The following is a 63932-nucleotide window of genomic DNA, read 5'->3' as shown; positions in this document are numbered from 1 at the left end:
CCCTCTCGAACCCACTCTCTCCCTCTGCCTCACCGTGTCCTGGTGAAAGGAAAGAAAAAGAACAGAAGAAGAAAGAACGAAGAGAAGGGAAAAATGAGAAGATGTAAGAGGGATTCAGTACATCAGTAGCATTTCAGTTTTTTGGTTTTTATTGTTTTTAGCTGACGTGTCGACTAGTTATTGGTGGGCAAAAAACCCATGTTTTCTGCCATGACTAGACAGAAGGGGCTCTCTATAATTAAACACCCAAACAAAGAACAACCCAAAGACGCCCGAAAATGGCATTTTTGTCTAAGAAAACCTTGAATTTACGATCCCTCATGATAAATTGTATTACAAGATTTAAAAAGTCAATTTAAGATGAATCATGGTGTGCGCACATACACACATGCACACGCATGTACTCTTACGTGCGTACGTGCGAGACCCTTAAGAACCAAATTTAATTTTTCATTAAAAAAAAAAAAAAAAAAAAATTGGTCTACCTCTCCCCCTTCGACCCCCTCAATTTTTCAAATTTTCAAAAAAAAAAAAAGTTCCGAGTTAAACCATTGTCTGGTTTTGAGTTACACGCCTGGTCCTTTCCTCTTCCTTCTCTATTCTCTGCTATTGACTATTGAGCACTGATATAGTGCATAACCATGGCATCTTTTACGCACCCATAAGAAGCAACCACGGCACACCACCAGCTACCTCCGACCACCGCACCCCGCCAGCTAGCTCCCCTTCGTTCGAACGCTTCTCTCATTTGGGAGAAAATGCATCCCAGAGTAGGGTTTGTGACCTTGTTGTGGCTCTCCACATTCTTGGAAATGATGATAATGGAAAATTGAAGAACGCTAAGTTTCATAGTGTTTTTTTTTTTTTTTGGTGTTGGGTTTCTGGGTTTTGATGGGTTGGAGTTTGGCACTGAGTGTTTGTGGTTGGGATGGATGACATGCGTAGAAATTGTGGATCGAGGTCGTAGCTGCTTTCGCTTGTCAAAGCCTTTGACTCTGTAGTCTCTGTTCTTGCTGTCTACGAAGGTTTCTGCAACCTGAAGCAGGTTCGGTTATTTGTGAAAATATTTGAGAAACTGTTTTGGAAGCTTAACGTGAGCAGTGTGTATTGTATCAGTATATATAGACCATTACATTCAGCAACAAGATACAGAGAAATGGTTAAGGACCAGAATACAAAGGAAAGGACTAAGCAAAGGTTACACGTTTGTCTTAGAAAGTATGGGCTGTAGATTGTCAATCAAGTAAAGCTAAGAAAGGTTCCTGTCACAGGGATCAGAGAAGTAGATAGAGGTTTAGGAATGGACTAAATCTCTTGATGTGTTGATTGCTGGATCTTCTGATGACATGTTGGTAGGGCTTGCTGTCATAGTGTTCTGCAATGGTGGCTTGCTGTCATGGTGTTCTGCATAGTGTTCTGCAACAGTCTTAACACCCCCTTGCAAACTGATGGGTGCACAAACCCTCAGTTTGTTCCTCAGTAGACAGAATCGGTTGGCTGGCAAGCCTTTGGTGAAGATATCCGCAAGCTGGTCAAGAGTGGATAGGTACCGGAGTTGGATGTCCTTGTTAGTGACTTTCTCTCGAATGAAATGAAAATCTACCTCAATGTGTTTAGTCCTGGCATGGAATACTGGATTTGAGGCTAAGGCAAGTGCACCAGAGTTGTCACACCAAAGAGTTGGAGGAGACAAGAGAGGGAGTTGTAATTCACAGAACAACATCCTGATCCAATACATTTCAGCAGTTGTGAGACACATTGAACGATATTCAGCTTCTGTACTTGAGCGGGAGACCACATGTTGCTTCTTGGCAGACCATGAAATGAGATTAGAACCTAGAAAAATACCATATCCGGTTGTGGAACGTCTGTCATCAGGGTTCCCGGCCCAATCTGCATCACAAAAGGCATTGATAGTGAGGGAGCTTTTGCAGTAATGAAGGCCACAGTCCACCGATCCCTTAAGATACCGAAGTACTCGTTTTGCTGCTGTCATGTGAACTGAAGTGGGGTGGTGCATGTGTTGACAAAGTTGGTTCACAGAATATGCTATGTCCGGTCTTGTAAGAGTCACATATTGTAGAGCTCCAACAATGTGTCTAAAAATGGTAGGATCAGGGAGTACTTCTCCTTCGAATTTGGACATCTTTGTCCCAGCCACACAAGGTGCACGATATGCTTTGGATTCAGCCATTTGTACCCTGTCCAGCAAGTCAATGACATACTTGGATTGTCTAAGGTGAAGACCACTTGAATTCCTTAGAACTTGGATGCCAAGAAAGTAGCTTAGAGGACCGAGATCCTTCATAGCAAAGTCAAGTTGTAGAGTTCTAATTAAACAATCAATAGTGGCATGATGATTCCCTGTGATTATAATATCATCAACATAGACTAAGAGGAAGATGTGTATGCTGCCACGATGATAAATGAATAGGGAATAATCCACTTGAGATGCAATGAAGCCAATGTTTAGAAGGGCATGAGCGAGTCGGGTGAACCAAGCTCTTGGTGCTTGTTTAAGTCCATAGATGGATTTATGAAGCTTGCAAACAAAATCAGTACACGTGGGGTCAACAAAACCGGGTGGCTGTTCCATGTAGACTTCTTCATTCAGTAATCCATGTAGAAAAGCATTAGACACATCAAGTTGTCTAAGCTCCCAATTAAAGTGGACTGCCAGTGCAAGGAGAAGCCGAATGGTGGCAGGTTTTATGACTGGGCTGAATGTCTCATGGTAGTCAATTCCAGATTTTTGATCAAATCCCTTAGCAACAAGTCGTGCCTTAAATCTGTCCACACTTCCATCGGGCTTTTGTTTGATTTTGAACACCCACTTGTTTCTCACCACATTATGTTTAGGAGGTCGAGGACATAGAGTCCAGGTGTTGTTTGAGAGCAAAGCATTGTACTCACTTGTCATGGCCTCAATCCATTCTTGTTTGGCTGCTGCTTGTCTGTAAGTAGTGGGTGTAGGAGGTAGGTGGATGGCTTGAAGAGAAAGGAGAGGATATCTAGGAGTGAAGACCATTTTGTACCCTGGGAATTCTTTTGGTTTGAGATGTCCAGTTTGGGACCGGGTGACTATGCGATTGGCTGAGGTGTCAGCAAGTTGAGGATAGGGAGGTGGAAGTGCTGTGGGAGTGGGAGACAAATTTATATCACTAGGAGACAGATTTATAGTGGCAGACAAGGGATTTATATCACTAGGAGATAAGGTAGTAGATTGAGATAAAGTGGTAGGTGAGTGGGACCCGTGGTTGGATGAGGCTGAAGAGTTTATGTTAGATGATGACTCATTGGTGTGTAGTGGACATGTGTCAATTGGAGAACTTGGAAGTAAATGAGGTTGCATAGCAGCTGAGGTGGATTGTGATAAAGATGAAATAACAATAGGAATATCAGGAGAAAAGGTGAGGGATGTACCTGGAGTGGCCGTGACTGTGCAGGATCCTTGAGGAAGACTTATACCCTTGGCTGGAAATTTAGACTCATCAAAAACTACATGTCTGGAAATGTAAATTCTGGATGAGTGAGGTTCAAGACACCTGTATCCATAGTGATTAGCAGCATAGCCCAAGAATATACAAGGTTTACTGCGGAAGGACAATTTGTGGGCAGCATATGGTCTTAGTAAAGGGTAGCAAAGGCAGCCGAAGGATTTGAGGAAAGTATAGTCGGGTTGTTTGCCAAACAGCTTGGAGAAAGGCGCCTCATTGTTCAAGACTGGAGTAGGCAACCTGTTGATTAGAAATGTTGCAGTCAAGAAGGCATCAACCCAATATTTTGAGGATAGACCCGATTGTGCCAAAAGAGTTAGACCAATTTCTACTACATGTTTGTGTTTCCTTTCAGCAGTGCCATTCTGTTGGGAGGTATGAGGACAAGATAACCTGTGCAAAATACCATTTTGGGAAAGAAAAAGTTTGAATTGGTTTGATGTGTATTCTCCCCCATTATCGCTTTGGAATTGCTTAATGACAGCAGAAAATTGTTTCTCAACCAACAACTTGAATTTGACAAAACATTGAAAAACATCACTTTTATTAATGATGGGATACAGCCAGGAGTACCTACTGTAATCATCTATAAAGACAACATAGAAACAACAACCACTCAATGAGGGAACCGGAGAGGTCCACACATCAGAGTGGATTAGTTCCAATGGAGATTTAGTGCATCTAGAGGACAAAGAGAAGGGTAATTGCTTGGATTTCCCAAGCTGACACGACTCACAAACACTATGTTTGTTGACTGGACCAGACAAAGGAAGATGCTGACGACGCATGACTCTAAGGAAGACTGCATTGCAGGGATGGCCGAGTCTTTGGTGCCACACCATATCAGTGGTCTTGACGCCAATGAATGCAGCAAATCCCTTCAATTTATTTGCTTGAAGTTGATGTAGTGGAATAGGGTATAAGCCATTCTCACTGGGGCCCTGGAGCAGCACGGTCCCTGTCAAGTTGTCCTTCACAGCAAAATGGGATCCAGTTAATTCAAAGGAGCAATGGTTATCAATGCAGAATTTATTTATGGATAATAAGTTTGCAGAGGAAGAGGGACAATATAAGATGTCATTGAGAAGGAATTTAGAAGGTGAAGTAGATTGAACCAAGGATGAGCCAATGCTTTGTATCTCCAAACCTGCTCCATTTCCAACTCCCACAGTCTCGTTGCCTTCAAAGGGTTGAGGATTGTTGAGAGCAGAGGGGTCAGCAGCCACATGAGTGTTTGCACCTGAGTCAGCTAGCCATTCATGACTTTCAAATTCAGCATTGTTGTGGGCAATCATTGCTGCAAGTTGTGGTGGTGGATGTCTGCCTTGATAAGCATAATCCATCCTGTGGTAACAGTCCAAGGCAGAATGATTGAACTTTCCACAGATTTGACAGGGTGCTGGAAGGCCTTGATGGTTGTTTAACATAGGTCTCTGGCGAGATGCAGGGTTGCGACTGAAATCTTGGACAGCAGTAGGTGGTTTTGGTGATGTGTTGGAGAATCTGGATGGAGGACCAGAAAATCTGGATGATGGAGTTGAGAACCTGGAGTGATTCTTGGGTGGAAACCTTGGCTTTCTATTAGCAGAGGAGAATGAAGAGTTGGACTTGTTAGTGTAAAGAGCAAATGAACCAGTTTCAGGAGCAAGGGTTGATTGGTGCTGATTTTCGAGCATCATTTCATGACTTAAAAGTTCAGATTGAAGATCTGCAAAAGTCATGTTAGTGGTGCGGATAGCAAAAGAAAAGGCAGTGACAAAAGGGTTGAAAGTAGAGTTCAAACCACTGACTATGAAGGAGATGAGATCATCTTCTTCTACTGGTTTTCCAGCAGCAGCCAACTGGTCTGCCCATTGTTTGGCCAGACGAATGTACTCAGTGCAGGATTTGTTCCCTTGCTGAAGATTCTGAAGTTGTCTTTTGAGGTAGGAGATGTGGGACCTTGACTGACTTGCAAACCTTTCAGCCAAAGCACTCCAAGCCTGGTGTGAGGTAGGTAGCCCATACATAGAAGAGATCAAGGCTGGTTCTAAGGAGCACAGAATCCAGCTCAACAGATGCTGGTCTCGTTTCTGCCATAAAACATATGCAGGGTTGAGATCTTGCTCGTTGGTTTCAGCTGTAGTCAGAAACTTAGGAGGGCATGGTTCTGAACCATCCACTAATCCCATAAGTTCATAGCTGCGCAGGATGGGTAGGAATTGAGAGACCCAAGCCAAGTAGTTTGGGCCATCAAGTTTGACAATGGTGAACTGAGTGGTGTTTGGCAGATTTGATATAACAGATGTTGCATCATTTGAGGAATGAGTTTGTGTGGAAGATGAGGAAGCGGTGTTTGTTTCAGCCATTTGGAAAGCGTTAGCTAGTAATGCTCTGATACCATGAAAATATTTGAGAAACTGTTTTGGAAGCTTAACGTGAGCAGTGTGTATTGTATCAGTATATATAGACCATTACATTCAGCAACAAGATACAGAGAAATGGTTGAGGACCAGAATACAAAGGAAAGGACTAAGCAAAGGTTACACGTTTGTCTTAGAAAGTATGGGCTGTAGATTGTCAATCAAGTAAAGCTAAGAAAGGTTCCTGTCACAGGGATCAGAGAAGTAGATAGAGGTTTAGGAATGGACTAAATCTCTTGATGTGTTGATTGCTGGATCTTCTGATGACATGTTGGTAGGGCTTGCTGTCATAGTGTTCTGCAATGGTGGCTTGCTGTCATGGTGTTCTGCATAGTGTTCTGCAACAGTCTTAACAGTCCCACATTGCCAAGGTATACTTGGGTTGTCGGCTTTATAAGCCTTGAGCAAACCTCTTCCCTTGAGGTGCCTTTTGGGAATGAGTAAGGCTCAAGTGACTTCAATATGGTATCAGAGCCACAAGCCCTTGGACAATGTTGGGCCTTCCCTCTCGATGTTGAACACGTGTTTGGCCAAAAGATGCCACACGTGAGGGGGCGTGTTAAAAGTCCCACATTGCCAAGGTATACTTGGGTTGTCGGACTTTTAACAATTTGCAAATTTGTTCTTACTGGGGAGAAGGTCACTTGAGAACTCAATTGCCAAAGAACATTTTCACACTTGCTCCATTAATTCACTTGCATTTCTCTACGATTTGATTCACGCTGCACTTATGTTCTTGTTATCTTCTCTTGGTTTTAGCTTTGTGCAATTGTGCTTACTACTCCACCCTAAAACAAAAAATGGGTTTCTCTTATTTTGCTTAAATTTAGTTTGGTGGCTGAGAAAAATTGGAAAGAACAAGAGAGACAGAGATTTTAGTTGATGGGACTTTCTATTTGGTCTCCGAGAATGGACTTTCTATTTGGTCTCCGATTGCAGCATTATTTTGGCATGGCATCTGAACAGGGACGGAGGGAGGAGGGGGGGCTGGCAGGGGCCATGGCCCCCCCAATTTCCTTAAAAAAAAAAAATTTATTAGGTGAAATTTTTTTTTTTCGAAAAAATTAAAAAATATAAAGTAAAAATAAAAATTTAGCTTATTTGGCCCTACCAAAAAATAAAATTGGACATTGACCCCTACCCATAAGAACTTTTGACTCCGTCCTTGTATCTAAACATTGTTGTTAGGGGGGCTTCAGGGGATCTTTGTTAGAGGAAGAGTCTACGCTCAAGGACCATTAATATGGTCTTAAATTTAAGACTTATCTGTTTTTATTTATATAAACGCCTGCACATACATAGAGAAAAACTACATGTATTCGTATATGTATTTACGTAGGTTCCCCCACCCCCCCCCCCCCCCCCCCCCCCCCCAAAAAAAAAAAAAAAAAAAAAAATCTGGGTTCCGCCCTTGCTGGTTTGTGGGTTGAAATTTGATAAATTAGGATTTAAAAGAGGGAAGAGCGTAGAGTTTTCTGTCGGGTTTGCACACTTTCTGGGCTTGTATCACAAGTTACAATGTCGGTGACAGCAGGTGTGAGTGATACTATAATTACCATTAGGGATAAGCTTAGAGGGAAAATTGGGCAAACAAAAGTTAAAAGGTATTGGCCTGGTAGAGCTCCTGAATGGGCAGATGATGCCCATGAAGATGGGGATATCCTGTCGTTGGATCCGGTGGCTGCCCTGGAACAAGCATTCCCGAGTCAGGAAGACTCGCATATTTTTAAGAAGGATGATGCTAGGCTCCGCCGTTTGGCAGAGAGTAGGATAGATAATCGTGAGGAAGTAAGAGATGATCATCGGCGCATCTGACAAGCTGAGATTGTTTCAACAATCGAGGAGGAAGCTAGAAGGCAGGAAAGGTTAGATATGGAGGAAGGGGATGCAGATGCTTTGGAGGAAAGGAGAAGAAGAATTAAGGAGAAGTTGCTTCAGAGGGAGTAGGAAGAGGCTGTATTTCCAGAAGAAGAAGAGGAAGAGGTAGAAGAAGAGGAGGAAGAGGAATCTGAGTATGAGACTGACCCAGGAAGAACATACGGGAATTGCAATGGTTAAGCCTGTCTTCGTTCCCAAGTCAGATAGGTATACCATTGCTGAGAGAGAGCGTCTTGAGGCTGAAGAACGGGCCTTTGAGGAATCTAAGAAGAAGAGACGGGAGGAGAGGAAGGTGGAGACAAAGAAGATTGTGGTTGAAGAGATCCGTAAGGATGAATAGATTTAAAAGAATTTGGAAACGGAGGCAAATATTGCTGATGTGGATGCCGATGATGAAGTTAATGAGGCAGAGGAGTGTGAAGCTTGGAAGGCGAGGGAGATTGCTAGGATCAAGAGGGATAGGGAGGATCGTGAGGCGATGTTGAAGGAGAAGGAAGAGATTGAGAAGGTCAGAAACATGACAGAGGAAGAGAGGGAGGGGGTGGGAGAAGAAGAATCCAAAACCTGCTCCACTGCCAAAGCAGAAATGGAGGTTCATGCAGAAATATTTCCACAAGGGTGCATTCTTCCAGTCAGATGCTGATGATCATGCTGCAACTGCTGGAACAGATGGTATTTTCACTCAGGATTTCTCCGCCCCAACTGGAGAACATAAGATTGACAAGACAATATTGCCCAAGGTCATGCAGGTCATGCAGGTCAAGCACTTTGGTCGTAGTGGAAGGACAAAATGGACATATCTTGTCAATGAGGACACAACTGACTGGAACAATCCATAAGTTCTCTTTAGATTATCCTCCTTTTGTTCCCCCTTCTATATTATTGCTATATCATATATGCATTCACTTTCATGTCGATCTGCTGCTCTATTGACTTGGAATTATGTCAGTTTTATTTATTTTTTGCGTAGTGAAGCTTATTTGTTGGATCTTTAAAGTGTTACATGTAAGCATCAATCTGCAACATCTGAAATCATTTGTATAAAAAGATGGGGTTCAAAAAGAGTTACTTTTGACATGGTATATTCTAGATCCTAGAGCTGTAATTTTGAATTTTATCATTTGAAAACTATAAAAACATCATACATGGACTGTTGAACCATAAGCAGAGGTGACATGGTTTTATAAAACTATAAAACTTTTTAATGGAAACTCTCTCTAGTTTTTCTTAGGCCAGTTAGATTTCTCTGTTTTTGTTTTTTTTGTTTTTTGTTTTTTTTTTTTGGGGGGGGGGGGGGGGGGGGGGGGGAATCAAATTTAGTCCCAAGGTTTTCGTGCGATTTCAATTTAGTCATTGAATTTTCAATTTTTACAATTAGATTCTTAAGTTTTACTCTTGTTTCAAATGGATCCTTCCATCAACCTACTGTCTTATTAATTAATGGTATGCCACATCATATTAATAAATTGATGCCACGTGGCTCTCGATTGACACGTCAAATGTCAATTGTATGTTCCACTTAGCACATTTACTTTATATTACAAATATATCCAAAATTAAAAACTAAAAAATGAATAGTCAGCCACCTCTCTTTGAGGGGAGGCTGCCTCTCACCAAGAGGGGCAGCCACTCTTCTGTGTGAAGAGGTTGTCTCTCATAAGAGAGGGGTTGCCACCCTTCATCTGGTAAGGGGCAACACCCCTCACCAGTTAGGGATGACCAACCACCTCTCATCTTGTGAAGATGCCCCCTTCACCTATAAGGGATGGCCAATCACCTTTTTTTTTATTTCATTTTTTATAGATTTTTTATTTAGGACATATTCATAATTTATAGTTAATGTGCCACCTAAAATATACGGTTGACACTTGCCGTGTGCAATGCAGGTCACATAGCATCAATTTACTAGTCTGATTATGCACACCGCTAATTAACTAGACAAGAAGTTGGAAGAACAACCTATTTGACATCGGGGTTGCCTGAGGACCTAATTGTTGAAATTTGAAAGCCATAAACTAAATGGAAATATTATTTTCTTTATTTTTTCAATTGATTTAGTATACCGCCCCTTTTCATAGGAATTTTTTTGAAAAGATTTTTTAGATGTCATCTGTTGTCTGTAATCCTCCTTTTCCATGACAGTATAGTCCCATTTTGCTTGTATTGTTTGTGATTTTACCAATACAGATATTGAAACAAAATGAAATTATATAATTTCTATCTGCTGTTGAAATACCACTATACATATTAAATTCACTCTTTAGATGTATCTTCTGCCACATAATCTCATAGAAAAATTAGGAACATTGGAAAGTAGGGGTGAAAAGGCGGTGGCGGTTAGCAGTTATTGGCCAAAACCACTAACCGTAACCGCCTAGGCGGTTACCGAAAATCACAAACTGCCTCCACCAACCGCCTAGCGTTGGCGGTTATGAAAAAACCACTGGTCGGCGGTTAAAAACCGGCAACTGGCAACCGTTTATTTTTTTTTACATTTGGCCATGCGGAAATCGACCCCTCCACTGCCGACATCATCCTCTGCCTCTTCGTGGACCCAGCCACTACCACCACTTCAAACTCCGATGAGTCCTCATCCAACAACAATGACCACTCCAGATCTACCTTCACTCCCACGTGCTTCACCGCTAATCGTCCCTCCAGTGCCACCTAACCGTCCTCCAACTCCTCTATTGTTCCGATCTCTCCAGTTCCATCAATAGAGCTTCCACCGCCCTCGATCTCTTCCCCATCACCCTAGAGCTTCTCTTCGAAGACTGCATTAAACGACTGGAGAGGGAGACGAGAGAGAATAAAGATGAGAATCATGAGAGAGTTGAGAGAATGGAGATGAGAATCATGAGAGAGTTGAGAGGTGAGGGGCTCGCGGCGTGGAGAGGGAGACGAGACAGAATGTAGATGAGTCTAGGGTTTTTTTTGGTTTTTAATGTCTAGGTTAAATCTCCAAAATTACGTGTTTTCGGTTTTGGTGTTTTTATATCTAAAAAAAATAATAAATAAATATATATATAAAATAATAATAATAAAGGCGGACTGCCTTTCTAAAAACCGCTAACCGCCTTTTTAGGGTAGTTACCGATTACCATTTACCGGTTTTTAAGCGATTTTACGGTTATACAGTTAACGGTTATGGACGGTTAGCGGTTATTTTCACCTCTACTGGAATGCATAGTTGTCTGGCTATTTCTTTCTTTTTAATATAGGTCAATTAGATTTCCGGAATTGACGTTCCATCATCTCCTAAAATCCAAACCCCCACTCTTCACTTGTCACCACCCTATTCTCACGCTATTGGTGCAGGCAAAAGAAAAAGGAAACAATTTGTTAAAGAAAATCTAGGAACTCTTTTAAAAAATTAAAACTAAACCAAACTACACCATCCATCACAACCACATCATCAAGCCAAAAATTTGCACCCTTCTTCACTGATATCATCATCCACCATTGCGAACAATTTACGAACCACCTATGACCAATTCTGAGTACCATATTGACCCTTGAACTAAGTATAGACTAGATAATAAGAATAAAAAACGAAAAAAGAAATAACATGTATGCGTAAAAAGTAAACCAATTTTTCTCTCTCTCTTGGATGGTTCCAAAGCACCAAAGGTTTCAATAGCTTTTAAGGTAACCAAGCTGAGAAGAGCTTGCCGCCAACCGACATGCTTGCTGCCACTGTAACTACAAATTGATCAATGATGGGGACCTATATGAATGGGTTCTTGCTGAGCTCATACTTACACCAGCATCCCGCTACCTTTCTTCGATCCTCAAGGCCATCCAAAATAAAGGATTGATCCTTCTATTTGAAACAAATCTCTCTCTCTCTCTCTCTCTCTCTCTCACACACACACAAAATCTTCTCCTCCAGCTATCCAGTGAGGAAATAGAGGGAATTTTTCTCATTTATGTCTCATTTTCTGGTTATAACTATTGTGTGTATATCGCATTATACATTTGTATGTTAATGCTCAAGTATAACGGAGTTAAATATGTCACAAAACAAATCACAGGGAGCTCTGTGCCTTGAAGGCCCATAGGGGAGGTATAGGCAATTTCTCTGTAAAAATATAATGACATCTTAGCCTATGGGTTTAGTTCAAAAGGCAATTTCTCCTCCTGTAAGAACAGGGTGGAGGATGAAGCCTGTGTATACAAGACTCATCGAGTGTCTATGTAACTAAAGAATAAAAGAAAAAGTAATGATATGCTAGCAAATTGAACTTAGTTGATGAATCACTTGTGAGGAATCTAAAAGATTATTTAAGGTAAGAATATACTGCTTGTATTCGGATTTTCTTTTCTGCTGCTTCGTAGTGAAACTTTTTCCTTATGAAAAAGAAAAAATATTAATATTACATGGTCAAAATCATAGCAATAGATTGATGTTGTATGTGCAAAAAGAGTAGGAAAACCCTTCATCACCTCCTTCTTTACTATGATATTGAGAGAGACTTGTGGAATTTGGTCTTTAGAATGTTTTGAGTATATATATACGTGCTAATTAGTACTTGAAATGGAGCACCAATTAGCAGATTTTGAAGATTTCTTTGTCACTTTCTATTTCAGAATGTTCTTTCATGCAAAATTATGATATACCTACACATGTCGAACCTAATCTCATTTTTTTTGCTTGTTGTACAGGTGGACATACAATGATCCTCTTCGAGCTAAGTACAATGCCAAAATGGCTGGAATGGCTGCGGCTATCGCGAAACCTAAAGGAAGCAAGAAATTGAAGGATTGGGAGTCTAGAAAATGTGGTTAGAGAAATTGAATATTTCTTGGCTATTCTTTTGTAGATACGTGTATGCTTTGAAACTCTCCTTTTCTTCTTATCTACCGTCTGAGAAGAGGCTTATCTGTTCTATCGGAAGCAAGCAACGAAGGCAGCTGAAAATAAAGTCACTTTTGCGGAACAGAAAACTGATAAGCAACTAAGGCTTATCACGAGATGTACATGTTTTAGCTGTTGGAGATGTACATGTTTAATTATTTTATTTTGACTCGCATGTTTTGGGCCTGAGGGAAAGATTTAAAGGAAAGTTATGGATAGAATTTACCTCCTTTTTCTTTTTCTTTTTTTTGCAATTTTTTTTTTTATTATTATTGTTATAAAATAACATGTATTTCTCATATCACTAAGGGATATATAGTACTTTTAGGAACAGAGAAACTCAGTTTGAAGGAAAGTTTTGTCCTTATCTTATTCCTTTTCTTTTTTTTTTCTTTTTTTCTTTTTGAGTTTGTTAGTTAAGAGTCTTAGACTATATCATTTTCATTTTGAGATTGTACATTATAATTTAAATATTTAACAATTGAGTATTTAAGATTTAAATGATTATAAACAGTGCAAAATGCTAAGAATACGTCCATTTGTATTTTGAATGACCAATATAGTTTTACATCCAATCCAATACAGGAGACATTTTTTAGAACTATAAACCTTTCTCGGTGGTTTCAGGAACCCCAAGGCCATTTGGGGTACATTGTAAATTTTCTATAGAAAAAGGGTATGAATTTAACAATCTTGGATCTTCTGGACTGCCTTCTGCCCACTCATTTAAGTTTAAAAGCTGACCATGCATAATAAGAGTCTGAAATCTTCAAAGCATACTAGAGGCAATAGGCATATGAAAAGCAACAGGCATGCTCTTCAATAAACTGGCCTACCTCAAAAAGAGACAACCTCCAAAGATTTCTTATTAAATATCAAAGTGGTTCTCAATTTGTGCATTAAAATGTATTGTCCTTCAACAAATGGTAGTCTTTCATTTCCTGATTATGCAGTTAACCATTTCATACACAAAGGTATTTAAAGTCTTGACAATCCAAACTTGTCCAAGGTGCTTCAAGATTATTTCAGTGTATTTACAATTTCATAATAAAACCAATGTGAGTTTCACGAGCTTCTATATAAGATGCACAGAATCACAATAAACAACTTAAATTCAAATAATGTCTGCAACTTAGGATTGTTTAAAGCCAAGAGAAGGCTTGAGTCTACATACAAGCCAGGTTTCTAGTTTTCTTGGCCTCAAAAGTGCAGCCAAATGTTATGTATCTAAAATAAAGAAATAAATCTAGCATCAGTGGTTCAACGCACCTCAATAACAATTAAAAACTGTTAACTGTAACAGGAAACTGAGTAAACAAACATAACAGTAAGAGTTCTTCCTCTCACAGAAACAGAGAAGCATATTTTTACTCATGATACCTATATGGTCAATGCTGGTGCAATAGACAGGGATAGCCTATCCAACATCAATCACTACAGACCAATTAGCCTATGCAACGCCTTCTATAATATTATCTCCAAAATTCTGGCAAATCATCTTAGATGGATCATCCACAAAACTATCTCACTGATGCAATCGACCTTTGTCCCCACTAACAAATCGGCTCGTCTATGGTAACTCAATCATGCTACCCAACAAGCCTGAGGGACAAGGTCTGACGCACTAGAAACAAGATTATCTACAACAATGCTCCCCAAGATGCCCTCTGCTTGGTCAATCAAGTAAAAAAGATTCACCGAGAGCATCAAAATGCCTGATCTGAAAAATCCACCTGCCCTCCCAAGAGAGTGTAGCATTCTTCCGTTGACCAACTTCTTCAGGCTCAACTTTGATGTCGCCATCTGTGATGAATTCTCTTTGCCGGCGGCATCCTATCACAACTCCTATCACAGCAAATATTGTAGCCAAAGCCAATACAATCTACAATCCTAAACAACCCTTGAGACCACCTTATCAAGGGATTCATGTAAAAATGGCTATTATCTGGTATCATTAAAAAGCATGCAGCATAGCTAACATCAGTAACAACTTAAGACTAACTACAAGCTAAAAGGCCAGAAAGGAATGAGTCGCAGTAGAATCTATTGTGTTTGTTCTAACCAAAGGGAACAAAACCTTCAAAATATAAGAACACAAGCACACATGCATTTGCGCGTGGACGTGCACAGACAATCCAACATATGATAAAGTTGGAGGGTAATCCAACATAGGACAAATTTTCATCTGAGCTAGTATATTGAAATTAGTTCTTCAATTAACAATTACGATATTCTGATCATCAACTGAAGAGGCAAGTATTTGAGATAATTCAAGATACTCCTACACTATACTATATCACAATGTAACGAGCAATTATTTCTACAGCACATAGTAAAAAAAAAAAAAAAAAAAAAAAAAAAAAAAACCCTCTATTTCTACGACAATGGAAGCATACCCCCTTTTTTTTCATCATCATCATAATTTCCAATTTTGAGACCAAGAGAGCTCATCTAGTATACCTTAACACAAAGCAAAGCAAATGCTGAAGATACCATCTATAGTTCCAAAACTTAACTATAACAAAAGCTGGTTCGAGGCATATACAAGGGATAACAAAAAGAAGAAAACCTCATGAATTTTTCCACCTGATTAAGCAGCTCCACCCGGACTCCTCCTCCTCTGCTTACCTGAACGTATCATGCTAGCACTTACAATTCGGGCTCGTTGAATGCCACATCAGTGCTGTGCCCATTGAATGTCCTTAATATTGATGCCCTCCTTAACCATCTCATAAAGCGGGCTCATCTCCCTCAGCTTCTCCACCCGCTCCACCGTCAGCTCAACTGCCCGGTCAATCTCGGCCGCCGTGGTGAACCTCCCAATCCCAAACCTAATAGACGTGTGCGCCATGTCCTCGTCCACCCCCAACGCCCTCAGCACATATGACGGCTCCAAGCTCGCGCTCGTGCACGCACTCCCGCTCGACACAGCAACCTCCTTCAGCCCCATCAACAAACTCTCCCCTTCCACGTACGCGAACGACAGGTTCAAATTCCCCGCATACCTCCTCTCCTCGCTCCCATTCACCACCACCCCATCCAGCCTCTCCCTTACCCCATTTAACAATCGCTCCTGTAAGGCTCTGATTCGCTTCTCGTCGTATTCCATTTCCCTCATGGCGACCTCACACGCCGCGCCGAACCCCACCACTAGTGGGGTCGGAACGGTCCCGCTCCGAATCCCTCTCTCTTGCCCACCTCCGTTCATCTGGGGCTCCACGCGAATCCTAGGCCGTCGTCTCATGTACAAAGCCCCGACCCCTTTTGGACCGTAGATCTTATGCCCGCTCAGAGACATCAAGCTCACGTTCCACTTCTCCACGTCGATGGGGATTTTTCCCAACGCCTGGGCCGCATCAGTGTGGAACGGCACGTTGAATTCCTTGCAGATGCTGCCGATTTCCTCCATCGGTTGGATTACCCCGATCTCGTTGTTGACGGCCATCACCGAAACGAGGCCCGTGTCAGGACGAATTGAAGAGCGGAGGGCGTGGAGGTCGATGATCCCGTCGGTGCCTACAGGGAGGTAGGTGACGTCGAAGCCCTCCTGCTGGAGGTGGCGGCACGAGTCGAGGACGCACTTGTGCTCGGTCTGGGTGGTGATGACGTGGCGCTTCTTATCCTTGTAGAAGTGCATGACGCCCTTGACGGAGATGTTATTAGACTCGGTGGCCCCGGACGTGAACACGATCTCCTTCGGAGACGCCTTGATTATTGCGGCGATTTGGGAGCGGGCCGTCTCGACAGCGTTCTCGGACTCCCACCCGTAGAGGTGCGTCCGCGAGTGGGGGTTGCCGTACCGGGAGACGTAGTAGGGGAGCATCGCGTCCAGCACGCGCGGGTCCACCGGTGACGTGGCCTGCATGTCCAGGTACAGCGGCCTTCCCGATATCCTCACCCCTTTCATCGTAATTCCATTTGCGTCCTCGTACGAATCAGCCGGAGCGGGATCGGTGGCGACGGCTGCGGCAGAGGAGGACGAGGATAGGCGGCGGAGAAGGTGGTGAGGTGTGGGTTTTGTTGTGAGGCTTTTGCGGAGAGTGGAGGAAGCTGAAGCGAGAAGCTTCGAAGCCATGGATTTAGTTGCTTGGTGGTGTGGGAAAGGAAATTCTATGAGAAATGGGAATTAGAACTAGGATTAGGGCTGAGAAGTGACCGACTTGATCTACAGGAACGACACGTGGCAAGATGAGAGCCATGGACTTCTCACAAAACGAAGGCGTCATAAAAAATTGTGACCAAACGACGCCGTTTCAGATCTGCGGTTGGCTAACTGTCCACTTGGTACTATAAATACTGATCCAAAGTCACGGAACCCTTACGTGGGCGTCACACGGTATCAGTGAATTGTTGCTGGCATTTTTCCGGTTTTCAGATCCGAATCTCAGTGAAAGCATTTGCAAGAAGCAGCATTGCTCAGATTACTCTGCTGATTCTGTCCGTGGCAAAGAGGCTTTTGGTGAAGTCCCTAAAAGTGCTAATTATAGCGATTGTCTAAGTCTTGAAATCCTTAATTTCGGTTGAGTGTTTTACCCACGTTGTTGAAAAAGGCTTAACTTTTCTTATCATTGCAGAATCTGCGAGTGCTCGAGTTCTCCCAGGTATGTCTGTTTCCCAAGCTTTAGCAATCTATTTTGCCATTGTGAAAGTTGGATTTGTGTGATATTTGGTGGAATCAGATCTTTGGGGTGCTCTGCTTTTAGAGTAGTTGTTTACTTGTTTAGATCTGTGTGGTTTTGTCAATTTGGTTATATTTTCTCTGCTTATGCATTTCATTTTTCTTGTTTTAGTTTACTTTTTTAGAGAATGTTTTGTCGTGGGTTGGATTTGGAATGTGGAGAAGTTGGGATTTGATATCTGTTGTTGAAATGAAGTGGATTTGGTCGTACTTTTGATTTCCTTATGAGGTTTCAAAAAAATGGAGTTTTTCCCCTTTATTTGTTATTTGAGAGTAGGTTCTGTTTTTTAAGGGCGAATCTTGATTGATATGTAGAAGTTTGTTTGAAGTCACTAAATTATTGTTCGAGGTTTGTTTTCCTTATGTTAATCATGGCTAGATCGACTTGAATGAAAATATGTTTATCATATTTGATATGCTTGAGGAAAGTTTGGAAGATCTAGATGATTGAGTAGTTCTCAATACACATCTTAAGATTTGATGAAATTAGGGTGCATTTTTTTTTTAAATCATATAAATCAGTATTGAAGTTGCTTGATGTGATGGACTTTCCGGTCTCTGAATAAATGGTGAATTATTGATAGAACTTGAAATTTTGTGCAGATTTTGGGTAAGATATATATAGGTTGAGATCGGAAGAAAATTCATCATGTTCAGATTATCACCTCGTAGGAACCTGAGATCCAAAGGATTTAAGGTGAAGCATGCTCTCCAGATATGCCTTTTGATTGGTGTTTGCATCTGGCTGCTTTACCAAGTCAGGCACTCTCACGAAAAGAGAGCATCATTTGGTGAGGGAACAAAAACTGAGGATGACATCTTAAAGATGGGGAGAAAAGACCTTCGCCCTCAAGTGGAAGAGACTACCATTAGAGATGCAAGGCACAAGGAAGTGGAAGACGAGGAAGAAATCAAGATTGAAGAAGAACAAAATAAGCCTGAAGAAAGTGATAATGCAGGGAAAGGTGGTGGGAATGACGAGATAGATGAACATGATAAGGCTAAAGTCGAAGAGGATGCAGATCATAGATGGGATTCGGTAGACGGAGAAAAAGAGAAGGAAGAGAAGCAGGAAAATGTTGGTGAAGAGAACGGAAGAGACAAGGAGTTTGAAGAGAGCAAAGAGAAGGAAAATGAAGAGAGCAAGGAGAAGGAAGGAGAAGAGAAGGAGAACAAAGAGAGAAATGAGAATGAGAAGGAAAGAGAAGTAAAAGAGTTCGAAGAGAGCAAAGAGACGGAGAATGAGCAGAGCAATGATAAGGAAAGAGAAGAAAAGGATTTTGAAGAGAGGAAAGATAAAGAAGGTGAAAACAAGGAGAATGAAGAGAGCAGAGAGAAGGAAAGTGAAGAGAAGGAGAATGAAGAGAGCAGAAAGAAGCGAAGTGAAGATAAAGAGAATGAAGAGATTAAAGAAAACAGAGGTGGAGAGAACGGAAGTGTAGAGGAGAGTCAAGGGGGCAACAATAAAGAGGAGAGGGAAGAGAGCAATGAGAGGTATAACAGAGAGAAAGAAGGTAAGACAGAGGAGTTCGGCTCATCTGCAGATCAGGTTCAGGATGGAAGTGACGGGAATAATGCGGCAAGAGAAGAACAGTACAAGGGGGATGATGCTTCTAGCGCTGTAGTACATGAAAATCAAAATGTAAAAGCTGGAAATGAGCAAGGCAGTTGGGAAAATTCTAAGGATGCAGAACAGGTTGAAAACAAAGAAAAGAATGATTTTGAGCAGGAGAATAAAACAAATATCACCGAAGTAGTTGATGCCAATCACAGTGAGTCAGACACAAGTGTGAGAGAAACTGAAAATTTTGAGAAGAATGACTCAACAAATGCAACTAGCAGTGAAGCTGGTGGTAGTGAGAGCAATCAGCCAGAGTCTAAGAATGTTCCCAATTCTAGTTTAGATAATACGTTTTCTAATGGAGATAACTCTACCCTGCAAAATGTTGTGCTACAACAAACTGATAAATCTGCACCAGCTGCCAACAATGAGCAACAAGATTCAAGTGGAACACCTTACACTAGAATGGAAAACAGTGATGCAGCTAATGGAGAATCGAGAGATACTTCTAACGGTGATTCTGGAGCAGAGGGGTCAGAAAAAATTGTTCTACCATCAAGCACAAATGACAATGCAGACAAGGGTCATGAGGAACAAATTGATTCTTCTGATTCTTCGTCCCAAAAAGTGAAGGACGTATCCCTAAACACAGATAACAATGCCAACACCGGCCACAATGAGAATGACAATGCTGATCAGAATAACACAAATGACAACACGGATGCAGGCCAAAAAGAACCAGATAATTCGTCTGATTCTTCAGTCCCCCAAGAGAAAGACACATCCTCAAAGACAGATACCAATTCTGATGCGGGCAAGACTGAAACTGAGAATGTTGTTCAGGACAACAGAAATGACAATGAAGATGCAGGCCAAAAAGAACCAGTTGATTCCCGGGAAGAGAAAGAGGCATCCTCAGCCACATATAGCGACCACAATGCCAGCCAGAACGATCAAGTTGATTCTTCAGTTTCTTCAATCACTCAAGAAGAGAAAGAGGCTCGTACAGATTTGGAAACTTTGCCGGAGACCAGAACTGAAGGGAATAACAACGATGATACGGCATCAGAGTGACATTTCTGTGGAATTGGTTGTACTGATCTTTACACGATCATCCATATAATTTTTATAATTATTCTTTCTATCTTAGGTCATCGAGCTTGTATGTGATTTGCTTTTTGTGCTCAGTGTAATACAATATATATATATAAGCTTTGTGGTACAAGTTAAAAAGACCAACTTTGGTTTTTTACATGCATAACCAGTTTGAGAATCTAAATTTGCATATAGTTTAGGGTGCTTTGTGGGATGAATTTAGTGCTGGCTGCTATTTTCATTTGGACAGTTTTCCTCTTAAAATGCACGTGAAAATCGCACGCCCTAAAAACACGTCAGTTTAATAGGTGGGGTTGGTTTGGACGAGAATTCTATCCTTTCTTTCCATTTTATTCAGGGGCAAAGGTATTTTGTGAATGTAGCATGGTACAAGTACAACAGAAGAATTAACCAAATTTGTTTGCCTTTTGAATGGACCACAGGATTCCTGCAGCTTTAAAACAAAGCCACCCACTTTTCCGTCAACTCTCCTTGCAAACAAGCCTGGACCCCCCCGTTTCGGTTCCAGGGTCCCTTGAAGGGTGCAATGCGTATGCAAATGGCACAAGCGATGAACAATGACAACACCCCAGACCTAAAATGAACATTGAAAACTCCAACCTAAACCCCCAAGTTAACCTGAACATGACATGCGAACCTTATGAGTAAGAAAGGGCACGTACTCGAGCATAAATTTTGACATAAGATCTGTTTCCTGTTCTTATCTATTTTTCTGTCTGTTGGTGTGGAATTTACTTTTGCTTTTCCACTTACTGTCATAAACTTATAAATTGACCATGGAGCAGGTACAACTAACACCGCCTAGGTAACAATCTCTTTACAACTGTATCATCAGAATTGCATATCTTCTAGAAACTGATATTAGAAGTGCGAATTGGTGTGCATTATTAGATAGTGAGCCCGGAGAGTAGAGAGATAAACTTCATCGCCGTACCTTGTGGATGAATATGATGGGAGTCAGATGCATGAAGCCCATCCAATGGAAGCATTTCAAATTCTTCCTCTCTTTTTGCACACCCCCAAGAGAACAGAAAATTTCTCCAGACTGGGTTAAAAAGGTTACCTTCAAAACTGATATTTGTCCTCAAAACATGTACAAGTTCTATTTATAGTTTGTCATTTTCTAAATTTTTTCAGGCACAACTATTTTAAGCTGAAAAGCATTAGACTTAAAAAAAATTTACAACTTGTGTTGACACGTGTTAGGATGTGATTGAGGAATATTAAGTCTGCTTTTAATAGTTGACATGCCTCCATGTCTCAGCAGTTGTTAAATCTTTTAAGCTTGCTGAAGACCACTGTACCATCTATCAAAAAACTGTCCAAGACCACCAACCAATGTGGCAAACTCTTAATGAATGGATGGCAATCATACACCTTTCAGATGAGCTGGACGAATTGGGTACGGAACTTCACAAAACTGCAGGTTTGCATTGTTAACTTCATGCCAACAACCAGCATCAGCAATAGCCATTCAATCTGTTGAATAAGTATCTTTTATATTACGCTCCTCCCTATAAAACTTGCTTCTAGTAAGAACCTTCTACTACTTCTGATGCCAAAACATCTTCGAGAATTAAACTTCTATTTCGCTTGAATCAATTGCAATCAGCTCGAAAGTGAACCATCCAAACTATCATCAATTTTTATTTAGGTGCCGACTAGCGTGTGCAAAACAAACAATATAATAAAACAAGTACTTGTCAACTTGCCACTTGCAAGCATGAAACCACAATTCATAATGCAAAAAGAAAGAGAGCTATCATCAACATCCAGAGGTAGTCCAATAGAATCTGACAGAAGGAGAGGAATGTGCTAAACATGAGTTATTCTGGAAGATATCTCCTTCTAATGCGCCATCAATGTCTTAGTGGTGGGGCTTCGACTCAAAAAGCCCATCTGGACCTGAACCCACGAAGGAAATATATCAAACAAAATTCTAACCTGTGACGAACAGGAATAATGATAAAATATATTGATATCTGATAATATCTCAAAAGTATATGCATTTAGAAAGCAACAAATCAATGCTTATGCTTCTTTTAATCACGAAACTCAACCCCAACCCCTTGTATTGCTTTAAGAAAGAAAAGAGAATGGGGAAGACTATTCAGTATAAGTTGAAGGTTTCAACAACACATCTTGCAACTGTTCCAATACATGCAACTTCAACACCTCACTTGAAAATAAACGTAGCCAATAAGGTATTTGCAGCAATGGTGACAATGAACACAAAACATTCTAAAGCAGCACAGAGCCCTAAAGTCGAACCAAATGAAGAAGACCGACATATCTGATAAAAGCAGACAGATGCAGCAATAAAAAAAGGTTGCTGGAAGATGAGAATCAGAAATAAGGCAAAAACAGGATGTCCAACTTGCCCACAACATTTTATTTTAAAGTTGTCCAACTAGAAATGTGGACTGCAATGGATTCTTATCCATTTGATGGCAATTGAAGGACCAGTTCCTTACTTGGATGAGTAACATACACAACCAAGCAGAATCTACATTAAAACACCAGAAAACTCACTACAGCATGCCAGAAAAACAAAGTTGAATATCAATAACCAATGTGTCAAACAGGATAGTACCAAACCTACAACCTAAACTAACCCCTACCTAATTTTTTATTTTTTTTGATAGGTAAAACTAACCCCTACCTAATTATGACACTGAATCGAAGCTTAGGAGAGTTTAGCGGTTTTGGCTGTAAGCAGTATGTTTAACGCTATTAGGCTCAAGAGCCAAGGCCAACCAGAGTGGTCCTCCCCACACCCTCCCCCCCCCCCCCCCCCCCCCCTTCTTTTTTCTTCCCCTTTTTAGGGAAAAAAATTATCCCATGCCAATCCCACATTGAGTTTATGGTAAAATAATCTTGGTAATAGAAACCATTATCTCTTTTCTAGCCCACAGATATTTTGATCAATTTATGCAAGACCATAGTTAGTTATTACGTACATAGTTCGCACCACTTTTGGTGCTTACTTAAAAAGGGGAAATCTGATGGATGCCCATAGTCCCAAGAATCATAATAAACTTGAACCTCATGACTCACAAGTCACTAAATATGACATCATTGGCTTCCATTCAGATGACCATAATACTTCTCATGTTTTTTATTCTATTAAAAGTAGTTCTTCCACCTCCCAATCTACTTGAGAAGGCTACTCTTCACTCACAATACTGGTGATGAAATATCAATCAAGGCATGTGAAGACAAAATAAACTGTCATGCCAAATGAAGCAATTAGAAGCAAACAACTTGAAACAACAAGACAATGACAAAACCAAAGAAGCAACTAATAAGGATGACCAAGTTAAGAGATGTTCTTACATAAATGACATCAAACAGAGGGAAAAATTAATATAAAGCCCAAAATAAACTAACACTAGAATAAAATAATGATTTCTTCTTCGTTTAAGTTTGTTTGCTAGCGAAAACAATAAGCAGATTTAATAATGATGTTAGAGAACATACCCCAAGGAAACTCTTTGTTGCGAATGTGCAAATACGGGTACGGCTGCACCCATTGACACAACAATAAAAAAATGGATAAGTGACATGCAAAAGGAATTGATAGATCGAACATAGCATGCAAGGAAAAAAAATTGAATAGAACCATTGTAGAGAGTAACTAGCGGAACCCTCACATTATGACTAATTATGTTGGCACCATGGGTTACATATGTAAAAACTGCTCAGGCATCTTCCATTGGGAAAATGTAACAACAAAAAACAGAGAAGTCCAATGGGTAAAACAGAAAGCTTACAGGAGGCTCATCGTAGTGGGGATGGCCCTTTGATAGGTTATAAATTGCTAAAAGCGTGCATGTGGCAATGCCTAAATATGCTATCTTTTCCCATTTTGCCGTCTCATCTGTAAAGATTATAGTTGAAAGAAACAGAAAATCAATAGCAAGAAAGAACTATAACAAATTATTAGAGAGAGAGAGAGAGAGAGAGAGAGAGAGGATATTTTGATTTAATGATATATGTTAACTCACCAAAGCCATGGGAATCACAAGCACATATTTAATTCATTTCCAGCTACACATCTTATCAACAATCAAGAAAGCACATACACAAATCGAGCAAAAGATCCAACAATATAAGAAAAACTAAACCCTAATATCACACGCACTATTCCCAAATAAAAACAAAAGCCCAAATCCATTTCGAATTGAAATTGAAATTTGGAATCTTATAATAGCTGACCCCAACTAGGCAACTAGTTCGAATTAACTGCCGCATTTCCTCAACAAATAATAAATAGATAATTTCCGAAATTCTGACTACAAATCCAACAAAATCAGGCAGAAGAAAACCAAATCCTGGTCACCCGATATATCATAAAAAAACCTAATTAAAACCCCGATTTTCCAAAACAATTTTTTTTTTAAAAAAAAAAAAAAACTTTAATTCGGGACAATCATTTTGCAAGTCAAAACCCTGACATTGACCCTAACTCGGAAACGAATTCGAATGTATAAATCAGAACCCAAACAAGTAAATAATCTCGATCGTACTTGCAATTAAAAAAAAAAATCAGATCAATCTGTGAGAGAGAGAGAGAGAGAGAGAGAGAGAGAGATTTACAAGCGTCGTCGTGGTGAGCAGATGAGGAGAAGGAACGCTTGGGAGGGGCAGAGGCACGAGAGCCACCGCGCAGAGCGGTGCGAAGAGCACCAGATCGGACCATCGCCATCGCCATTTCTTCGCTAATCTCACTGTTTCCTGGGCTTTGGTTTTGGAATTGGAAACCCTTTTGTTATCAAGCCGACGAGTGCAGAGCTTGTGGCACGTGCGAATAGGCTGTGCTGTTCTTTTTCCTTTTTATTTCTTTTGGTTGGTTTTTTGCTTTCTTGGACGAATTTAATTTAAAAGTTGGTGTTGAACACAATTAGGCATGTAAAAGGAAATGATTTGGAGACTTCCTTTTCTTTTTTTGTTAAGGTTATTAATACTAATTGGATGAGGAATTTTAACATAGATTTTATCTTAGATTTCTTAATTTTTATTTCTTTTGTTTGGATTTGCAATAGAGTAATTTTAATAATTTTGTACAATTTTAAACTTCAATAATTTAAGCATCTAAAATCCAATGCAAAATTTATCATCACCATTCTTATATCATTATTATTATTCTTCATATATACTGTCACTATGATTATTGTTATCATTTTTATTATTATTACCACTATTATTCACGTCACTAAAATTAGCGTTACAATTACATCATATGGCTGTCATTTTTTTTAATGAGCGAAAAAAATGATAGGAGGGAGTGACCAGAGTGTATTCTCTACCTGAATGTGACCACAATAACACCTACCCATTGATAATCAACAACAAGAGCGGCAGAGACAAGAAGACTGCAAACGCACACTCATGTCAATTTAGCCACATCCTGATCCAACTGCATCGAAGGCACTAATGAATACCTGATCGGTGAAGTGGAAATAATTCAAGCATTTCTCATTACGAGATTCAACTCCCAAGACCCAACACGCAACAAACCACTAGGAAATAAGCCAAAAGTGCAACTAGACCACCACCTTCAATGGTAACATCATATGGGTATCATAATTGAGTCACCGTCACCACCATTACCATCATCATTATAACTATTATGATATTATAATTTCTTAACTTTCAAATATACTACTAATAATACAAATTTAATTTGACGGAGATTAACATTTGCATAAACATAAAATTCGGTCCCCACCCAAAAAAACAAAAAAGCTATGAACTAACAGCCAATTTTAGAATAGCCCACTTAATTTTCCAGTTAAAACTTAATGCCAATGGGTAATACCTTGGTCCTGATTCCGTAATCAGGGTTTGTTTTTGTCACAAAACATTCTTCCGCAATCGCCATTGTCATATTTGAAAGATTCTTTCATGAGTATTATTGTTATTGGAAAAGCCAACATCATATAGAGGAAGAGATCGAGCAAACTGAAAGTAATACAAAAATCTGAAACCCCATGAAGAAAAACAGCTAACCCAAACTCTCTTCCATCAACTTATTCAGAGAAACAGATATCAATGGCCTACAACAGAAGAACTGCCCCCCGGCTGAGTCAGAGCAGAATCCCGGGCCAGAAGATGCTGCTCTCTGTGGTTGACTAATTTTCCCATGAGTTCTTCCATTGCCGCCTTCTGGGTCAGCAGCTCCTCAAAGCTGAGTTCATTTATTGGGACATCAAACAAGCAGCGCCCCTGCCCCTGGCAATATTCCTTCCTCAGCTGCTTGAGTTCCTCTCCTCGCTTTTTTTCAGCTTCCAACTGGTTGAGAAGATCAGAATACTGCTTGTTCAGGTTGCGGAGAACGCTCTCTTGGTGAGCCTCAGCTTCCCGAATTGTATCAGCATCTAGCCTCCCAGGGCGGCCAACCCTGTCTATTACAGCAGCAACAGAAGGATGGCCAAAGGAGAAGGCCTTCCCCCTGGGGGAGAAGATGATAAGGGCAGTCTCAGCACCGCACAAGGTGCAGAGTTCGCTGGCCTTCTTGAAGAGCCCAGATCGCCGTTTCGAGAAAGAAACTTGCCGAGCATCTGCTCTTTGGATCATCTTCTCTAGCTTGAGAAATTCTAAGGAGAGAGCAGGATTTATATAGGGCCTTCACAGTTGATGCCTTAACCAAGTCTCGAGTCTATTCAATATATTACCTTGTGATAAGAAAATTATGAGAAAATCTCATCATTCCTGTGGAAAAAATAATGAAAAATTCAAATATCGTATGTTATTAATTGGCATACTAAAACTACATTTGACTATTTGTAATTTGGTTAGAAAAGGGAGTTAATTCCAGAATAACCATACCAAAGATACCTAAAAGAGTTGAATAATTCCAAGCCATTTAATGTCACTCCTCATTGAAGAGTCTTGAGTGTCTTCAGCAAGAGAAATGGTTCATAAACTCAAGTACTTGACAAGAAAACTTAAGAAACAAGAAAAAATATTTGCCGTCAGATTGTGACATGGAAGTACCTAGGCAGGCTAGTTTCTTGCCAATCAAGCAGTGCTCAGACCAAATTCTGAAGGCCTGCAATCACACACAACTAATTTTTCAAGGATTGTAAATAACTTTCCTTACTTGTAAAAGACTTCCTTTTTTTTCTAAAAAACTAGTAGTGTAAGTGTTGTGGACCAGGAGTGGGTATCGGTTAAATCGGTATGGTGTCTGTAGGGATATTTCAAATTTCGAACCCAAATGGTCGGTTAACCGACTATTAGTGGACTTTTTAAATTGGGCCAAGTCTATCGTGCTTCTCTCATTAGTTAATTTTTATGAATTTAGTTGTGTAAAGTGTAAACAGTTTGTGCAATATTCTTCAATATGATTTAATGAAAATTATAAATTCATTCCATACAATGCGTATTGGGTTTATGTGTTACAAGATGTAGGGTAAACATTTTCTCTTCTTTTAAGAATTAAAATCTCAGAGGAGAAGTGGAAGAAAAAAGAAAGAAAGTATTGTTTAAAAACAACAAACAAAACCTATGATATTTCGCTCTATTCTCTCTCCCCCGAAGAAACTTTCCCTGCTAACCATGGCTGTCAAGGACGAGGTAGTGAAGTCCACTACCTCCTCCTTTCCCCTCCCCTTCTCACCTCCTTGGAGGCTTGTTTTTCGCTAGAGTTTACTCTAGCCCTATCCATGTCTTCTTTGGAGGCATTTTATTTGCTTTTCTACACGTCAATGTAGCTCTCATGGGTCTCCTCCCTCATCTCCGTGTCTTCCGTCGAGTTTGATTCAGATCCAAGGTCGAAGTTTTCAAACCTAGATCTACACTCCTCTAGATTCAGCACGACACGCGCCTCTCTATTGTGATCGTTGTCGTCTTCTGCTTCCACCAACACCAATTGCGTCCCCTCCGGACACCCACACACCGCAACATGGCTTAGACGCGCCAGCGAGTGATTCTCACCCGCCGTCATGTGATGGCCATGATTCTCCTCCCATTGTCTCTGTTGTTGGTGGTTTACGGTAGCCTGCAGCGTTCACTGCTAGAGGGAGGTCTTAAAGGGCTTGCGCGTGGTCTACACGAGCCGACGATGGCAACTCCCAGTCCCAGTGCCTCCTCCCTACAGATGCTGTATAGTTTTTATTTTCCTACCTTTGTATTTTCTGGGCGTTTTGTTTTTTGTATCTTCTTTGTGTCCCCTATAATTGTTATGCAATCGATGTTTGGATTCTCTGGACTCTATACACATCTTTAGCCACATTTACTGGTGGCTTGGGTTCTTGGCATCCTTGTCAAGAATCAATAGGCTCGCATCTTAATTTGATGCATTGCCTTCGTGTATTTGTATTCTTAGAGCATCTCCAACAATAAAAGTTATAATAGCTGTTGAAAAAATATAACTATTTACTTTAGCTACTGCTTTTTCAATATTCTCTCCAACAGATTCTCTATTCTACTCTCTACTTTCATTTAAATATTATTTTCCACATTCTTTTTATTTTTTATTTTTTCCCCTCATCCTCTGCCAGAAAACCTACAGAATTGTCGAAAATCACAAAATCTACTGTTAAACACCACAAACCCACCGGAAACTCGCCGAAGACGATCACCTGGCGCCGGAAAACACCACAAAGTCACCGAAAAGTCACGAAACCCACCGGTAATGGCCACACCTTGCCGGAAACGAGTAGATAGCGCCAGAAAAGGAAACAAAAGGCTGTCGTAGACTCAAAAATCACCGATAATTTTCAGATTTCAATGAAAAGCCACCGAGCACAACTAACTTCTGTTGTTGTCGTTCAGAGAGAGAGAGAGAGAGAGAGAGAGAACATTAATAAAAATAAAAATAAAAAAAGTTTTAACTGATGAACAATGAATAGGCAATGTTGCCTATTCAATGTTCATGTGTTATGAAAAAAAATGCTAAACTGGCTATTCTGTTGGAGAAGAAAAAAAATGCAAATAATAGTCAAATTTAACTATTTTGACTAAAGTAGCAAGTCTGTTGGAGATATTCTTAGTGTTTATTTTTTGGTCTTAGTTTGATGTAAATTTTTTTTTCACGTATTTATATATATATATAATAAAATAAAATCTCTCTCCCATTGTTGTCGGTGACTCCGTGAAAATCATAATTAACAAATGCAAAAGAAAAGACTAAAAAAAAAGATAACAAAAAAACTAAAGTGCGAACAAAAGGAGAAGCGTGAATCTTTAATTACGCGCATCTTCAAAAATTGTCATGTGTGTGTTCCAAAAAAAAAAAAAAAATTGTCATGTGTGACGTCTAGGTTGACATTGCAAACCGCCAAAACACCATTTCTCTGGTCGGTTTTAATTGTTTGACGAAGAACCAAAACTAATCGAACAAGTCGGGCCGACGAGATGAACTGATGAAGCTTCGGACCACGAACTGAAAGACAATTTCTTTTTCTTTTTTGTTTGTGCTTGTGGTTGTGGGTGACGAACCAGATTATCTTTTTTCCCCTTTTTTCACTTAACAATTGGCACAAAATCTTCAAATATTTTTGGCTTAAACTAGTAATGAACCAAATATTTTTTATACGAAATCCATATAAATTCATCATCGGTAATTAATTTGGGAAAACTTTATTATTTTTCATCACTTTTAAAATAAAGTATTCAAACTTTAAAAAGTGTCAATTTAAGGTACACATCTTTTAATTTATTTCAATTTCAACAATCCGTTAGAATTTTTTGTTGAATCCTATAATTTTTTCCTTTTTTTTACAATCTTTGAGTTTGTGATGCTCAACCCAAATCCAACATAATATTAGTAACATAGATTGGGGTATTTTGAGAATTTTAATAAGCTTTAACGGAAAATTTAAACGAATAGTTGAAATTAAAAATAAAAAAAATAAAAAAATTGAAAGACGGATATCATAAATTGACACTTTAAAGTTTGGATACATTATTTCAAAAGTGATAAAATAAAGTTATTTCCAGGAATTTTTTTTAAGAGAATCACGCTATGTACCGTACGGTATTGTTAGTCTTTTCAAATTTGGACACTTGTCATATGCTCCAATTCCACATGTGAGTGAATGCATGGTCTACCCATTTTTCTTAAGAATATAAATTACTTCTTTCCTAAGAAAGAGAGGCTCGATCTATCATCAATTGTACGTGCTTACAGAAACATAATGACTTTGGCTTTGACAGATACCCTTTGGAATTGGGATAATGCCAGTTGGATATGATTATAAACCCACCCCTTATCGTCTAAATGCCCTTTAATTAGAGATAAATAGGATATAGATTCTATGTTATTCCCTGCCCAAAGAAAGAACTAATAAAAGAAAAATAGTGAGAATGGTTCCCATGCTAGCTAAGATTTGAATCTCCTGTTATTTCATTTTCAAAGAATAGAGGGGGAAGAATCAATAACAAGAGATTATTGAGAGGGGCTCCCCTGCCCGCGCAGAGGACCCCATGTGTGACTGTGAGCTCTTTGCTCGGGTAAGAGAACATCTCTCACGTACCATTGTCCAAAGAAGAAAAGATATGAGTAGGAAGAGGGGAGGAATCCCCAATTACATAGAATCCCTGTGCGAGATAGTAGTGTATATGATTTTAAGTGAAATTGATAGTCACAAGGACGAAGGGAGGGGGGGCTGGCCCGAGATAGTGTATATGATTTCAAGTGAAATTGATAGTCCCCCCAATTTCTTTAAAAAATATGTATATATATATAAGGTTGAAAAAAAAAAATCTAAAATATAAAAATATAAGGTAAAAAATAAAAATTATGTAAAACTGCATTTCGATACAAAAAGTAATTAATATTGAAAAAGGATTATATTAGGAAAAATAGTAGGACAACCCCCCACCCCCGAAAAAAAAAATAGCATCAGATTCGTATGAAGTTAAACTATGATCGTATAAAATTGATTGAAAAGAACTAATCCTACGGACACTTTGTTAAAGTTATAATACAGAAGTTTATGGACCTTACTTATTCTTAAAAGACGACTTGAAAGAGTAACAGACACATTGACTTATAAGAAAAAGTTCAATGAGTCTTACTCACTCTAAAAAGACGTCTTGAGAGAGTAGGGAACACCTTAACTTATAAAGATGTTTGATTTAAGAATAATGATTCAATGCCATCTAAATATACAACTTTTCATCACCTTGCCTATGTGGCAAGGTGGTCCCTTACTACTTTTTGAGTTTTTTTATTTTTTAAAAATAAATTAAGGGGAGAGACCACCTTGCCATATAGACAAGGTGGTAAAAAGTTGTATATTTAAGTGGTAGTGAATCATTACTCTTGATTTAATATAGTATTATTAGGACTACTACAATTTCTATTATATTAATACTTTATAAATTGATGTGAGAGTCCACGTGGCGATTATTCAAGATATTTTATTAAAATATAAATGGTGGGGACCCAAGTTTCATAAAATGTGGACTATTTCCAGCTAGAATGCGAGTTAGCTCTTACTATATAATCATGGCCGTCCATTCTGGGTCAACCGTGCGTATAATGTCCATCAAAAAATTGCAGACAATTCCCTGGCCGATTCTTTGCATCCAAACAAATCATCTACGCAACTATAACCACGAAAAACAAAAAAATTCCCAACCCAAAAGAAATATGTTATATACACCAAAACAAATGTCAATTTATATATTTATATGATGAGTAATTAACTTTAAAAAATAATAATAATAATAATAAAAAATATCTATCGATGGCTACCAGCTGGTATAGGAATCACAAAACCAAAATTGTGTGGCACCTTCAAAATGAGCGGGGCCGAAGGCAAGCAATCACATTCACACCTCAAGCGACTGCAACTGCATCAACTGCTTCAAAACTGATCGAGCTTTTGGAGGATCATCGTCCATCTTAAAACCGATGTTCGGATATTGATTGAACTTGAATTAAGGTCACGATTTCCCCTCTATAAGCCCATTCTCAATCTCATCTTGTAGACCAAGCGAGTACACCACGTCTTCCCTGGTCCATCCCGCACGTAACAAAACCAAGGAGAGCACCCTCACGTGCTTCGCCACACCTGGCCCCACACACTTCCTCTCATCACGACCGTCCATCATCATCATCTCCCTAACCTCCTCTTCCTTCCACCCTCCATTCCTCAACCTCCAAAACATCTCCTCCAAGCAACTTCCCAAGTCGTCCCCACTCCACCACCGCGAGTCCCCACGCGCCGCCACGTCCGTCCAGAAGTCAATTCTCCTCGCCGACGTGGCCGCCCAGGCGGGTGCCTTAATCCTCGACGTCCTTGAAATGTTCAAGAATTCAGCTTCTTGGAAGAACCCAGTAACGTCAAAGCTAACCAAACGAACGTCTCCGCCATTAACGTAAAACACTGGATTTCCAGCCACGTTAGGCTCGGACGGAATGTAAAAGTTCCTGTAAATGGGAACAAGAACCGGGGCTTTGTCCAAGAACCGCTTGGCCAGAGCCAAGGCTTCATTGATGTCGTCAGGCTGATCAGCGCCACCCCAAGACTCGCACCAGAACTTTCTTTGGGAGACTTGTTTGAGGAGGCCTAGGGTCGGTAGCTTGAGGAGGATTTGCAGCTGCTGGGGAGAGGAGGAGCGCCAGTTGGGAAAGCCGGGGGCGAGCGGTAGGCCTTCCTGGAGGATGGGGCGAAGGTCCGGCGGGAAGGAGAAGCCGAAGGTGGCTTCTATGGAGGTGAACTCGGCGTCGGAGAGACCATCGAAGACGGCGATGCCGGAGGACTTGAGGTGATCGATGAGGGCCTTGGCATAGGCCGCAAAAGAAAAGCAGACAAGCGGCTTTGGTTTTTGTGTTGTTGGGGCGGCCATGGGAGACTAGAGAGGTTGAAGAAATGAAAGGATCGTGCATGGAAATGTGGGATTGGTTTAATTAGTTGGTTAGGATTATGTGCGAGTTTGAAGGGGCCGTAGAAGAGGCTGCATATTGATCTGAAACTGCTTGGAGCGCAGAAGTCGTCGGGTGAGACCCATTTGGTGTTGATTTTTTCTGGGTGTGATTCTTTGCTTCTGCTATAAATACGTAGATAGGCGTGATTTTGAAAGAGAGAGAGAGAGCGAGAGTCTTTGACTCTTTAGCACACGATACGTTAAACGTCTTCTGGATGGTAGGATGCGGTTCCTTAACGTCGTTAACGAGGAAAAATGGGCGCGTATGATGGTACCATGCCAAGTCACGTGGCATTCTTCCTTCATAGTTTGACACGTACATCATCAAATACCGCTTAAGCTTTTAAGCAATATAAAGACTCTAATTTTTATTTCTTAGAATTAAAATATTAATAAAATATATTGAAATAAAAAAAATACTCCTAAAAATATAAATCTAAAATTTCAATAATACTCTTAAAAATATAAAACTAATTTTTAGTTTTAAATCACATTAAAATAATTTTTCAAATAAGAAAAATCTCTAAGATACATCAACAAATTGAGCCAAATATATTATTTCTATGATCTACATATAAAAAAGACACTTGTATTAATGCTATTAAAAAAGTATGTAAGACATGCCAATGGACACATGTCAATCTTATGTGAGTTGTAACAAATTTTCTACAAACCAATTTGTAAAAAATTTATATCCTTTAAAAAAAAAAATAACAGTCCATAGTCTTTTTTCTTAACTTTCATGTGTTTGGGAATGTGGCTGATGCATGCTTTCTATTGTCATGGAATGAAGTCAAGACTGAACATATAAAAATAAACTATGAATTATTTTATTAGCAATTGATATAATATTTTATTTTTGATAAATTATATTTTTCTCATATTAAATTAAGAACATTTACATCAGACTCAATAGATAATTAACTAAAATTTAGCTAAAGAACACTTTTTCTTATATATTTTAGTTACCCATTTTTTCAAAACAGTTACATCCGGCTCACATTTTAGCTATCGTACTCAATTTAAAATATTATTTATTTATCTATTGTAATTCTTCCAATGAAGAGAGAAAATAAAATTGTTTTATTATTATTATTATTATTATTATTATTAATACTAATATTTAATAATAATAATAATAATAATAATAATAAAAAAAAAAAAAAGGACAAAAAATACTCACACAGATCATGCCTGTCTATTAAACGGTTGGGATTAATTAAAGTGGATGGTATCCTCTAAATGCTTCCAGATTTGTGTGATACGTGGGGGGACAATCGGACAATCAAAACAAAAAAGTCGAGAGAGACGGCGAGAAGGGAAATGCCGACTTTCAGTGAAAGCTGGATGTGGACATCTCCTAAAAGAGATTCCAGGCAGGACCATAAAATTAAAAAAAATGCTTAGTTTAATATATTAGTCTTAATTAATCTTTCTATTTGCCAATCAAACATCCACCGCATGCTTTCATGATTAAAAAATCCAACTATTTTTTTTTTTTATTATTTTATAAATCATCCTTCCACCGCACCGGATCACAAATGCCAAATGGTCTCACTAGCTCTCACCCCAACGTCACGCTCTTTTTCTTTCGATTCAATGTTTCTGAAAATGACATAAATAAGCTGCAATTTTTTTTTGAATCTCCCCTCAATCTAACCCAATTCTTTTTCTTTCTTTTTTTTTCTTGAATTTATGTTTGAATCGGTAAGCTCAAAACCCTTTTCTTTTCTTTTTTTCATCTTGACCCAATTCACTTTACTTAATTTTGTTTTCAAAAATCAATTCACATGCGTAGGACGGAGTTAGTTTACCCCAAGGTTTTCCTAAAAAAAAATATATAATAATAATAATTTTAACTTTTTTTTTTTTTTTTTTTAATTTTGTCCCCCAAATCTCAAATGGCCCTATGCACACGCGGAAATTGAGGCTTCATTACATATTTTTTGGGTTATGATATCAAATTTTAAAAGACTTTCCAAACCTGTTTTTTGAATTCTGTTTTTTTATTTTTAAAATTTATATAAATTCTAAAAATAATTAAAAAAAAAAACAAAAAAACAAATACAACCCTGCTTCCTTTGTTAAAACTTTTGCTTCTTTTTTTTTTTCAAAATAAAAATATTCACGAACAACCTAAACACAAAATACTTTAAAAATACAAAATTAATTTTCACATTTTTATCACATTATACCACTTTTTCAAACTAAATAAAATAATAATAATTAAAAAAAAATAACATAAAGAAGATTCCATTAATGTCGGTTTTTCTTGCATGCGTTTGGTATAGTAGGACCGTGACCGTACAAAAGCCTCAAGCTTGTAGATTTATGGAGTATAATAAAAAGGCGTTTTAGGGTATGCCATATCCATATGGCATGAGTTGTGGGACCTTCTACGAGGAATTGTGGGTAGCCGGATAGGCTGTGACGCAGGACGCTTGGTAAGTTGGTAGGGAATAGAAATTATAGGCTTTGGACTTTGGTACCCTATTCAATTTATAGGCTATGATTCTATACTCAACTGCCTCCAAACAAATATATATATATATATATATATATATATATATATATATAGATTGTAGGCCATTGGGCATTAATAAAGCTGAGTTAATTGGGCGGGTCTCACCTTCTTTTTCAATTTTTAATTCTTTATAATTTTGGATAGTTTTTAATCGGCTTCTGTCTTAAAAGTTTATAGGATTGTGTTATTTATCTTATACATTATTTTTTTTTAATTTTCTTTTTATCTACATTGAGCAAGTTGTTTCGAGGCTTATTATTGGATTCTCCGGCCATTTTTATGTGTTTGTTGTACTTCTAATATGTTTCTTGTTGTGTGTGTATATATATATATATATAAGTGTTTCTATATGAATCACTCCAAACTCAATTTTTCTCAACTACTTTATCACATTTATAAATTGTCTATTCTATTACATATGGGCCAAAGTTTTTGTCTAAATTAGATTGAGAAGATTTTCTCCAATACAGCCTATTAAAATGACATTGGTCCAAAATACATGTGATTTTCACAAACGTCTTAGTACAAAATTAAATAAGTTGATTCTCACTTGCATTTTGAACTCATGTCATCTTAATAGGCTGAGTTAAAACAAATTATTTCAATCTAGTTTGGTGAAAATTTTGGTCTTTGCAGGTTTTTTTTTTTTTCTTTCTTTTAGGTAGGTTGGGGATTCTTTTAATAAATCTAATTAAAATTTTGTATTCTTCAATTTACTTAATAAAAAATAAAGAGAAAAAAAAATGGTCAGCCTAGTACAATTTGTGGTTAGCATGAGAGGGGAAATAAGAAACAACAATTAAGATAGCTTATTCATAAAAAAAAAAAATTCCAGTAAAAAGTAATAACAATTTTAAATCATTCAGGGCCGTACAAAAAATCTGCCTACATAATAGCATTTAATTACACCCAAAACCAGTAACCAACCAAGAGTAGGTTTGAATTGTCCAAGTTGGACAACTAGAAGGAGCAGCCATTTATTTATATTCTTTGGTACAGGAATTGAACTGAGTCAAGAACTATCTAGAGTCTATTCATTGAATATGCTCTCCTCTCATGAAACTCAACATAAAAACTATTTAATTAGAAAGAAGGGAAAGGTTTTGGGGTCCGAAATATTTCACTGTTTACATATTGCTCGGAAACTGGCATTTAAAAAAAAAATAAAAAAGAAGTGAAATTAAAAAGGCTAAAACATAGGACAGTGACATTACAAATTTTTAAACTTCGAGATTATAATCGTAAAATCACTTATACTTTCGGGAGTGTAAGTAAATTTTTTTTGAAAAAACAAAAGGATAAGTCATTTAAAATATATCATATCAATTGATAAAAAATAGAGCATTACTAAAATATATATTTATATATATTAGGCCTGATTGGGGAATTAGGTCGGCTGACGATGAGATATTCATTATTCATATACTAGGCTGGGTTAGGTCGGCTGGCGATGAGATAGTCATATACTAGGCTGGGTTGGGCTGACCTTGGCCAGGAGGAAACCCAGGTCTCAAGCATTTAGTTCAGGTTTGACTATGGGCTTGGGGTTTGTTTGCAAAATATATATATATATATATATTTTAAAAAAAAAAAAAAAAACTCACTTTTATGTCATGGTTGTGAAACTGTTTTGCCTAAATTCTTGTTTATATTATCTAAGAGTTGCATATAAAAGAGGAAGAAAGGCAAGGGATTTTAGCAACAGAACTGAGTAAGTACACAGTAGTAGCATTTATAAACTCATTTCCAATTGTATTCAGTTTAGCATAGCTAAATCATCCTACTCCCCTACAAAATTTTGGGCAAACCTTTCTGTCTAAAGAAAGAATTTGGCCCAATGAAGCAGAGTTTTCATTACCGCCAACATCTATTTTCAATCTAGACAGGAGTGCAAGAAAAGTGGAAACTATCACCAGGTATTATGTGGTGGGAGACCTTTAGGGCTAATTCCTACTGCACCATCCATTTTGTAGCCACCCTCATCTTGTTTTTGAGCAATTTCTTCAGCTCCTGAACTGGCATCATCTTCCATTTCCTCCTCTTTTTCATCCTTAGCCGATCCTACCACAGCATCTTCAAGCTCTTCAGAAGCATCCTCTTCATTTACATAACCCCATCCAGGAATGATCTTTCCTTTTTGTCTTATTATATTGCCATCGTTGTAGAAACCCTGAGAACCTATGTTTATCAAATTTCTTCCAGAGTCTTCAGAGGTGATATTAGAATGCCAACCAAGACTCCCATTACCGGGGGCTCCCATATAAATGGTGGAAGCGCCCTTGATATTCATCCCCTTGGCTTGCTGAGACAGAATTGAATAGCCAGTTTTCAACTTCTTGACCTTTTCATCACTACTGTGCAATTCTGAAGAGGAGTTGAGACCAAATCCACCTTTTTGGACTCCAGTAAATTCCTGATGCACTGGATTGTGGAACGCAGGCATCATCAGATTGTTTCCATTGATCTCCATGTTGCCACTAGAGTGAGGTGCCACGATATTCGAGATCTCTCCAATGTTTTCTTGCTCCATAGTGGCAGTGGAGTGAGATGCTTTTTGTTTATCTTCCACCTTATTAAGGATAACTTTCTCAAAAATATGTGATTTACTCTCAGATTGAGCTCGGGCAGGTGGATGCTTTTTACCTCGAGCTCGGGGATGAGACTCACTTGGCGAAGTTAATGCATTGACTGATGATCTCTTTGGTCTCCCTCTCTTTGGTGGTTGCCCAGAAGAACCAAACCCAACAACTTGTGCAGTGGCCTCTTCCACTGTTGGTTTCAGAGCTGAGACTTCTGCTTCAAGCTTCACTAACCGGTTCTTGTAATCAGTGATTTCTGATTGCAAGAGATTAATTACATTCCATAGCTGAACATTCTCTGTCGACTGCAACCTCGCACCAGAAAATCCAGCTTGTTTACTCGTAATCAGAAAAATTATGAGATTATACTAAACATCATAGGAGTTGAAGAAAAAACCTCATACTTGAGCATCCCAGAGTTGTTGATGCTTCTGAGAAAGTTTTGCCGGAGGCCTGATTATTCCTCTTTGAAAGAATTGTCCAAGGGATGCTGCACAACTGGGCATTGGCGGAGGTTGTAAAGAAAATGAGCCATATGCTCCCGGAAAAGCATAAGTGCAAGGAGATTGTGATTGTTGTGCTTGACCCCACCAAGATGAGTGATCCCAAGGACCTGTAACCAGGAAAATCGCTTCCTTCATACATTCATATAATAGCGGCAATTAATTACTGCTGTTATTATTATGCTTATTCATTGGCCATTAAACAATTATCTGGAAAACTCTGCTGCATAAGCTGGACTAGTTCAAGAAGAAGCACTAATATTCTGTAAATTGCAAATCATTCCTGAACTGTTGACTATTAATCAACTGATTCCCATTCATATTCAATATGTGTGTGTGTGTGTGTGTGTGTGTGTGTAGAGTACAATTTACCCAAATCAAATAGTCAGATATGGTTTAAGATGTTAATAAAGCCAAACATATAGCATAAAAAATGACTGAAATTGCACATGTACCTGGAAAGCCCGGATACGTGTATCCAACTTGATAACAGAAATTGGGAATCTGGGGTTGGTTTTTTGATGAAGTTCCTCCTCCTAGAGCACCAGGAGCTTGCCAGCCAGTATCAGTAGTTCCAAGGGGAGCAAACGGCGGAATAGTGGGTGCATTCACTCCAGGCAATGGGTAAACCGGCCGCTGGGGCAGCCAAAATGGTACTGTTGGTTGAACAAAATGTGGTGGCTGTCCCTGCTGGTCCTGGTGGCCAGCGGGATTCTGTTGAAGATGTGATAATTGCTGCCATTGGTTTAGGATCATAGGTGATTCAGTGGGAATACAGGGTTTAGAAATTAAGGGGGACTGCTCCACAGCATGTTGAGCTGTGTATGGCCATTGTAGAACTGGTGGGTGCTGCTGATTAAGGGAAAGTGCATTGTCATACGAAGGGCTACCAGTTATGTTAGTCTTTGTCGCAAGAGCAACATTGGGTTGGCCTCGGTCTTCCTTGGTCTGTTCACGATCATACTCATTTTAATAGATTACATGAAGTAATATTAACTAATAAATCCTGTTCAATAAAGATATCTACATATGGGTTTCAAACATTTTCCAGTCACAGGAAAATATAAGCATGAAGCATCTTTTCAGTGTCCAAAATGTAAGTAAGATATTAATGCACTTCTAAACAATGGAATTGTGAGAAGAAGCTCCTCAACAGATATGATTTCTTTGTCTATAATAATCAGTGCTTAAATAAATGGATTACAAATAAATAGCATGCCATATACCATTTTCAATTCAGAAAGATGACAGAACCCTTGCAAGACAGCATTTTTCTAGATTTTGTTAGGGCAATTTATACTGCTGAATACCAAAACGCACAATGGGAAAAAAAGAAGAAGAAAGATTAGTCATTGTGTATCAAAATGGAGGGAAGATAGAACCAGAAAAGAAAATGTTTAGCAAAATCTGGGATTAAATCAGAAAAATAACAAACCCTTTTTCTGCAAACAAAGGAGGGGGAGAGAATGAAAAGAGTTTCATACCAAGAGGCCATTTGTCTCAGGTTCTTGACTAGCAGAGCAAGCAAGGGTTTGATCCTTCTTCCTCTTTTCCATGACCCAAAAAGACCAAAAACTTGCCCTTTATTTTGGTGGGCGAAGAGTGAAGTCACTGCTGTAGCTGTAATGCTATACTACCCATTTAGGTGAGAGAGTGGGAGTAGCGTTTAGGGCCTGGAAAAAGAGCTCCAATGTCTTATTTCAACCCCAGAGAATGTGACGGAATCTTTTGCAGCTTTTTCTTCTTTGCTGCAACCAGCTATATGATTTATCAGACCAACTACAAAAATTATAGCTCAAAAAACAAAACAAAATAGACACATACAAAGAAGATGAAGAAGAAGAAAAGCCAAATCCTAAGGCTCCCCCCGAGGAATGCGTCGACTGTTTGATTTGCTTCTGATGTTCAGGAGCGACACCTGTTAAAAAACAGTCCCACTAATGTGCTGCCCCATTTGCTGTCTCAGGGTTGCACGTCATACGGTCATTTGCATTAAATGCGTGCGAGATTTTTATATGGTAGCGATGATGTGGAGCACAATTTTATTTTCCGAATCTTTATATTTTTTGAAAAATGCCAGGAATGTTTAAACTTTTATTATAATTTTTTCATAAGCGTAGCAATCCTCTTTCTTTTTTTTTTTTCTTTTTTTTTTTTTTTTTAACAAAGAAGCATGTGCTCCTTACAAATCTGAAAGCCATGAGGCATTACAGAGATAGAATAAGAGGTACAAGACACCCCTACATCCAAAGTCAGAAATAAATCTGACAAAGCAGTTATCTACAACAATACACAAATATTACATGAATATCTCTTAAAGCTCCACACTTATAAATAAATTCAGAAAATATTTGTGCACTGCAAAGACACTGTGAAACAAGACAACTAGGGAATATACAATCAGCACAGAAAACACTCAAGACAAACAGAGCCACCGTCGGGGAGGAATTCCGTCGCCGGAGAGACGGCGCGTGGAGGCCACGCGCCATCCCCGAAAATATCTCTGCTCAAACCGACCACCAGCGAACACCGAACAGCACCGAACGCAGCCGAAAAAGCGGAACGTGGCCCACACGCGCGGCCCAAGGAGGAAACCTCCCATACGCGTGCAAGCCAACGTGGCAATCCATATTATTGAAAAAGCTCGGAGGTACTATTTAACCAATTTAAAAACTCACTCTACGGTTTATATTTCAAAAAATAGTAAGGGTTACTTGAATTGTTGTCGTCTTTTACATTTTAATAATTAACATATTTTAATAATTAACACGATTGAAATCAAATAATATATATATATATATATATGAAGTGAAAGAGGTGTGTAGGAGGAAAAAGATGTAGATAAAATAGTGACCATTTGTGAGGGAGGAGTATGTATAAGATTAATTTAATAATCATTTCAAAAATATGTAGGAGATGAGAAAAGAGGGACGGTGGGGGGAGCAAGAGTATGGAAAGGAACGTCTTGGTGCGTGGAAGACCACCCTCCTCTCTGTTTTGGTTGTCTGGTCAAAGTCCATTTTGTTCCGAACAGGATGCACAAACAAATTAGTCCTTTCCCCGATGCCTCTTATAATGTACCTGCACGTGTCCTTTGCGAGGAGATTAAGGTAGCCGGGAACCAATTGATTGAACGAAGTGGGTGGGAGTGGGTGGGTGGGATCAGGTTGCTTGCTTGAGGCTTCAAGCCAATCGTAAAAATGCCATGTTGTATGTCAAATCCAAAGCCCAATCTTAAGTCCAAAACGGTACAAGTAGAAAGTGCCCCATCAATCAATTTGGGCTCAAGACAGTAAGCTTCAATCCACCGATGTTGCCATGTTGCAGTCTGGTGATGTTTAGCCCACAGAGTTGTTATTGCCCCCATGCTTATCATAAGTGGAGGGTCCAACTACCGACAGCCCCCTTAAGAATAGTCACTTGCCGGAATCACTAGAAAGACTGACAGACAAGCCGAAGACTTATTGGGCCGACGGATGACAGGACCCCAAGAATCGCAACCCAAACGACCCAATAAGGACCTAGATACACCATTTCCCAAGTGTAACCTCCAGCAATAGATCGAGTGTCATGCCAAATCACTCGATTTTTGGAATTTGGATCTTCTCCATTTGAAATTGAGATATTTTCTCTATTTAGTATAAAAGTGAAGGTGTAATTTTTTCACATTCTATAAAAATATAAAAAGATAACTATACTTTCACTATTACACTAAATGGAGAGAATTCTCTCTGTTTCAAATGGAGAGATTTCTTGTCCCTCGATGTTGTGGGTGAGGAGAGCCCTACCTCTGAACATAAACTACTGTCCTAGGGAATTATAGCTTTTGAGGTATGACCCAGTTTTGTAGAAGTCAGTTTATGCATCTTGTCGTAGAAATGGAGTATATTCAATTTCGAGCTCTGATGTTCAGTTTACATTTTATAAAAGAAATTTGATTCATTCACTACACCATCACAACAAGTGCACAACAACTCCTCGCATGAGGGTGAGCTCCGGTGGGCTTGCAGAGAGTTTAAAAGCCACATGCCCCCGCCTGGGGTGATGAGGGGAAAATCCATCCAATAACCTTACGGGCGGGCAGGTATGACAGGTGGGCTAATTTTTAACCAGATGCTCAGTCTTACCGCCTAAATTTATTATCCCTATCAACAAAAATTAATGGAGGAGTGTTCTAAAGAGCTACCTGGTCAACCATATAGTGTTAAACATCCGTTACCAAATACCAACGTTCAAACGAAAGTAATTTCTCCAGCCAAAAAACAAAAAGGACAAACTACAGGAGACTAAATCAAGCATACTTCCCTTGGGCTCCAAGCCTCAAGAGATTCCACAGATACCAAAAATCAATAAAGGGAAACAGCAAATAAAACTCATAGCTTATAACAAAGGCCACATTCATATGATTAAAGTAGTAAACCAAACAACGAACATGGCTGTTTCACGCTAAGTGAAATAGCAAATAGAATCCAGGGCAACACGAAGAGCCAGCAGTTTGGAAAGGAAAAACACAAGTCAGCGTGAAACAGCAAATAGAATCCAGGGCAACAAGAAGAAGCCAACAGTTTGGAAAGGAAAAACACAAGTCAGCATCACCACAGAACTGAATCATTAGAATGCTTGACTACTAAACAAGCATTCTTTCTCAGTACTCCTCTCCCTCGTCACCTTCCTCATCATCACCTGCCTCAGCACCAACCTCCTCATAATCTTTCTCCAGGGCGGCAAGGTCCTCACGGGCCTCAGAGAATTCACCTTCCTCCATACCCTCACCAACATACCAGTGAACGAACGCCCTCTTTGCATACATAAGGTCAAACTTGTGGTCAATGCGTGAGAACACTTCAGCAACACTGGTGGAGTTTGAGATCATGCACACTGCCCTCTGAACCTTGGCTAGATCGCCGCCAGGAACAACAGTTGGTGGCTGGTAGTTGATACCACACTTGAATCCAGTAGGGCACCAGTCAACAAATTGGATGGTGCGCTTGGTCTTTATAGTGGCCACAGCTGCGTTGACATCCTTGGGCACCACATCTCCTCTGTACATCAGACAGCAAGCCATATACTTGCCGTGGCGAGGGTCGCACTTAGCCATCATGGATGAAGGCTCAAAAGCACTGTTGGTGATCTCTGCCACTGATAGCTGCTCATGGTAGGCCTTCTCAGCCGAGATGACAGGAGCATAAGATGAAAGCATGAAGTGAATCCTAGGGTATGGGACCAGGTTAGTTTGGAACTCAGTCACATCTACATTCAAGGCACCATCAAACCTCAGAGAGGCAGTTAGTGATGATATCACCTGAAACAAACAAAAAATGCATATTGGAACAAGCATTCCTATAATGAGAGAAAACAATTGTTGGATTCAAAGAGAAAGATGAGCAATACCTGAGAAACCAATCGGTTAAGATTAGTGTAGGTGGGGCGCTCAATGTCAAGGGAGCGCCTGCAGATATCATAGATGGCCTCATTGTCAAGCAGCACAGCAACGTCAGTATGTTCCAGAAGGGAGTGGGTAGAGAGGACACTATTGTAGGGCTCAACAACAGAGGTAGAAACCTGCGGCGAGGGATACACAGTGAACCCAAGCTTTGACTTTTTGCCATAGTCCACTGAAAGTCGCTCCAGTAGAAGGGAGCCAAGACCAGAACCAGTGCCCCCACCCACAGCATTGAAAACCAGGAACCCTTGCAGACCAGTGCAGTTGTCAGCAAGCTTTCGGATACGATCCAAGCAAATATCAACGATCTCTTTCCCAACTGAAACAAATGAGACATGTAAGCAGTTGATACGAAACAGGGATAAAAAAGTATAGAGGGAAAGATTAAGTGAGAAATCATTACTGGTGTAGTGGCCACGAGCAAAGTTGTTAGCTGCATCTTCCTTGCCACTGATAAGTTGTTCAGGGTGAAAGAGTTGCCGGTATGTTCCAGTCCTAACTTCATCAATGACGGTGGGCTCTAGATCCACAAAAACTGCACGGGGGACATGCTTCCCAGCACCAGTTTCACTAAAGAAGGTGTTGAAAGCATCATCACCACCCCCAACGGTCTTGTCACTTGGCATCTGGCCATCAGGCTGTGAAACAAAATAGAATTAAATAAAAGTCTCATCTAAGAATAAATGCAGATGCTAATAATTTAGGATGAATGAAAATCACATTTTTACAATTAGAAATCAGATCAAATGAAATCTATTGAAAACACTGCTCTCAAACATTGATAAAAAGAGCACGAATAAAGTTTCAGGAGATCAATCCACTTAGCAAGGAGTTAAAAAGAAGCATGGTATAATTCCATAAATGTTCTTTTATAAAGGCATTCAAGTCAGATTATACTTCTAAATTTTGTGAATACACTTGCATAATTGGATTCACCAAAATTTCCATGTTACTTTCAGATTGTCAAGCCTAAATTATTAAGGCCATGAATCTTAATCTTTTTGTTTTCTACTCTCAAGACAAATATATAAACAAACTACTCAAAATACAAAACACTCAAAACACAACAATTTTTTTATAAATATGTACTCTTCCCTTGTTGCAGTAATATTTTGACAAAACATGTGCCTAACATTTATAGATGTAATAGCTAACTCATGTTAATTTTTTTTTTTTTTTCAAAAAAAATAAAAAGAAAAGGAAAACCGTGTGGTCACCCTAAGTGGAGGAGGGGTGGCCGCACAGCCATCCTTGTGCTTGGGGGGGGGGATTGTCCTTTTTTTTTTCTTATTAATTTTTTCTATTATTTTTTTATAAGTAAGACAATATTTGTTTGGGTTTCTCAAAATAAAAAGGTATGTGATAATTGCTTTTTATCAAATGTGGACTCCACCCAAAAACATTAAAAAAAAGGTTTATAAATTTATATCAGAACACTTTTTTAAACCAAAAAACAATGGTGACAAACTGACTCTATTGTATCTTTTGTCTCATTTCCTCTAGAACAATCATTTTTTATTTATTATTATTATGGATCTAGTACCAGAAACATAATGCATAATCCTAGCATCAATGTCTATTCGTGAATGCTTTTATTTTTCCATTAATATACCATTTCATCTTAACAAGTTTAGTGTTCGTCAGATCTGTCACGATTTATACATTTTTATGCAAGAACAAGACATTAGTTGTAACAACTAGTTTCGTTGATTTGTTAATAGGTCACATTTTATTCTTGAAATGGCTTGGATAGGTATCAGTCTGGAATGCAGCAAAATAATTCCAGTAGATTCAAAGTCCTTACTAGATCTGAACAAACGTAGAAGAGAACCCCTAGATCAAGCAAAATGTCAACAAAATGTGTCACAAATCTGAGCATCTAACCCGGATCAGGCAAACATATATCAATTTGCATCACGTTAAGCACCAAAACTTAAGGGAGACGACTCAGAGAATCAGAAGAGTACCTGAATGCCGTGCTCGAGGCAGTAGAGTTCCCAGCACGCGTTGCCGACTTGAATGCCGGCCTGGCCGATGTGGATCGAGATGCACTCTCTCATTTTTGCTGAGAAACACTAAAGGAATCGACGAGATGAAGATGGATAAGAGAAACAAGAGAGATATGCGTTTATCAAGACGCCTCTCGTTTGCGACAAATGTGGTGTCTCTGAGAATGATTTCTCGCCTGTACATTTATTGCGACGGAGAGAATCGGAAGGAGTTTAACCGCGGTTAGCGAACCGTGGTTACGTACGGGTGCACGTGGTGAATCATCATTGGCCAGATTCAACCACCCTAAATTTAAACCGCGCTTTTGCCTTTTTGATGGTTATCCTTTGAATTGTCCGCGTCCGGGGCAAAAGAAAGGGAGAAATGCACACTTTTCAAAAACAATTTGTATAAACTTGATTATCAAATCATATCTCACAATTTTATTTAATAAATTATCACTTTATCATAAAAGTTTAATACATCATTTAAAGACCAAATTTTAATTAAAAAGTTTAGCATTTTTCAATGATAAATGTTTCATATACTTAAAATTTTATAAGTATAATTTTACTAAATGATATGAAATTTATTCATTAAAGATGATATAAACAATTAATAAAAATAAATGTTATGAATACCAATAAATAAACTCTACATCATTTTAATAAGACTTTTTTTTATAAAAATTTAAATAAATGTAAGATTTCTCTTTTTCAAATAAACGAGAGCCGTTGGATTAACAAAAAATGCGGCAAATGGCGTGACAATGTCGCTTGAATTGGGTGTATTGGACAATGGCCCAATAGAGACTAATGATGTATCTTGGTTACTACATTGCACGTGTCTGCCCCATCTAGATCCTGAAAGAAGAAAAATTCTTGTCTTTTTTTCGGGAAATGATTTGTGGGAGACAACAAACCGTCCCCCACTACCCCCTTTTTGATTTTTTAATCAAAAGATGTCCTTTGATGTGACATATTTTGATCTTTTTGATTAAAAAATTAATAAAGGGGTGATAGGGGACGGCTGTATCATCTCGCCTCTTTTTCTTCTTCTTCTTCTTCTTCTTCTTCTTCTTCTTCTTTTTTTAAGGTACAATATTCATTCAATAAGAGTAAGGTTACAAATATGAAAGCAGAGGGGTGGACACCCTAACAATAAACCCAAATCTAATAAAGCAGTACCAAAGTGAATGGTAACCAGTGAGGGAATGATGAATTTTCAGTTACAGATAAATTAAAAAGGTTTCAGTCCTATCTACCTTGAACAAAGCCAACTAACCAAGGCTTGGTCCACATAAGGCGGATAAAAGTTCAAACAAGCAATAAACAAGGGCATGACCTGTGCAAAGGCCTTCAACCTTGTCCAATACAACCATACACTAATTTGAATATGGAAGAAACAACCTTTTTGCAGGGGTGAAACATGCACTACTAAAATCAGAACAAAATCTCTAGAGAATAGGTATCTTACGGAGACCGAAACCCAACCGCATATTAAAACAGAAATACAAAAAAAATACAAATATTATGAAAACATAACGAAAACTCATCGCTAATCATCATTGAAGGCTAAACCACTACATGGAACTAGCAGAGATGGTTGTTGGTGGTGGAGATCAGCGCACATGGCGTCGGGCTTTGGCGCGTGGGGTGCACGCTCTGGCACATGAGTACCAGATAGTGAAGTGACTGATGGTGGATTGAAGAGGAGAGAACCGAAAAACCAATGGAATGAAACGTGTGGTGAAAAGACCTCCTGAAATTAGTAGATCTAAGGTGAAAAATTTCATATCTAAAAACTTTAAGATATCTGTGGGTAGCTGGCCATGAGCGGCAAGTAGCGCACCAACTTAGTCCTGCTGTTGAAGTTAACTCAACCTAAATCTACATATGAATTTGTACTAATCTCAAAAGGGCAAATCTGTTCTATTTATTGTGACTAATAAAATCATGATGCAGTATATATATTTTTTTACACGAGAAATGCTAAGATTATTTTAAAAGAGAAAAAAGGATTTCGGGTACATTGCAAGTGATATTATGTTTTGAGTTCTATTCCAGGTTAATTCCTTTACGGGTGTTGGTTTGAGTTCGATCCAAAGTTAATTCCTTTATGGGCAGGGGAGATTTTCCCGTTAATGGATTTCTAGTTGGGTGTTGAGTTTTTTTAATATAATTTTTTAGTTTTGCTTGTTTATGTTTGGCTTTTTGCATGTACTTGCTTTTGTAAGCTCCATCTGATCGTCTTATTTTTGAGAGATTGCCTTTACGTGAATACTGTTGATACAGTTTTCGGTATAATGACGTGGGAGGTAATAAACTCTGAATATTGGAACAATAGGGCTGAATTCACCGAGATTGGTTGTTCTTCTTGGATTATGAAATGGCTTCCGACACTTGCAAAATAACAAGGACACTTGAATTCTCTGGTGATCCTCTTCCGATGCTTAAGATAGTTTTTTGTATTAGGTGAAAACTTTTTTCGTATATTTTGTTCAGGGGCTGAAATATACTTCTTGACTTGGTACCTATAAATATCTTGAAACAACTGCTAGGTAAGGTGATTCCGAATTTTCTGGAATTCTTGCCACCTCCGTATGAACAATGTTCGAGTAAGCTTCAAATAGTGACTTCCAATATGATTTGACATTGGCAATATACAGGAGTCAAATTTAGGAATGTTGTAATCATGGATTTCACAGGGTTTGGTCACCTAACTGTCTGTTGTTCTGACAACCCCGTAATCCTTGTCTACCAAGGATCTATGGGGTTGTTTGTCAAGGAACAATATATTATAGTACTGTTCATGTACTCTTTTTTTTTTTTTTTTTTTTTTCATTTTTTTATACTTTTCACTACTAATCAACATCAAAACATTTCCACTTTTTTCCACTTTTTTATATCACATCAATAATTTTTTATTACTATTCAAATAAAAAAATTCACTACAATACAAAACTTTTTCACTTTTTTATACAAATTATTTTTATTTTATATCACATCATCACTTTTTACTAATTTCAAAAACTAACAACCCACTACTCTTGTTCTGTAACGTCACTTGTCAATCAAGCCCATAATTCCTGACTAATAGTCGGTTTAGATGGTCCTTAATTATACTTGTACCCAACTCTTCTAAAATCTCGGGTGCTCCTTCTTACACTGCCTTAACTATCGGGAATGATAATTCCAACAAATACTTTTTGTTATCATTGGGCCTTCAATAAATTCTTACTTATTCAAAACAAGTCTAAAAAAAAAAAAAATTGAAATTTGTTGTAGATCTGCAGGGCAAACTTTTGTGTACAGAGAATCAAAACTTTGATAATCCACATGCACTAATTCCCTTGTAGTATCATATATATATATATATATATATATATATATATATATATATATATATATATATATATATATATATATATATATATATATATATATATATATAATAGAAGAATCAGTAAGAGGAATGCATAATATTCAGACAAGTGGCATCTTAAAATACAGACAAATGTCCATTAAATGTTAAACGGTGAGTTTAACTTAAACATTTATTTTGCCTATAAAAAAAAAAAACACGGCTGTTTTAAAAACTGAAGCGGTTATTCCTTACAACATTTAAAGGCAAAAAGGCTCATAGCAGTTACATAACCACTCTATAAAGCATCATAGCAGTTACAAAACCACTCTATACAACGAAAAACTGTTTGCTTCCCATTGCTATCTTACTATCTTAGCATCTGATCTAACAAAAGGTACAAAAGGTACTCTCTCTGTTTGTATATTGTGAGTTTTCTTTGTTTGTAGATTATGAGGATCATTTGTATTTCAAGATTATATGATTATTTATTTTTATTTACTTAATTTGTAATTTGTTGCGTTCTTGCATATGATTTTTTGTAATTATCTTTGTTACCAAATCAAGTATTCTAGCGAATTCATAGCCATTCGTTCATCTTCTTCCTACTGTCTTTTTTGAAAACACATTGTAGAACGACAGAAAAATGTTGTTGAGGTTTAATTGCAGTTCTTATTTCAGAACAAAATATCAAAATTACATAACAAAAAAATAAGCATCTACAACCGGAGAAAAAAAAAAGGGAAAGGAAAACAAAAAAAAAAGACTAAGATAAATGATACTCACTTACTGTCATCTTAAATTTCACATGAGACTGTAACAATATAATTAAAGCTCATGTTTCTACATCTCCCCCCAAAGAAAATTGCAATATAGAACTTCTATAACAATCTTGAAGTTTTCCTCTTTCTCTTTTTCTCTTTTTCTCATCTCTGTCTCTCGGGTACCTACTCTGTGTGTGTGTGTCGGTGAAGAAAAGAATAGAAGAGAGAAAGGTGCAGATAAGAAAGAAAAGAGTAGAAGAGGAAAAGAGAAGATAAGTAAGAGAAAGTAACTGAAGGTAAAAGTGAGTGCGTGAGGAAAAGAGAAGATAAGTAAGAGAAAGTAACTGAAGGTAAAAGTGAGTGCGTGAGGAAAAGAGAAGATAAGTAAGAGAAAGTAACTGAAGGTAAAAGTGAGTGCGTGTGCGTCAGATGGGTGTGTGTGGTGGAAAATACATAGATGTGTGGGTTTGTCATTCATCTGTGTATAATTGTAAATTGTCTAGGTGTTTAAAAATAGAAAAGAAACCAGAACAAAAGATTAAAAAAAAATTGTCTAGGTGTTTAAAAATAGAAAAGAAACCAGAACAAAAGATTAAAAAAAAAAAAAAAATTGTTGTTGAGCAAGTGTACATAGGACCTTTGTTTCTATGTACGTGTCTCAAAAAGAAAAGAATAAGTGTGTGTTTGATTAGGTGGGTAAAGGATAATAATGGATAAAAAGATAAAGAAAGAGAAATAATAAATGGAATAAAGGGAAAAGCATTTAAAAAAAAGAACCAAATCTCAAACCAAAAAATTTGCACCACATTTGTATAGACACGTGGTTTATAGAATGATTGTTTGTCTCTACCCTTATCTCTAAAATATATGTTTATTATTTGAGAAGTTTCATTAAAGCATATGCCCATTTCAGAGGAAATAATAATAATAATAATAATAATAATAATAAAATAATTGATAAATTTATCATATCATGTTTAAAATGTTCTCACATTTTTTTTTTCCCTTAAATGCTAATTTCACCTTCTCAATAATGTCTTCTAAATTAATGTTTAAAAATACTAATTATTTTTCCCGGTACTTAATTTTTAGTCAAATCACCATATTATTGATAATGCCTTTTGAATTAATGTTTAAAAATACTAAATATAGGTGATCTTTCCAATTCTCTCTCAAAATAGTCTGCAAGATACGTTAAGCTCATCCTATTATCCTCTCAAATTAAGGTAAGTTCCCTCGATTTGTTTTGTAACATTATTTTGCCATTGTAAATAAATTGCAATACACACGAAGGTATGTTCCCAATATATATTTCTTGCTACATCACTATTGTAATTCATAAATTGAATTGTTAGATACTTATATTATACTCTTAACCATTGAATTTTTAAATTATTCTCTTAAGTAATAAATAATATTATATGTTCTGCTTGAGTTTCATGAAGTAAATGATATTCTGTAAAAAAAAAATGTGATTTCATTTTTTCCTGTAGAAAATATTACAGTAGGGAAAAAATGGAAAACACAAGACTCGCACGACGTAGAAGATAGATGCTTTTGCATGAAAAAGGAAAACGGGGACGTATGAGTAATTACAATAGCATTCAAACAATAGCTTCAACTGGTGAAATTACAAGAGATGATGGAACCATCAATATCTCAGAAAATGAAGATATTCCAAGTAAATTACTTAACTACAGTTATTTATTAAAAGAATATTAAGAAATCAGCCATAAAACTAAACTAAACTAATTAGAAAACTACTTTCTTCTTTTCCCTATTTGATACAGGAAAATTTACTGAACCTTGGAATTTTGGCCCACCTTCGTACGTATGCAACTATTGTAGTGCAATAGTATGGTATAAAGAGAGAACAATAAAATCTAGAAGGCCTGCTAATCCTAAATTTAGTCTGTGTTGTATGGATGGCGAGGTGCAGTTGCCTTTGCTTAAGAAACCACCTGCTACTCTTCAAGAATTGCTAAATCCAACTGGAGACCAGCGTCCAACAAATTTCAAGGCACAAATTAGAAGTTATAATGCCATGTTTGGTATGACATCAATGGGTGGAAAAGTGGATCATAGAATTAATGATAGAAGAGGGCCTTATATTTTCAAACTTAATGGTCAAAACCACCATAGAATTGGAACACTACTCCCAACCGATGGTCTAAGTCCCAATTTTGCACAATTATACTTCTATGATACTGAAAATGAAGTTTCAAATAGAATTAATGCCTTGAACCAATCGAACAATAGCCATGATTCATCTATTGTTGATGCTTTGGTCCGAATGCTAGATGAATCAAATCTATTGGTCAAGAACTTTCGTATGGCTAGAGACCGTTTTAGTGGAGGTAATACCCACCACTTAAGATTACGTCTTATTGGCTCACGATCAACTGACGGAAGAGTGCAAAATCTACCTACATGTTCGGAAATAACTGCAATTGTCGTTGGTGATATTAGTCTTGATAATACACATCGTGATATCATTGTGGATTATAAAGAAGGTGGATTACAAAGGATAAATGAACTGCATCCATCATACATGGCATTGCAGTATCCTCTTTTATTTCCATATGGTGAGGATGGCTATTGACTTGGTATTTTACGTAGAAGTGTTGATGGAACTAGATCTAATACAAACAATTGTGTTACAATGAGGGAATATTACGTATATCGATTGCAAACAAGACAAGATGAGGGACATACATTAATATATGGCGGCCGCTTATTTCAGCAGTTTGTTGTTGACGCATACACATGTATCGAAGCAATTTGACTTTTGTGGGTAAGACGTAACCAAAGTGCATTAAGGATTGAATTGTATTCTGAATTGAGGGATGCAGTTATGAGGGGAGACACAACCCCTGCATCAGTTGCAAAAAGAATTGTTTTGCCTTCGAGTTTCACTGGAAGTCCAAGATATATGATTGAGAATTATCAGGATGCAATAGCGATTTGTCGATGGGCAAGTTATCTAGATTTATTTATTACTTTCACATGTAATGCGAAATGGCCAGAAATTGAGATCTTCCTCTCAATGAATCCTGATCAGAAACCTGAGGATCGGCCAGATATACTTGGAAGAGTTTTCAAGATCAAACTTGATCAACTATTACATGACTTCAAACATGACCAACACTTTGGAAGAACAGTTGCTGGTATTCTAAACTGCTTACGTTTTATATTTATCTTTCACATATTAATTTTTATACATAATATAATTAAGTTTCTATTCTGTTTATAGTTGTCTACACAATTGAATACCAAAAGAGAGGATTGCCTCATGCTCACATATTGCTCTTCTTACATCCTGATAACAAACATCCAACACCAGCAGAAATCAATAAGATAATCTCTGTAGAAATTCCAGATTTGCACAAAGATCCTCAAGCTTATGATGTTGTCAAACAATTTATGGTTCATGGTCCTTGCGGCTCTATAAATCCAAAATCAAGTTGTATGATCGGCAACAAATGCATCAAGCATTTTCCAAAGAGATTTTGCTCTGAAACTACAATTGATGAAGATGGCTTTCCAGTATATAAAAGAAGGAACAACGGAAGATTCATTGAAAAGAATGGTGTCAAAGTAGACAATCGATTTATAGTTCCTCACAATATTGACTTACTGGTGAAGTATCAATCACACATAAATGTAGAGTGGTGCAATCGTTCGAGGTCTATCAAGTATTTATTCAAATATATAAATAAAGGACCTGATCGTGCAACGTTGATGCTTGAAGAGAATTTACATGTCGAGGGTTCTTCTGGAATACAACATATGACAGATACTGACGAAATAAAAACATATTTAGATTGCAGATATGTGTCGGCGATAGAGGCATACTGGAGGATCTTCCAATTTGAAATTAATTATCGAGAACCTCCAGTTGAGAGACTTAATTTCCATCTTGAAAATGTACAACCTGTCATGTTTGATGATTCTGATCATTTAGACAATGTTCTGAATCAGCCGAATATTAGAAAGACTAAATTTACAGAATGGATGAAAGCAAATGCTTTGTATGAAGAAGCAAGAGAATCAACTTATTCTGATTTCCCTTCCAAATGGGTTTGACATAATAAAGAGAAAGAATGGAAATTGAGGAAGAAAATAAGATGTGTATGGAGGATATTTTACGCTCATCCTGGAAGTGGCGAACGATTTTATTTGCGAATGTTACTAAATGTTGTCAAAGGTCCTCAATCTTTTGATGAAATAAGAACTGCAAATGGTGTATTATACCCGACTTTCCAATCAGCATGCTACGCTCTTGGTTTGCTTGATGATGACAAAGAATGGCATGAGTGTTTAAACCAAGCATCGCATTGGGCTTCAGGGAAGCAACTCCGTGAACTTTTTGTCACAATGTTGATTTTTTGTGAGGTTGCCGATCCTAATAAATTATGGATGGTGAATTGGAATTTGTTATCTGAAGATATATTGTATCGAGAAAGAAGAATTCTACAATATGAGGACCTACATCTAACAGAATCGCAATTACAAAACTATGCACTATGTGACATTGAAAGATTATTGAACAAAAATGGAAGGTCACTGAGAGAATTTGAAACAATGCCATATCCAGACACGTTACTACTCAAAGAAGGTAACAATAGACTACTGCAAGAAGAATCCGATTATAACAGGATTTCTTTGGCAGAGGAGCATATAAAACTTATTAGTGGTCTAAATTGTGAACAAATAGAAATATATGATGCAATAAGTAAATCTGTTATAGAAAACAAAGGTGGTTTTTTCTTCGTTTATGGACATGGTGGAACTGGAAAGACTTATTTATGGAAAACCTTGATATGTCGATTGCGGTCCAAAGGAAAGATAGTCATTGCAGTTGCATCGTCTGGAATTGCAGCACTTTTGTTACCTGGCGGAAGAACTGCTCATTCAAGATTTCAGATACCGATTAATGTAAATGATAACTCAACTTGCGGGATCAAGCAAGGTTCACATCTTGCAGAACTGGTGACAAGAATGAGTCTTATAATTTGGGATGAAGCTCCTATGGCTCATCGAAATTGCTTTGAAGCTTTAGATCGTTCACTAAGAGATATTTTACGCTTCAGCGATCCACAAAGTGGAGAAAAATCATTTGGAGGAAAAACGGTAGTCCTTGGTGGTGATTTTCGACAAATACTACCAGTTGTAGCAAAAGGAAGAAGAGAATAAATAGTTGATGCATCAATTAACAGATCTTTATTATGGAAGAACTGTACAATTTTTACTTTGACAAAGAATATTAGGCTTCAACAAAATAAAGGTGATAGTGCTACAAAAGAATTTGCACAGTGAATTTTGAAAATAGGTGATGGAGAATTAAACGATAGTGAAAGTGGATCGTTCATTGATATACCACTTGATTTGATAATTCAACCTAAGACCCATCCTATTAATGCCATTGTGAATGATATCTACCCTGAGTTGCAGTCTAAATACACTGATGCTAAATATTTAGAAGACAGAGCGATTTTAGCTCCAACAAATGATGATGTACAAGAGATAAATGACTACATAATTGATCTTATTAACGTTGATGATGAAACGTATCTCAGTGCAGATTCAATATGTAAAGCTGGGAGCAACAATCAGAACCAAGATATCATGTACCCAATAGAATTTTTGAATTCATTGAAGTTCCCAGATATTCCTAACCACAAACTCAGGCTCAAAGTTGGAATCCCTATAATGCTACTTCGAAATTTAAATCAAAGTGCTGGACTCTGTAACGGTACAAGACTTTTAGTCACTCAATTGTCAAAATAGTTTTTAGAAGGAAAAATCATCTCAGGAACTCATGTCGGAGATAAAGTATTCATTCCACGAATAGTACTATCTCCTTCCGATTCCAAATTGCCTTTTATTCTAAAAAGAAGACAATTTCCAGTATCTGTTTGCTTCGCTATGACAATAAATAAAAGTCAAGGACAGTCATTGCAACACGTGTAGGCCTTTTCCTATCTAAACCTGTCTTCAGCCATGGCCAATTGTATGTAGCTATCTCCAGAGTTACAAGTAGAAATGGCCTTAGAATACTTATTGCAGATACACATGATGGAGACGAATTCAAAACAAAAAATATAGTATATAAAGAAATCTTCAACAACTTACCTAGAGGTAACATTTAGCATAGATATTAATGTTTTTAAACAATATATTATGATACTTACAAATATAATTAAATCCTACTAATTTCTATTGCTTTTTTAGGTGTTATTGAATCATAACAAGATGAATTACACATCTCTTGGTCAAATTTCACCCGACAATGATACATGGATCATAAAAGTTAGAATTATAAGGATGTGGGATGCAGTAAACATTGCACAAGACAATGAGTTGATTAGCCTAGACATGATCATGTCCGATGAAAATGTAAGTTCACATTAATTTTATAGTTACTTTATTTAGCATATAACTTGATTAGATGGCCATGTAAATCATCAATTGAATATTTAGTTCTAAATTTTGGGATTTCCCTTTTTACAGGGAATGCTAATACATTCAAGTATTAGGAACAAATTCGCACAACGTTTTAGGCCTCTTCTCAACGAAGGATGCATTTATGAGATAAAGAATTTTATAGTGGAAGAATATAGAGCACAATACCGTCCAGTGCATCACCAATTTAAAATTCTTTTCATTTTAACGACCTCAGTCTCTAAAATCCATGAAATAAATCATTCCATACCTCAATATAGGTTTGAGATTGCAGATTATAAGACAATAACATGCCCGTTGCAATGACAATACTTATTTGATAGGTATCGATCCTTTCTTTACATTTATTAACAAATTTAGTTTCAAAATTTCGCCATAACTAATACAAAATAAAAAAAAACAATACTATCTTCATTGATATATCTTTCATGAATATACAGATGTTATTGGTAGATTGGAATCGGTTGGAGTAATTCAGGAAGTAAAGTCCAAAGGACGTCCAACCAAAATACCCACAATCCATCTTTTATTGGAAGAGTAAGGAAATACTTGAATTCCAAGTTAAAGACAATAATGTGAAAGTTGAGAAAATTATTTCTAACTTAGTTATGTACTATATCAGAAACAAAGTTTTGCAAATAACTTTGTGGAGGTCTAAAGCATATCAAATAGATGAGGATTTTTATAAGAATACTCCAAGACCAGCCATTGCAATTGTAACTTCGACAATTGTGCGAACTTACAGAGGTAACTATTTATAAAATGACTTTCTACTAATAATGGTAATGAATTTCTCTTTGAAATTTTTGTAGGTCAATACAACTTATCATCAACAAGTGCAACAAGGGTTTACATCAATCTTGATATTCCAGAAGTTGATATAGTTATTGACAATTAAGAATACTCCATTATATTATTCTTTATTTTTTTTTTAATTTCCATTTTTAATAAAAAGCAACATTTCTTTATGAATAGGTTAAACAACGTTGCAATAATAGAAGTGAATCAAATGAAGATTGAACAGCCACCAATAATACCAGATGGAGAACGTGCCTTACACAATAGGAAGACAATTGCAGAGCTAAAACAAATGGAAGAGAACTCAGAAGCAAAGGTATTAATAAATTATAACTATTTAATGCATTTATAGAATATAATGAATACAATATCAATTGTTTAATTTTTTATTACAAAAAATTACAGGAAATATTCTACACATGTTTATGCAAAGTTGAAAGAATAGAAAACAAGTATGGCTGGTATTATATTGGTTGTATAACATGCAAGACAAAGGTTAAGTTTAAAGAAGGAAATTTTTGGTGTGAACGTTGTCAAGCAGAACCGAAATTCAGCGTACCAAGGTAAACAACAAATGATATTTAATTCACACACATGTATATAGAAATATCTCTTCCTAACAATTTTAGAAATGAAAGCAAGTATAGAATACAAATTGAAGTATCAGATACAACAGATTCAACAAGATTCATTATCTTCAACAAAGCCGCTGAACAACTTATAGGCAAAACTGCAAAGGAACTTGCAGATTTACAAGATGAGGTAACAAATCTTGAATTTTTAAGAGTATCATAACAATTCAATAATATATATATATATATCATGTTCAAACCTCTTTTAACAATATGCTCTATTTATACAGAATTTGGAAGACAAAATCGTGCCAAGAGAAATCACAGCAATCATTTCCAGAGAGTATGTCTTCCAATTGAAACTTAATGAATATAATTTGAAAAAAGGCTGGGAAAATTATACTGTTTATAGAATCTTTGAAGCGCAAGTTGCAGAAGAAGCTAATAACCAAAAGGTAGCAATGCTTTATATGTTGAATCATTAAAATCTACAAAATATTTGGCTACATAATTATATGCAACTTCTAATGAAACTCGATCTCTTATTATAGGGAACTACAAGTGTAAAGCTTAGGGGGTCTAGCTCCAAGCAAGAAAAGGAGTACGACGATGTTAGCCCGACAATAGAAAATGAACAAATGTCCGGTCAAGATTCTTCAATGCATTCTTCCCTACTTACAAAAGACATAGAATCCGATGATGATAAAATACCTCTCAATGTCCTTTACAAACGATTCAAAACTACTAAAAAGAAATTTTGAATCGTTTATCTTTTTATTTGCAATTTGTAATCTACAATATTTATAATATTGACAATATAATATTTGGCTGAATGTTTGGTAGTTTATAAATTGCTAATTATTCATTATTTGATAACAGTGAGTTTGCAATTTTTAGACTTTCATTTTTATTCTTAAATTTTTATTTTATTTCTTAAATTAAATGTAATATTCCAATTTGTTATGCAAATTTAATTAGTAACGACCCGCGCATGACGCGGGTTATATTCTAGTATACATTAATTAACCAGAAAAGTAGCATCATTTGGGACGAGAAAGTTTCTTGTCCTTGAGCAAATCAACCACTTTTCGCATGGAAGGCCTGTTAACGGGAAATGCTGAGGTACAAAGAAGAGCAACATCCAAAACCTTCTCAATCTCCTCATAATCGCAAGAAGACGGGTCCATCCTGGGGTCTATAAGCTGCTCCAGATCTCCATAACAATCGATGCCATTTTCACTTCCTTCCGCTGGAGACGACGATACAGAAATCTCCGAAACCCACTTCACTATGTCCTTGTTATCGCCGAAGGAGTCGTCGTTTGGCCTCTTACCAGTTATCAACTCCAACAGCACCACACCAAAGCTATAGACATCGCTTTTCTCGGTCACTTTTAGAGTGTAACCATACTCTGCATTGTTGAACAAAACTTAGATCAAAAAGCAAGCTAGTCATGTCAAATTACAATAGCAACAAGGAGAATCGAGATTCACCACTATTTAAATTACTAGCCATTTAAACAAATTTTCACCTATCTAAATAAATTTTCAACTATACATCTCCTGCCTAAACAACTAGATCCTCTATATATGCTCTCTCACGTAATCATCATTGATGTAGTGGAACACAAGGCAGTGATATTCTCGCATAAAAGGTAATTTTATGACTGCCAATTTTTTTTTACGATTTGTGAATTTAACATGAACTCGATATGACATTAAATGATGGTTTGACATACACGAGTTCAAATCATAAATAGGTCGATTCACTTAACCCGTGGGTTGGGCCGTTAATGAAAGTAAATATATTTTTATACAATAAATACATGTTGAAACAATTTGAACGAGTTGTATTGGATTAGTTTAAACAGATTGCTTTGGGTTTAAACATATCAAACGTGTTAACCTGTTTATTAAACGGGTCAACCCGATCAACTCAAATATTCATATCACCTGCAACTTGTGTACGAATTGAATATTTTAACCCGTTTAACTAAATCATGATTGAGTTGGCTGCTAACGGGTTGACCTGATCCTAAACCGCCAACCCTTCCGTAATTCAATAGCAATCACTGATTTAGTCAAGAAGTACGAGAATTGGACTAACCTGGCGCAATGTAGCCACACGACCCAGCAACATGTGACATAGCACCTGGACCCTCCCCCCCCTCACGCTTCAACGTCTTAGCCAGCCCAAAGTCCGCCACGCGTGGCGTCCACTCCTCGTCCAATAGTATATTGTTACTCTTCACATCCCGATGCACGATAGCCGGCGAGCAATCGTGGTGCAGATACGCCAGCCCCTGAGCCGCACCCAATGCTATCGTGAACCGCTGGGGCCAATCCAATAAACCTCCGCCCTTCTCTCCGTGCAACACGTCAGCCAGGCTCCCATTCTCCATGTACTCGAACACCAAAATCATGCCATCCTCGCCGCTACAACTGGACAGCAACCTTAGAACGTTGCGGTGGCGGATCTGACCCAAAGTCTCAACCTCGGATTTGAACACCATTTTCGAATTCGGATTCTGGGTATCTCCCCAGAGCCTCTTAACCGCTACTATCTCACCCGTTTTGAGCATCACCTTGTAGACCCGACCCGTCCCACCCGCTCCGATCACGTTTTCTTCTTTTAAAGATGAGAGAATCTCTACATCAATTAACCCGACCCCCCTTTGGAATGCGACTACCTTCCATGAGCGTTTGGGTTTGCGACCAAATGCTAGATATTTGAGTTTGAAGATCCAGAACAGAAGCCCCATTAGAAGTACCACGCAGAGAGCTAGAGCAACTGCGAGATCCCACCGGGCGGGCCTGGGTCTCGAACATCGGGGCAGGGGCTTCAAATCCGGGCTACAGAGACCCGGGTTACCCAATAGACTCGTGAGGTACAAATCGTTGTTGAAACCCAGAGGTACCTTACCGTACAGTTTGTTGTCGGAGACGTTGAATTCGTTCAGCTTCAGCTTCGTAATTTTCACCGGAATCTCGCCAGTAAACGAGTTTTCGGAGAGATCCAGATATGTTAACACCGGTAAATCACCGAGTTCCGGCGGAATCTTCCCGAAGAATTTGTTTCTTGATAGGTTCAGCTCGGTCAACTCGGTCCACGAATCCACCGAACTCGGAATCTCCCCAGAGAACGAGTTCTCCTGCATTCTAAGCTTCTGTAGCTTCTTCAATCCCGTTATACACGTCGGAAGCTCGCCTGAAAACTGGTTTCCACTCACATCGATCACCAACAGTTCATGCAGTTCGCAAATATTCGCCGGGATTTCGCCGGTAAACTCATTACCGGATATCGAGATCGCAGTGAGCCCACGAGCACGGGAAATCGCAGGAGAAACGGAACCTCCGAGTCTATTATCTTGCATTTCAAGAAACGTAAGCTGTGATAGACTCCAAAAACCGTCCGGCACTTCACCGGACAATTGGTTGTTTCTAATCCTCACATAAATGAGAGACTCACATTCACCGTACGATTCTGGTAAGCCTTCAGAGAAGCGGTTGTTGAATGCAATTAGATTCTGAAGCTTCTTTCTGTCGCAGAGGTACTTGGGCAACTCACCGTTGAAATAGTTGGTAGAAACATCAAACTCCACCAAGTCCGAATTTTTGCCTAGATTTTCCGGAAATTTCCCGGAAAAGCTGTTGTTGAAGAGCTTCAACTGCTGCAGATACGCATTCGAAGCTAAAACCTCCGGAACTTCGCCTTCGAAAAAGTTGTCGTTGAGATTAAGAGAAACGAGAGGCATTGCCGCGATCTTTTCTGGCAATTTTCTGGTGAGATTGTTCTGAGAGACGTCTAGTCCAAGCAAAGAGCTCAGATTCCCTATGCTCTCGGGCAATCCACCGGACAATTGGTTATCGTAGAGCTCGAGTTGTTCTACTCTTTTCAATCCGCCGATACTGATAGGAATTTCACCGGAAAGAGAATTGAAGGACAAATCTAGGTTTTTGAGCGCGACGAGTTTTCCGATCGAGTCTGGTATGGGTCCGATGAGGTTCGACCGCGGAAGAAATAAATTCTCGAGCTTGGTTAGGTTTCCGATCTCTGGAGGTAAGAGACCGGGCTTGAATGGATTGTAAGCAAGCTCGAACCTGGTCAACTCACTGAGGTTGCCTAAGAAGGAAGGGATCGAGCCGCTGAGCAAGTTGTTAGTCAGGGAGAGCACTCTCAGCGCCCGGAACCGGCCAAAGCTCACAGGAATATTCCCAGTAAAATTGTTCGAGGATAGGTCAAGTACTTCTAGTTCTGTGAACTCCGGCGAGAATTCAGGCATCTCTCCAACGAGGAGGTTACTGGAGAGGTTCAGCAAGCGAAGGTGTGAACAGAGAGACAGTGGCTGGGAAGAGATAGTACCGTTGAAGTAACTGTTCGCGAGAGAGAGGTTTCGGAGGGTCCGAATTCGACAGAAATCATACGGAAACCCACCGTAGATATCCAACCCAGATAGGTCAACGGAAATAATCGAGTGTTTCTGAGAGTCACAAGTGACGCCGGTCCAGTTACAGGGATCACTTTCACCGTTCCAAACCCAGTCGTTGAGGCTGCCGTTTGGGTCGTCGAGCCGGGCACTCTTGACCCGAATCAAAATCTGGGAGTCTCCTCTAAGAGAAAGCGCTAGAGTAAAACAGTGCAGCAACAAGAAAAACCAGATCAGAATGGATTTCGGCTTTAGATTTTTCATCTTAAAATACAAAGTAAGAAAGCCTCGCTAACGGGAATCATTGGACATGTTTTGTAGAGCTTTATGGGTTTGTGAGAGAGACAGAGAGAGAGAGAGAGAGTAACGGTCGGGAAATGGAGATGGCGACAAATACTAGGCGGCGAAGCCCAGGATTTAAATGGAGGTTACAGTTACAAGGGGGCTCACATGGAAAGAGCTGTTGCAAATTAGCTCATCTTCTGGGATATTGTGCGGAAGAGGAAGATGGGTAATTGCTGGTTAATCAAGTTTAACGTGTGATTCGTTTTGGCTTTTTAGGAGAAGGTGCCAAAAAAGTGAGTTGGCGGTGCTTGGTGCGGTAGTGGAAATGACTTAAGTGCCCAAGGGAATGGCAAGGGCATATTTCCAGAATGAGGGTATGCGGGAGATTACGTACAACTGTAAGTATACATGGTAATGATTAGTTTTTACTTTTTAGGGGCAAAGGAATCAATGATAGTCATCATAGAGCAAGAAATTATGTTTGGTCGTATGATAAAAAAGAAATGCGATATTTATGGTGGTCGGTGCTTGAAAGTGAATCTACATTGCTTTGATTTAAAAAAAAAAAAAAAAAAAAAAAAAATAATAATAATAATCCTACGGGGGATGTAATTAATTTTTAGATCATTTAAAACTTTAAAATCATGTGGCAATATAAACAATGTATATACACATTTAATACTACCAAATCTAACTATTTTAATTTATACCCTAAAATAATTCTTCTCTATATTATGTTTTCGATTATTTATAATTTCAAAAAAATTATAAATTTTTAAATTATAGAGTTTAAACAATTTCTTTATCTTAAAATGCTTAAAAAATACCACATATTAAAAAAGTAGCAAGTTACGAATTTTACAATTGAAAATTTCGTATATTTTCGTATGCATGTCGTAAAAAATTTTGATAAAAAAAACTTTTAGTTTTCTAAAAAATAACATGCCAAAATTTTAATAAATAACATATTTCAAGTGTTTGGATATAAATAAATAATATAAATTTGAAAATTTGAAAATTTATAAATTTTTAATTACGGGGATCGTAATCCTAAGTAGCTCTCGATGAGGACTAGTTCTATATTTTAATTTTTATTATGGTGCAGCCCGTTAAGTTAGAGTTGACTGAGGCATGACAAATAAGCGAAGTTTCTACTTGGGAACTGGGAAGTAGCAGCAGGCAAAACTCTGGCCCTCCGTTGCCGTGAAGAATCAGTTGTTTGACCGAAAAGCTGGCCCACTTCATCCTCCCCGAGGCTTCCGTATTATTGTATTGAATTGTATATGAAGTTATAAGGCAACTTGCTTGGCTCCCATGCCCCATCGAGATGCGTAGAGTCATGGACA

General features: G+C 38.1%; 9 protein-coding genes and 1 pseudogene across 12 annotated transcripts; 3 read left to right on the top strand and 7 right to left on the bottom strand.

Annotated features, from left to right (window-relative positions):
• The first annotated feature begins 7339 nt into the window (after positions 1-7339).
• On the top strand, positions 7340-12566 carry LOC133852681 (uncharacterized; annotated as a pseudogene).
• Positions 12567-15008: 2442 nt separating this feature from the next.
• Positions 15009-16765, bottom strand: LOC133852309 (cysteine desulfurase, mitochondrial). The gene has a single exon (XM_062289043.1). It carries the CDS (start codon positions 16708-16710, stop codon positions 15313-15315), a length of 1398 nt encoding a protein of 465 aa, XP_062145027.1. The 5' UTR covers positions 16711-16765; the 3' UTR covers positions 15009-15312.
• A 186-nt stretch (positions 16766-16951) lies between these two features.
• Positions 16952-20128, top strand: LOC133852308 (uncharacterized). Of its 3 annotated transcripts, none has more exons than XM_062289042.1 (3): positions 16952-17094; positions 17210-17233; positions 17915-20128. In XM_062289042.1, exon 3 carries the CDS (start codon positions 17963-17965, stop codon positions 19946-19948), a length of 1986 nt encoding a protein of 661 aa, XP_062145026.1. In that variant the 5' UTR covers positions 16952-17094; positions 17210-17233; positions 17915-17962; the 3' UTR covers positions 19949-20128. The 3 variants fall into 3 exon arrangements, with proteins under 3 accessions (XP_062145026.1, XP_062145024.1, XP_062145025.1); XM_062289040.1 differs by having other exon boundaries at positions 17210-17236; positions 17917-20128; XM_062289041.1 differs by having other exon boundaries at positions 16954-17109; positions 17210-17236; positions 17917-20128.
• A 1482-nt stretch (positions 20129-21610) lies between these two features.
• LOC133883089 (cytochrome c oxidase subunit 6a, mitochondrial) lies at positions 21611-24813 on the bottom strand. Its single transcript, XM_062322293.1, has 4 exons — positions 24590-24813; positions 23764-23870; positions 23471-23513; positions 21611-21895 (listed from the first exon to the last, which is right to left on the bottom strand). The coding sequence occupies exons 1-4, from the start codon at positions 24702-24704 to the stop codon at positions 21858-21860; spliced, it is 303 nt and encodes a 100-aa protein (XP_062178277.1). The 5' UTR covers positions 24705-24813; the 3' UTR covers positions 21611-21857.
• Positions 24814-25879: 1066 nt separating this feature from the next.
• On the bottom strand, positions 25880-26650 carry LOC133852122 (agamous-like MADS-box protein AGL61). The gene has a single exon (XM_062288798.1). It carries the CDS (start codon positions 26567-26569, stop codon positions 26042-26044), a length of 528 nt encoding a protein of 175 aa, XP_062144782.1. The 5' UTR covers positions 26570-26650; the 3' UTR covers positions 25880-26041.
• A 4959-nt stretch (positions 26651-31609) lies between these two features.
• Positions 31610-33007, bottom strand: LOC133851622 (uncharacterized). Its single transcript, XM_062288122.1, has one exon. The coding sequence runs from the start codon at positions 32795-32797 to the stop codon at positions 31892-31894; it is 906 nt and encodes a 301-aa protein (XP_062144106.1). The 5' UTR covers positions 32798-33007; the 3' UTR covers positions 31610-31891.
• Positions 33008-37092: 4085 nt separating this feature from the next.
• Positions 37093-40400, bottom strand: LOC133851907 (uncharacterized). 2 transcript variants are annotated; one of them, XM_062288534.1, is made up of 5 exons: positions 40306-40400; positions 39966-40229; positions 38937-39429; positions 38383-38591; positions 37093-38283 (listed from the first exon to the last, which is right to left on the bottom strand). In XM_062288534.1, the coding sequence occupies exons 2-5, from the start codon at positions 40035-40037 to the stop codon at positions 37309-37311; spliced, it is 1749 nt and encodes a 582-aa protein (XP_062144518.1). In that variant the 5' UTR covers positions 40038-40229; positions 40306-40400; the 3' UTR covers positions 37093-37308. The 2 variants fall into 2 exon arrangements, with proteins under 2 accessions (XP_062144518.1, XP_062144517.1); XM_062288533.1 differs by having other exon boundaries at positions 39966-40239; positions 40306-40382.
• A 2461-nt stretch (positions 40401-42861) lies between these two features.
• Positions 42862-46106, bottom strand: LOC133851251 (tubulin alpha-1 chain). The gene is made up of 4 exons (XM_062287582.1): positions 45892-46106; positions 44328-44562; positions 43873-44243; positions 42862-43783 (listed from the first exon to the last, which is right to left on the bottom strand). The coding sequence occupies exons 1-4, from the start codon at positions 45982-45984 to the stop codon at positions 43127-43129; spliced, it is 1356 nt and encodes a 451-aa protein (XP_062143566.1). The 5' UTR covers positions 45985-46106; the 3' UTR covers positions 42862-43126.
• An 11408-nt stretch (positions 46107-57514) lies between these two features.
• On the top strand, positions 57515-58636 carry LOC133852680 (uncharacterized). Its single transcript, XM_062289444.1, has 5 exons — positions 57515-57619; positions 57709-57866; positions 57933-58065; positions 58166-58330; positions 58427-58636. The coding sequence occupies exons 1-5, from the start codon at positions 57515-57517 to the stop codon at positions 58634-58636; spliced, it is 771 nt and encodes a 256-aa protein (XP_062145428.1).
• Positions 58637-58820: 184 nt separating this feature from the next.
• On the bottom strand, positions 58821-62565 carry LOC133851248 (LRR receptor-like serine/threonine-protein kinase HSL2). The gene is made up of 2 exons (XM_062287579.1): positions 59982-62565; positions 58821-59286 (listed from the first exon to the last, which is right to left on the bottom strand). Exons 1-2 carry the CDS (start codon positions 62563-62565, stop codon positions 58916-58918), a joined length of 2955 nt encoding a protein of 984 aa, XP_062143563.1. The 3' UTR covers positions 58821-58915.
• Positions 62566-63932: the final 1367 nt, after the last annotated feature.

This window comes from Alnus glutinosa, chromosome 12 (assembly GCF_958979055.1).
Source record: "Alnus glutinosa chromosome 12, dhAlnGlut1.1, whole genome shotgun sequence".
NCBI lineage: Eukaryota > Viridiplantae > Streptophyta > Magnoliopsida > Fagales > Betulaceae > Alnus > Alnus glutinosa.
Note: the sequence above shows the minus strand (reverse complement) of the source record. Positions and strands in the feature narration are given on the sequence as shown.

What these genes read in the sequence shown, in the direction of transcription:
- LOC133851622 (XM_062288122.1), bottom strand. Translation starts at nt 32,797, where the DNA reads ATGGCCGCCCCAACAACACAAAAACCAAAGCCGCTTGTCTGCTTTTCT.
- LOC133883089 (XM_062322293.1), bottom strand. Translation starts at nt 24,704, where the DNA reads ATGGCGATGGCGATGGTCCGATCTGGTGCTCTTCGCACCGCTCTGCGC. An exon ending in TGCTCACCACGACGACGCTT is followed by an intron (nt 23,871 to 24,589) that starts GTAAATCTCTCT and finishes TAATCTTTACAG; the next exon opens with ATGAGACGGCAAAATGGGAA. An exon ending in CAACAAAGAGTTTCCTTGGG is followed by an intron (nt 21,896 to 23,470) that starts GTATGTTCTCTA and finishes TCGTGGGTTCAG; the next exon opens with GTCCAGATGGGCTTTTTGAG.
- LOC133852680 (XM_062289444.1), top strand. Translation starts at nt 57,515, where the DNA reads ATGAAGATTGAACAGCCACCAATAATACCAGATGGAGAACGTGCCTTA. An exon ending in AAGAGAACTCAGAAGCAAAG is followed by an intron (nt 57,620 to 57,708) that starts GTATTAATAAAT and finishes AAAAAATTACAG; the next exon opens with GAAATATTCTACACATGTTT. An exon ending in TTGCAGATTTACAAGATGAG is followed by an intron (nt 58,066 to 58,165) that starts GTAACAAATCTT and finishes CTATTTATACAG; the next exon opens with AATTTGGAAGACAAAATCGT.
- LOC133851251 (XM_062287582.1), bottom strand. Translation starts at nt 45,984, where the DNA reads ATGAGAGAGTGCATCTCGATCCACATCGGCCAGGCCGGCATTCAAGTC. An exon ending in GCCTCGAGCACGGCATTCAG is followed by an intron (nt 44,563 to 45,891) that starts GTACTCTTCTGA and finishes TTTGTTTCACAG; the next exon opens with CCTGATGGCCAGATGCCAAG. An exon ending in TGCTCGTGGCCACTACACCA is followed by an intron (nt 44,244 to 44,327) that starts GTAATGATTTCT and finishes CATTTGTTTCAG; the next exon opens with TTGGGAAAGAGATCGTTGAT.
- LOC133851248 (XM_062287579.1), bottom strand. Translation starts at nt 62,565, where the DNA reads ATGAAAAATCTAAAGCCGAAATCCATTCTGATCTGGTTTTTCTTGTTG. An exon ending in GTGTGGCTACATTGCGCCAG is followed by an intron (nt 59,287 to 59,981) that starts GTTAGTCCAATT and finishes TCAACAATGCAG; the next exon opens with AGTATGGTTACACTCTAAAA.
- LOC133852308 (XM_062289042.1), top strand. Translation starts at nt 17,963, where the DNA reads ATGTTCAGATTATCACCTCGTAGGAACCTGAGATCCAAAGGATTTAAG.
- LOC133852122 (XM_062288798.1), bottom strand. Translation starts at nt 26,569, where the DNA reads ATGATCCAAAGAGCAGATGCTCGGCAAGTTTCTTTCTCGAAACGGCGA.
- LOC133851907 (XM_062288534.1), bottom strand. Translation starts at nt 40,037, where the DNA reads ATGGAAAAGAGGAAGAAGGATCAAACCCTTGCTTGCTCTGCTAGTCAA. An exon ending in CACGTATCCGGGCTTTCCAG is followed by an intron (nt 38,592 to 38,936) that starts GTACATGTGCAA and finishes TCCTGGTTACAG; the next exon opens with GTCCTTGGGATCACTCATCT. An exon ending in AACAACTCTGGGATGCTCAA is followed by an intron (nt 38,284 to 38,382) that starts GTATGAGGTTTT and finishes GCGAGGTTGCAG; the next exon opens with TCGACAGAGAATGTTCAGCT.
- LOC133852309 (XM_062289043.1), bottom strand. Translation starts at nt 16,710, where the DNA reads ATGGCTTCGAAGCTTCTCGCTTCAGCTTCCTCCACTCTCCGCAAAAGC.